Here is a 72,089-nt window from a genome sequence, read left to right as displayed (position 1 = left end):
ATGTTGGGCTAATTACTAAAATTGGGTAATTGGGCTTTGTACCATAATTGGGGTTTGGACAAAAGAACGACACTTGTGGAAATTAGACTATGGGCTATTAATGGGCTTTATATTTGTTTAACTAAATGAAAGTTTGTTAATGTTAATATAAAGATTTACAATTGGGCGTCCCTATAAATTACCATATACACTCAATCGGACACGATGGGCGGGGTATTTATATGTACGAATAATCGTTCATTTAACCGGACACGGGAATGGATTAATAGCCACTAGAATAATTAAAACAGGGGTGAAATTACATTCAAGGGTAATTGGTGTAATTGTTAACAAAGTAGTAAAACCTTGGTTTACACGCAGTCGATAACCTGGTGTATTCATTAAACAAAGTATTAAAACCTTGTTACAATTCGAATCCCCAATTAGTTGGAATATTTAACTTCGGGTATAATAATAATTTGATGAGGACACTCGCACTTTATATTTATGACTGATGGACTGTTATGGACAAAAACCAGACGGACATATTAAATAATCCAGGACAAAGGACAATTAACCCATGGGCATAAAACTAAAATCAACACGTCAAACATCATGATTACGGAAGTTTAAATAAGCATAATTCTTTTATTTCATATTTAATTTCCTTTATTTTATATTTAATTGCACTTCTAATTATCGCACTTTTATTTATTGTTATTTAATCGCACTTTTAATTATCGTACTTTTTAATTATCGCAATTTTATTTTATCGCACTTTTATTATTCGCAATTTCATTATCGTTATTTACTTTACGCTTTAATTTAAGTCTTGTATTTATTTTATATTTTACATTAGGTTTTAACTGCGATTAAAGTCTTAAAATCGACAAACCGGTCATTAAACGGTAAAAACCCCCCTTTATACTAATAATATTACTTATATATATGTTTGTATTTTTATAAAAGTAAACTAATATAGCGTTGAGCTTTGTTTAAAGATTTCCCTGTGGAACGAACCGGACTTACTAAAAACTACACTACTGTACGATTAGGTACACTGCCTATAAGTGTTGTAGCAAGGTTTAAGTATATCCATTCTATAAATAAATAAATATCTTGTGTAAAATTGTATCGTATTTAATAGTATTTCATGCTAAAATTAATAACTATTTTATATACACCTCGCAAAACATCAACTACTAGCCAAGTAAATGATAAAATATTTAGGCACGTCTCGTTTTGTTGAACAATTGTCAAAATTGACTTTTTGAAATGACTTTTGATAACTTTTGTATGTCGATCTCGAGCATTAGGATTGTGATACACTATAACCCAACCTAGTTTATTAGACATGTATTGACCAACATATGTTCTCTAGGTTGAGATCTACGATTAATCTTGCATTCCGAGTTACGGTCACATTTTGATGAATGACCTTATGTGCTGCTAAGGTGAGTTTCATTTGCTCTCTTTTTAATTGCTTTTGCAATATATATTTTTGGGCTGAGAATACATGCACTTTATTTTAAACGCAATGGATACAAGTACATACTAAATTCTACACTGAGTTTGAACCGAAAATCCCTTAGCTTTGGTAACTAGTAACTGCCAGTTATAACAACTGGTGGGCGCGAGTAGTAGTATATGGATCCATAGGGCTTGATATCCCCGTCCGAGCTAGAGCGCTAGCCTTTTAACGGACGTATGCTATTTGAGAAGCGTACACGTTGGTTTGCATGTATTATTAAGATGATTATACAAAGGGTATAAAATATATATACGTTAAGTTTAGTTACCAGGGTGCTCAATTTCGTAGAATATTTTGATAAACGTTTCTGGATGAAACAACTGAAAACTTGTGATTCACCTTTATATACAGATTATGCGCAACATTAAAACTATGAACTCACCAACCTTTGTGTTGACACTTTTAAGCATGTTTATTCTCAGGTTTCTAGAAGTCTTCCGCTGTTTGCTTATATGTGATACAAGCTATGTGCATGGAGTCATACATGCTTTATTCAAGAAAACTTTGCATTCACAAAATCATCACCGTGTATCTTATTTTGACTTCATTGTCAACGGATATATTATGGTAAACTATTATTTATGGTGATTGTTTATATGTAGAAATCATCAAACGTTGAAAACCTTAGAAATTGATATTCATTTATTGTGTACCTTTTGAAAAGAATACAATGTTTACAAAACGTATCATATAGAGGTCAAATACCTCGCAATGAAATCAATGAATGACATGTTCGGCCATATGGATTTGGAGCGATCGTCACACTATACATAAAAACTATATATAATCATATATAGTTTTTATGTATAACTATTATGAATATATAAAATTTTAGAGCGATATTAAAGAACATCTTCATTCGAGTCTAGAGATGAATATTTATAATTATCTCATAGTAAAAATGGCTAAATAAAAACGACCTCAGCTTCTCGTAGATGATGTCAATGAGAGCCATTTTAGAGTCCCCGCCAAGCAGAAATAATTTGTAGATACAATGTTTAATGAGTGAAAACAAGCAACCTCGCTAGCCTAAGAAAGGTGCTTGTTGAGTTTTTTTTTTATTTAATGTAAATAGAATTAGTATAACTGATAGCGCGTTACCCCCATTAAAACCCTATGAGAAATCCTTTATCCTCAATCAAGATGCCTCGACTGGATCGGTTAAAATTTTAATGTAAAAATTGTAAATAAAGCGAATACTAATGTATTTAAAAAAATCCAAAATAATATAAATAGCTCTATTTAAGATATACATTAATATTTAAGTATTTGTCTTTTTATATTTTTCAAAATTTTTTTAGTAGGATTTAGAATGCTTGGAATAACATATAATTTTTGATGACTTACAAAAATAAATAATTCTGTAATAAACATGTGTAACCTGTTAGCCCGTATATCTTACCCTATATGTATTGTAATTGTGCTTGTAGCGACCCCGACAAATCGTCAAGTGACGGCGTCGTCTACGTAGGTCCCATTACCTGGTCATAAGTCTTTAAAACAGACGTTTGACCCAAAATATGTCGCATCCATTCAAGTGTAAAGATTGTTTCAAAGTTTACAAAGATAATTGACCACAAGTTAAGTTACAACGTTATAAGTACAATTGAAAACTATGCGACACAGTTTAAATAAGTTCAAAAGATGCTCCAAAATGCATGTATACTCGACATCCAAGCAAGTATCAAAAGAGTGCAGAAGCATGTATCACTAAGCATTCAAAACCTGAGAAAAACATAGAAGAATCTGTCAACGAAAACGTTGGTGAAATCATAGGTTTAGTAAGTATTAAACGTTGTTTTTGAACCACAAGATTTTGTATTTCCATAACGTAGATTATCCAAATCATTTGCATTCCAAAAGTGTTGTTATACGCGAGCACTCAATTATCAAAACTTAACCAACGTTACCCCATCACACAGTGCTAGAACCCACACTAAAACACAAAAATATATTTCATCCGCATAACGGTAGCGAACCGTCCGAATGAGGGTTTGTTAAACCCGTATGGCCACACAATATAAGTTCTCGCTTACACCCTGCAAGTGTAACTAATGATAATCGAATTGAGGCATTTTTGTTCTAACTCGCACGTGGAATGTTTGTTTTCACACTTGTGTTCAAAACATAAAAGTAAGTAGTACAAGATGTAACAAAGTATATGTTTTCTCAGCCCACGATTTAAAAGTATAAAAGTTGTTGAAAAGGTGGGACTATGATCTCACCTTGAGCGCGAGAGTTAATAAAGTACTTCAACAAGTAAACGCGTGCAAAGACAAAGCTAGTCTCGACCTAAACATATAGGTTATATCAATATCGGTAAGCACAAACGGTCAAAGATGTTCAATTAGTCCTATGGCTCGTTACGACTCGATTATATTAACATGTGAATCAACTAGTCAAGTTTCATGCAAGTTACAAGTAATTAATCATGTTAGAAAGGTTGCATAAGTATTTGGTTAAGTTTGACAAAAAGTCAAACTTGGTCGGGTCAAAGTCAACGGAAAAGTCAACGGGGTCGGGTTGGGTATCCGACAATTTTTCTAAGTTATATAATCATATATGAGCATGTTGGCCAAGTTTCATGTTAATCGGAGGTCCGTAGCATAGCAAACATTTTACGTCAAAATATCAAAGCAAACAGCCCATTTTAGTGTATCAGGACGGCGTCCCAATTGTCAGGACGGCGTCCTGATATGAAGAGTGGGACGGCGTCCCAATTTTCAGGACGGCGTCCCAATATGAAGGGTGGGACGGCGTCTAGGAGGTTGGGACGGCGTCCCAAAAGGCTTACAGGTCCTGTTTGCAGAAAACACAAGGCACGAGCCAAACTTCAATCAATCCTAGTTTATGATCCGCAAACAATCAAGACATGTATTTTATATCACCGGAAAGCTCTTTCGACAAGGAACACAACTAGATACATTTCCTAAATCAAATTTATCATTTTAGACAACAAAAATCTCGTCGAAAGTTCGTTAAACGTTCCAAAACAAGGTTTCAAGTTCATCAATTGCAATTCAAGTTTCGGGAATCCAATTTATACATATGATATGCCGTTTTGAAGGTAATGAAACATGTAATACAACTAAACACTTACTAACAACATTTCATGGCATTCAAATCATCAAAAGTTCATTTAAAGTCTATCAAACTCTAATGAAAATTCACAAAAATCAATAGTCATGAGTTTGATGTTTCCTTAATCAACCTATACATCAAAACGAAGCTAAAGATACTAGTAACACTTTTAAAACATGTACTTTAACAATCTAACAACATTTGATCATCCAAAATCAAGGATTTAGCAAGTAATTTTCATATTGAACTAGTTACACCAAAAACAACGAATCGAGCATACAAATTACATACACGACATCACAATGAGCCATAGACGCTAATTAACAACTTTATAAGTCAAGAACACGAATTTAAAGAAATCTAGTGTTTTAGAAATGTTACCCAAATGAGATGAAGTTGGTACCAAAACGAAGAGGAAGTTGCAAGGAGCTCAAATATGTAATTTGTTTTGCAAAATACCCGCTAGATCATAAATGGATGATGAATCTTTGTGTTTGGAGTTAGAGAGAAAATGGAGGAAGTAATAAAATGGAGGAGGTGATAATGAAAGGGTGGAAAGGGTTTGACCCTTTGACCTAGTCAAAGGTTTGAACCCTTGGCAAGTTTGGTCCCTCAACTATGAATCGGGTGCGGGAATTAACCGAACGAATTATTTTAAATTTCACGGGAGTACGGGAGATATTAAAATCCGATAACGAAAATATTTAAAATGTTACTTAACAAAGGATACGAATCCAGATACGAAGGGTATTATTTAAAAAGAAAAAGACGGGCGTTAAAATAATTTAACGGAAAAATGCGGGATGTTACATTATCCACACCTCAAAAGAAATTTCGTCCCGAAATTTAGTTGGAAGTAATAATCGATGCCTCTCACTCGAGACCGGAGATGTCAATGCTATGAATAAGTGAAGGTACGTCCTTGAGTGTTCTCATGAATTTGGATTTTTACGATCCCCGGTTTCAACTGGTTTTCCTATGAAGAGAAGTTTGTCATCGATAGTTGATGTATCTAGCAGGATTGCACGTTCCTGTTCCGCAGGACACGTTTCTAAGTTTGTTACACGAAATGTAGGGTAAACGGAAACTTAATTGAGTCGGAAGTTCTAAACGATAGGGAGTGGTTCCAATACGCCCCAAGGTTTCAAAAGGTTCGATATTGTGGATATAGCCTTTCTCGATTTCCCAAAATGGATTACACCTTTCCAAGGTGCGGTTTCTCAATATTACGCGGTTACACACTGGGATTTTTGAGGTTTTCATCTAAGTTTGGTATGACTCTTTTGGGCGACTACGGGTCGTCTCGAGCCCTTCTCGGACTTGGATTTTCTCAATTGTTGTTTCTTGGATGAGTTAAGATTCGGTGTTTTGTTTGCCACATGCTTTGGTCCAACGAATAGGGGTATGACATTAGCGGTCATATAGGGTTTCGGAAAGTGCGTGTGAACACACGAGTGGTAACTACTGTTGTAAGAGGGATCTACTAAAAGCGACCATGCAAGTTTGAAACATGTCTTTCGAAGACGTAAATCATTCGTTTGTTCGGTTCGTCTGTTTGTGGGTGGTACGCGGTACTCATGTCTAAGCGGTCTCCAAGGTTTCTTGTAAAACTAGAAGTGAAACGAGTATTTCGATACGGGATAATTGACAAGGATACACCGTGTTGGAATAGAATCTCTTAAGATATGTTTGAACAAGTCAGTTAGGGTTCACAAAAAAAATGTTCGTTAGGACTATTCACCCTCGTGGCGAATACTAATGTAATGTGAGGAGTTTCTCTATCCATGGAGAAATGTTACAAGGAGTTTCTTTAAACGGAAATGCGAACGGTAAAGATAGTAGTGAAATGAGGACTTAGAATAGGATGAGTTTACATCTCGAGGTTGCCATAACGTGCCTCTAGTTGTCAAAAGTTGAAGTCTGAAAGAGAAACGAGGTAGTACACGTAGTTGTATAGTTCGGGGTTGAATAATAGTTGACCGATTATCAGAAACACAAGGGCGTTAAGTCAAAGAAGAGTGAAGTATCGTTGGATTGTGTGCTATCTTAAATTCCAGTAATATCAGACGGTGACGGTGAAATAACAGTGGTATGTAGTGTGGTACGTGATGACGAGAAGATTGATCGGATCCACAATTTAGTATTCGAATTCTTCGTGTAAAATAACGAATTTTAGTTATGTTGATTTTTGAGTCGAGAGAGTATGCCTTTCGGCGTTCAAGTAGAAATATTTCCATGTTTGAGTTCCATCTGTTGCTATACGATTTTAACTAGAAATGTTGGTGTGAAGAATCACGCTCAAGGTTCGAACACGGAGAGGTTTAGAGTTTTCCTTAGTGAGTTAACGAGTTTAAAAGTCGTGTGACACGAGAAAAGTCAGAAATGAATCTTCGGTAATAACCGGTGAGATCTAAGATTTTTACGAATACAAGTCTGAGTTGAGAGAGTTTCATGATTACGTGTGGCTTGATTTCGAGATTGATTGTAATGCCTTGACCATTAACATAATGGTCTAGAAAATTTGACTTCGTTTAACAGAAATTCTCACTCGGAGAATTTGGTATAGAGTTGCTCTTTTCTCAAAGTTCGAGCGTAAGATGGTGATGTTGTTCGTTTTCCTTCTTTACTTAAATAAGTTAAGATGTCATCTATAAATACGATAACAGATTTGTCTAGATAAGTTGCATACGTGGTTTAGGAGGTTCATGAATACGGACGGAGTCCTAAATAAATCAAACGGTACTAAGAGAGATTTACAACTAACGTTGCGAGTTCGGAATTGGCTCAGGAGACATCGTCTCCCTTAACCCCCAATTGATGATAACCGGAACGGAGGTCGTTTTGGAATGCACACGGGATTCATGCAAGTAATCAGGTGGTCATGGATACGAGGAAGAGGGTATCGGTTTTCAACCGAAAATTATTTAGTTCACAATAATCTATACCTAGTTGTAGGGAAACAATTTCTCCTTAACGAATAGGTTCTGAGCTCCCTAGTTCTATAGGTGTCAAGTCAATATTCTTAACGTATATCCTCCGATAGAATTTATAGGCACACAATATATTCCGTCGGTCACTTAAATCGTCTAAGTAGTATCTGGGGGAAAGAGGTGGAATATAAAGAGCACGAGTCAAATCCTTGGTTATAAAACGTCTAACGGTACTCGAATCGAATAAGTATGAAATATACGGTTTGTTGTGAAGAAACGTACCCGTGACTAGTCCATCATCGTCTCGGGCATCCTAGGTGTCGATGTTGTAAGTTCAACGGCGCGCGTTGGTTTTTGCTTTATTCTTTGGGCATTCATTCCTAAAATGACCCGATTGGCCACATTTGTAGCAAATACTCGGCTTTGGTGCGTCGGGCCCCTTTTGAGTGACGGGGGCAGTACTTCCACAATACTTGGCAATATGACCACTACCTTGGCACCGATGGCAAATTAGCTTGCCACATTCACCAAAATGATGCTTGTGGCATTTGTTGCAAAAAGGTCGTGTCCCGGCATAACTTTTCTTACCGACGGGGGTGAGAGGTTCTTTAGAAAAGTTGTTGTTGTAGTTACTCGATTGGGGGGCTTCCCATTTTCTTTTGTTGTCACCCGACTCATCCTCGGCTTTAGGTGCCGGCACTTCAATCTCGTCTACCGTTTCGATCAATTGACGGGCCATATTCAGGGCCTCTTGGTGATTACTGGGTTTGGATGACATTACTCCTTGTTTGATGCTCTTGGGAAGACCATCCATGTAAAGTTCAACCCTTAGAGGTTCGGGGGTCACGAGGTTTGGGCACATCAAGGATAGCTCAGAAAATCGTTGATTATATGCCTTTAGGTCATTCCCGACCGCTTTTAAAGTTCTTAGTTCGTGTTCGAGCTTACGGGTCTCTTCGCGCGGGAAGTATTCGGTGATCATCTTTTTCTTTAAGTCGGCCCATGAGAGTGTGTGGGCTTCATCGATACCCACCGACAGCACATACGTATTCCACCATGTGAGGGCGATACCGGCAAAAGTGTGGGTGGAATATTTGACTTTGTCTTGGTCCCGGCAACCGCTTATGCTAAAAACGGCTTCTGTTTGCTCAAACCATCGGGTGAGCACAACCGGTCCTCCGGTCCCATCGAAGGTGTGAGGTTTGCACCCCATGAAAGTTTTGTAGGAGCAACCCTCGTTTGAATTACCGGCTCCATGGTTGTTGTGGTTGTGGTTGTTATTGATGTCGGAGGAGATACTAGCCATAGCCGCACCTATGGCGGTGGCTATCATGCGTTGAAAAGCTTGTTCGGAAGTTTCATTACGTGGTCCGCGACGGGGAGGCATTGTTCCTTCAAGACACAAGAATATCGTTGATTAGTATTCTCAATAATACTAATCATGATAGGGAATGATGATGTAGAGAAAATTTTCCTTGACTCGCCTTAAATTCTTTATGTCATAATGTCGGAATGTCCATATGAATCACCGTAATATAATCCCGGAAATTATATTACCCTGATTCTCATGTGCATTTAACATTACCTCATAAAGTCAAGGTGGCGCGTCAACAAAATTTATCAACGTAAGATCAAGATCGAATACGAGTTAGATATGATTGAAGAGTTCGAGTATAAATGCACAATTAGTCAAGTAATTCCTACTTCAGTCTATATGCCGGTTGTAGTCTAGATTCACCTATGTACCCTATGGCTCGGGGTGGACACAAATGAACTCTAAATCCCTACAACCAAGGCTCTGATACCACTTGTAGCGACCCCGACAAATCGTCAAGTGACGGCGTCGTCTACGTAGGTCCCATTACCTGGTCATAAGTCTTTAAAACAGACGTTTGACCCAAAATATGTCGCATCCATTCAAGTGTAAAGATTGTTTCAAAGTTTACAAAGATAATTGACCACAAGTTAAGTTACAACGTTATAAGTACAATTGAAAACTATGCGACACAGTTTAAATAAGTTCAAAAGATGCTCCAAAATGCATGTATACTCGACATCCAAGCAAGTATCAAAAGAGTGCGGAAGCATGTATCACTAAGCATTCAAAACCTGAGAAAAACATAGAAGAATCTGTCAACGAAAACGTTGGTGAAATCATAGGTTTAGTAAGTATTAAACGTTGTTTTTGAACCACAAGATTTTGTATTTCCATAACGTAGATTATCCAAATCATTTGCATTCCAAAAGTGTTGTTATACGCGAGCACTCAATTATCAAAACTTAACCAACGTTACCCCATCACACAGTGCTAGAACCCACACTAAAACACAAAAATATATTTCATCCGCATAACGGTAGCGAACCGTCCGAATGAGGGTTTGTTAAACCCGTATGGCCACACAATATAAGTTCTCGCTTACACCCTGCAAGTGTAACTAATGATAATCGAATTGAGGCATTTTTGTTCTAACTCGCACGTGGAATGTTTGTTTTCACACTTGTGTTCAAAACATAAAAGTAAGTAGTACAAGATGTAACAAAGTATATGTTTTCTCAGCCCACGATTTAAAAGTATAAAAGTTGTTGAAAAGGTGGGACTATGATCTCACCTTGAGCGCGAGAGTTAATAAAGTACTTCAACAAGTAAACGCGTGCAAAGACAAAGCTAGTCTCGACCTAAACATATAGGTTATATCAATATCGGTAAGCACAAACGGTCAAAGATGTTCAATTAGTCCTATGGCTCGTTACGACTCGATTATATTAACATGTGAATCAACTAGTCAAGTTTCATGCAAGTTACAAGTAATTAATCATGTTAGAAAGGTTGCATAAGTATTTGGTTAAGTTTGACAAAAAGTCAAACTTGGTCGGGTCAAAGTCAACGGAAAAGTCAACGGGGTCGGGTTGGGTATCCGACAATTTTTCTAAGTTATATAATCATATATGAGCATGTTGGCCAAGTTTCATGTTAATCGGAGGTCCGTAGCATAGCAAACATTTTACGTCAAAATATCAAAGCAAACAGCCCATTTTAGTGTATCAGGACGGCGTCCCAATTGTCAGGACGGCGTCCTGATATGAAGAGTGGGACGGCGTCCCAATTTTCAGGACGGCGTCCCAATATGAAGGGTGGGACGGCGTCTAGGAGGTTGGGACGGCGTCCCAAAAGGCTTACAGGTCCTGTTTGCAGAAAACACAAGGCACGAGCCAAACTTCAATCAATCCTAGTTTATGATCCGCAAACAATCAAGACATGTATTTTATATCACCGGAAAGCTCTTTCGACAAGGAACACAACTAGATACATTTCCTAAATCAAATTTATCATTTTAGACAACAAAAATCTCGTCGAAAGTTCGTTAAACGTTCCAAAACAAGGTTTCAAGTTCATCAATTGCAATTCAAGTTTCGGGAATCCAATTTATACATATGATATGCCGTTTTGAAGGTAATGAAACATGTAATACAACTAAACACTTACTAACAACATTTCATGGCATTCAAATCATCAAAAGTTCATTTAAAGTCTATCAAACTCTAATGAAAATTCACAAAAATCAATAGTCATGAGTTTGATGTTTCCTTAATCAACCTATACATCAAAACGAAGCTAAAGATACTAGTAACACTTTTAAAACATGTACTTTAACAATCTAACAACATTTGATCATCCAAAATCAAAGATTTAGCAAGTAATTTTCATATTGAACTAGTTACACCAAAAACAACGAATCGAGCATACAAATTACATACACGACATCACAATGAGCCATAGACGCTAATTAACAACTTTATAAGTCAAGAACACGAATTTAAAGAAATCTAGTGTTTTAGAAATGTTACCCAAATGAGATGAAGTTGGTACCAAAACGAAGAGGAAGTTGCAAGGAGCTCAAATATGTAATTTGTTTTGCAAAATACCCGCTAGATCATAAATGGATGATGAATCTTTGTGTTTGGAGTTAGAGAGAAAATGGAGGAAGTAATAAAATGGAGGAGGTGATAATGAAAGGGTGGAAAGGGTTTGACCCTTTGACCTAGTCAAAGGTTTGAACCCTTGGCAAGTTTGGTCCCTCAACTATGAATCGGGTGCGGGAATTAACCGAACGAATTATTTTAAATTTCACGGGAGTACGGGAGATATTAAAATCCGATAACGAAAATATTTAAAATGTTACTTAACAAAGGATACGAATCCAGATACGAAGGGTATTATTTAAAAAGAAAAAGACGGGCGTTAAAATAATTTAACGGAAAAATGCGGGATGTTACAGTGCTAGCCCAACTTATTATGTTAGGGTTTATTTCTATATATGGAGATGTAATGTGTATGGGAGTTTCAAGGAAATACAACACATATTGTTCTTTAACATGGTATCAAGCCAAGATCTCAAACCTTAAAAAGAAATAAAAAAAAACCACGATATTTTATTCCTGCCCTTTTTTTTTCCTCTCTAAAAATAATCTTAGTACTGTTTTTAATAATTTCAAATATTCATCAGTAGTCGTCGGTAACGGGAACACCATTTTAATCACTAACACCGGCCATAGCTTGTTACCCAATGTTCATCGACCGTTACATTTGAATAATGTACTCGTAACCCCCAACATCGTTAAAAACCTTATATCCGTTCGTCAATTTACCCGTGATAATCTTGTTTCTGTAGAATTTGATCCAGTTGGTTTTTCTGTGAAAGATTATCTGACGCATCGTCTGCTTCTCCAATGTGATAGCACCGGGGATCTCTACCCACTTATATCACCTACTTCTCACTCTTCTCAGGAGGCTGTTCTCACCAGTCCGGTTACATGGCATCAGCGTCTTGGACATCCAGGACATGATGTTTTCCGAAAACTCCTTTCTAATAAAGATATTATCTGTAATAAATCGTCGTCTCCCGTTCTTTGCCATGCCTGTCAGCTTGGCAAACACGTTCAACTCCCGTTTTCTATTTCTAGTTCTCATGTTAACGCTACTTTTGATATTATCCATTCGGATTTATGGACATCCCCTATTTTTAGTCTTAGTGGTTTAAAATATTATATTATATTTCTTGATCATTTTTAGCATTACGTTTGGGTTTTTCCGTTACGCAATAAATCTGACGCACTTACCACATTCATACAATTTCACACATTTGTTCGCACTCAATTTAACAAAGAAATCAAAGCCTTTCAATGTGATAATGGAGGTGAATTTGATAACACTGCTTTCCATCAACTCCTTCAAACTAATGGTATTCAATTTCGATTCTCCTGCCCCCACACCTCTCAGCAAAATGGAAAGTCTAACGTATATTCCGCACAATTAACAATCTAATTCGCACCCTACTCTTTCAAGCTCATCTCCCGCCCACTTACTGGGGCGAAAGCTCTCCACATGGTAGCCTACCTACTTAACATTCTTCCCTCTTCCGCCATCAATCACGACATCCCGCACTTCCGTCTCTACAAATAAAAACCTAACTACGCCATTCTCCGAGTCTTCAGTTGCCTCTGCTACCCTTACATTCCCACCGCACACAAACTTGCTCCTCGCTCCACTCCATGCATTTTTCTTTGGTACCCCTCTAATCATCGGGGTTACCGCTGTTTCGATCTTACCACCAACAAAATCATCCTCTCTCGACATGTCACCTTCGATGAGACATGTGTAGTGACCCGAACTTTTCCATGTTTATATATATTAATTGAGATTGATATTTACATGATTAAATGTTTCCAACATGTTAAGCAATCAAACTTGTTAAGACTTGATTAATTGAAATATGTTTCATATAGACAATTGACCACCCAAGTTGACCGGTGATTCACGAACGTTAAAACTTGTAAAAACTATATGATGACATATATATGGATATATATATATATAGTTAACATGATACTATGATAAGTAAACATATCATTAAGTATATTAACAATGAACTACATATGTAAAAACAAGACTACTAACTTAATGATTTTTAAACGAGACATATATGTAACGATTATCGTTGTAACGACATTTAATGTATATATATCATATTAAAAGATATTCGTACATCATAATATCATGATAATATAATAATTTAAAATCTCTTTTGATATTATAAACAATGGGTTAACAACATTCAACAAGATCGTTAACCTAAAGGTTTCAAAACAATATTTACATGTAACGACTAACGATGACTTAACGACTCAGTTAAAATGTATATACATGTAGTGTTTTAATATGTATTCATACACTTTTGAAAGACTTCAAGACACTTATCAAAATACTTCTACTTAACAAAAATGCTTACAATTACATCCTCGTTCAGTTTCATCAACAATTCTACTCGTATGCACCCGTATTCGTACTCGTACAATACACAGCTTTTAGATGTATGTACTATTGGTATATACACTCCAATGATCAGCTCTTAGCAGCCCATGTGAGTCACCTAACACATGTGGGAACCATCATTTGGCAACTAGCATGAAATATCTCATAAAATTACAAAAATATGAGTAATCATTCATGACTTATTTACATGAAAACAAAATTACATATCCTTTATATCTAATCCATACACCAACGACCAAAAATACCTACAAACACTTTCATTCTTCAATTTTCTTCATCTAATTGATCTCTCTCAAGTTCTATCTTCAAGTTCTAAGTGTTCTTCATAAATTCCAAAAGTTCTAGTTTCATAAAATCAAGAATACTTTCAAGTTTGCTAGCTCACTTCCAATCTTGTAAGGTGATCATCCAACCTCAAGAAATCTTTGTTTCTTACAGTAGGTTATCATTCTAATACAAGGTAATAATCATATTCAAACTTTGGTTCAATTTCTATAACTATAACAATCTTATTTCAAGTGATGATCTTACTTGAACTTGTTTTCGTGTCATGATTCTGCTTCAAGAACTTCGAGCCATCCAAGGATCCATTGAAGCTAGATCCACTTTTCTATTTTCCAGTAGGTTTATCCAAGGAACTTAAGGTAGTAATGATGTTCATAACATCATTCGATTCATACATATAAAGCTATCTTATTCGAAGGTTTAAACTTGTAATCACTAGAACATAGTTTAGTTAATTCTAAACTTGTTCGCAAATAAAAGTTAATCCTTCTAACTTGACTTTTAAAATCAACTAAACACATGTTCTATATCTATATGATATGCTAACTTAATGATTTAAAACCTGGAAACACGAAAAACACCGTAAAACTGGATTTACGCCGTCGTAGTAACACCGCGGGCTGTTTTGGGTTAGTTAATTAAAAACTATGATAAACTTTGATTTAAAAGTTGTTATTCTGAGAAAATGATTTTTATTATGAACATGAAACTATATCCAAAAATTATGGTTAAACTCAAAGTGAAAGTATGTTTTCTAAAATGGTCATCTAGACGTCGTTCTTTCGACTGAAATGACTACCTTTACAAAAACGACTTGTAACTTATTTTTCCGACTATAAACCTATACTTTTATGTTTAGATTCATAAAATAGAGTTCAATATGAAACCATAGCAATTTGATTCACTCAAAACGGATTTAAAATGAAGAAGTTATGGGTAAAACAAGATTGGATAATTTTTCTCATTTTAGCTACGTGAAAATTGGTAACAAATCTATTCCAACCATAACTTAATCAACTTGTATTGTATATTATGTAATCTTGAGATACCATAGACACGTATACAATGTTTCGACCTATCATGTCGACACATCTATATATATTTCGGAACAACCATGGACACTCTATATGTGAATGTTGGAGTTAGCTATACAGGGTTGAGGTTGATTCCAAAATATATATAGTTTGAGTTGTGATCAATACTGAGATACGTATACACTGGGTCGTGGATTGATTCAAGATAATATTTATCGATTTATTTCTGTACATCTAACTGTGGACAACTAGTTGTAGGTTACTAACGAGGACAGCTGACTTAATAAACTTAAAACATCAAAATATATTAAAAGTGTTGTAAATATATTTTGAACATACTTTGATATATATGTATATATTGTTATAGGTTCGTGAATCAACCAGTGGCCAAGTCTTACTTCCCGACGAAGTAAAAATCTGTGAAAGTGAGTTATAGTCCCACTTTTAAAATCTAATATTTTTGGGATGAGAATACATGCAGGTTTTATAAATGATTTACAAAATAGACACAAGTACGTGAAACTACATTCTATGGTTGAATTATCGAAATCGAATATGCCCCTTTTTATTAAGTCTGGTAATCTAAGAATTAGGGAACAGACACCCTAATTGACGCGAATCCTAAAGATAGATCTATTGGGCCTAACAAACCCCATCCAAAGTACCGGATGCTTTAGTACTTCGAAATTTATATCATATCTGAAGGGTGTCCCGGAATGATGGGGATATTCTTATATATGCATCTTGTTATTGTCGGTTACCAGGTGTTCACCATATGAATGATTTTTATCTCTATGTATGGGATGTGTATTGAAATATAAAATCTTGTGGTCTATTGTTACGATTTGATATATATAGGTTAAACCTATAACTCACCAACATTTTTGTTGACGTTTAAAGCATGTTTATTCTCAGGTGAATATTAAGAGCTTCCGCTGTTGCATACTAAAATAAGGACAAGATTTGGAGTCCATGTTTGTATGATATTGTGTAAAAACTGCATTCAAGAAACTGATTTCGATGTAACATATTTGTATTGTAAACCATTATGTAATGGTCGTGTGTAAACAGGATATTTTAGATTATCATTATTTGATAATCTACGTAAAGCTTTTTAAACCTTTATTTATGAAATAAAGGTTATGGTTTGTTTTAAAAATGAATGCAGTCTTTGAAAAACGTCTCATATAGAGGTCAAAACCTCGCAACGAAATCAATTAATATGGAACGTTTTTAATCAATAAAAACGGGACATTTCAGTTGGTATCCGAGCGTTGGTCTTAGAGAACCAGAAAATTTGCATTAGTGTGTCTTATCGAGTTTGTTAGGATGCATTAGTGAGTCTGGACTTCGACCGTGTTTTCTTTAAAAATGATTGCTTAACATTTTTGTTGGAAACTATATATTTTTAACATATGAATATTATGTGATATATTAATCTCTTAACGTGTTTGATATTATGTGATAGATGTCTACCTCTAGAACAAGTCCCATTGACTCACCTAATAATAATGAAGAGTCAAATATAAATTGGAATGATTTGTGGACTGATTCACAAGTTCCCGAAGAGGAACCGGAAGAAGAGTCGGAACCGGAAGAAGAATCGGAAACGGAAGAAGAATCGAAACCGGATGAAGAAATAGAACCGGTGGGGGAAATAATAAAACGGTTAAGTAAAAGAAAATCCTCAACCAACCGACCAAAGTTAATTATGGTCAATGGTGTTTCCGCCAAGGAAGCAAAATATTGGGAGGATTACCAATTCTCCGATGAATCGGATTCCGACGAGAATTCCGATGATGTTATAGAAATTACCCCAACTGAATTTAAAAAGGCAAAAGAAAATAATAAGGGAAAGGGCATAAAAATAGAGAAATCTAATTCCAACCCCGATGAACTTTATATGTATCGTCAACCCCCGAAGTCCTTAAGTTGTAACAATGACCCGGGAACCTCTAAACCACCAGGTTTTTCTAAACCAATGTGGACAACGACGGCTCGTATTAGGGGAACATCATATATCCCTAGAAACTTGGCAAAACGAACCAAAACCGAAGAAGAAGAAACGAGCGAGTCGGAATAAGATAGTTGCATTCGTGTGGTGTAATATATGTAATATAGTGTTCTTATGCTTTATGATATATGTAAAAATTGCTTGTATTAATAAGTATTTTTTTATGAATCTAACTCTTGTCTATTTTACAGTTTAAAAACACAAAATGGATAGACAACCCACTATTTTAAGAGACCTACCCGGAGACATGATTGATGAAATCTTGTCTAGAGTCGGCCAGAATTCTTCGGCACAACTATTTAAGGCGAGATCAGTTTGTAAGACATTCGAAGAACGTTCCAAGAATGTCTTGGTTTATAAGAGACTTTCGTTTGAAAGATGGGGGATATCACATTGGGAAACCCATAAGTTACGATGTGTTTACTTTGACGCATATATTGCGGGGAACCCAAATGCTATTTTACGCAACGGGTTAAGAAATTATTTTGACTCAATATATCCGAATATTGGACTTCGTGATTTAGAAAAAGCGGCTAACATGCAACATAAAGAAGCATGTTATGCTTACGGATTAGTAATGTTCGCTTCTCACCAAAGTGAGAACAAGAACATCGGGCTACAACTATTAAACAAAACGTTTCCACAAGTGACGGAGTCGGTAATTGGGGTAAGAAATGAGGTTTTTAGATTATTACGGGACTGTTGGACATTACGTAACCCTCGTCCCTTTGATGACGTTACAACACGCTGTCTTATCAACGGCCATAACGGTTATGTTGCACAAGACCAAGGATGGGAAGTAGTCCTAGTAAAACCAGAATGCATGACTTGTTTCTGGACATATGAATTACGTGTCTTTATTGCCTTTGCTGAACGACTTGTGTACTAGCTAGAATTGTCTTCACAACTATCTTGTATCAAAGTTATTGTGTGCTATATTTCATGCTTTATGTAAAATAAGCGGTATTGTAAGTTTGTAAAATATTGTATAAAAGTTTGAACGCGAAATATTATTATAATCAGTTTTTCATATAGAATTGTAGTAGTTGAATTGTATATTAGCTACTAAGTATGAACTTAACGGGTAGGTACTACCCGAATTTAAACTTATAAAACGCTAATATGAAGAAAAAGCTTTTATAAATGAGTTCATATTATGCTACGAAATACTATTAACTACTCTTAATATTCTGTATGATTAACTTGTTCCATTTAACTATTTTGAAGGAAATGGCACCGACTACTCGACACACCGTGAATATGAATGAAGAGGAATTCCGTACTTTTCTAGCTTCAAAAATAGCCGCAGTACAGGCTGCGCTACATACCAACAATAACCTTGGATCTAGCAGTACAGGAAATCGTGTAGGATGCACCTACAAAGAATTCACTGCCTGCAAACCTTTGGAATTTGATGGAACCGAAGGACCGATCGGATTGAAACGGTGGACCGAGAAGGTTGAATCGGTGTTTGCCATAAGTAAGTGTACTGAAGAGGACAAAGTGAAGTACGCTACGCATACCTTCACAGGTTCTGCGTTAACATGGTGGAATACCTATCTAGAGCAAGTGGGACAAGATGATGCGTACGCACTACCGTGGTCAGCATTCAAGCACTTGATGAACGAGAAGTACCGTCCCAGAACCGAGGTCAATAAGCTCAAGACAGAACTTAGAGGGTTACGAACCCAAGGATTTGATATTACCACGTACGAAAGACGATTCACAGAATTGTGCCTATTGTGTCCGGGAGCATTCGAAGATGAGGAAGAGAAGATCGACGCGTTTGTGAAAGGATTACCGGAAAGAATCCAAGAAGATATAAGTTCACACGAGCCCGCCTCCATACAACAGGCATGTAGAATGGCTCACAAACTAGTGAACCAGATTGAAGAAAGAATTAAAGAACAGACTGCTGAAGAGGCCAATGTGAAGCAAGTCAAAAGAAAGTGGGAGGAAAACGGTGATAAGAATCACCAATACAACAACAACAGCAATTACAACAATAATCGCAACAATTATCCCAACAATCGCAACATCAATCGCAACTACAACAAACGGCCCAACAACAACAACAACAACAACAGCAGCAACTACAACAATCATCCCAACAACAATAATAACCGCAACAACAACAACAATCAGAAGCAGCTATGCCAAAGGTGTGAAAAGAATCACTCGGGGTTCTGCACCAAATTTTGCAACAAGTGTAAAAGAAATGGTCATAGCGCGGCGAAGTGTGAGGTCTACGGACCAGGGGTTAATAGAACGAAAGGAACAAATGGTGTTGGAACGAGTAATGGCGGAGCAAGTAGTGTCGGAGCAAGTTATGCCAATGTAGTTTGTTATAAATGTGGAAAACCAGGCCACATTATTAGAAATTGCCCGAACCAGGATAACACGAATGGACAAGGCCGTGGAAGAGTTTTCAATATTAATGCGGTAGAGGCACAGGAAGACCCGGAGCTTGTTACGGGTACGTTTCTTATTGACAATAAATCTGCTTACGTTTTATTTGATTCGGGTGTGGATAGAAGCTATATGAGTAGAGATTTTTGTGCTAAATTAAGTTGTCCATTGACGCCTTTGGATAGTAAATTTTTACTCGAATTAGCAAATGGTAAATTAATTTCAGCAGATAATATATGTCGGAATCGAGAAATTAAACTGGTTAGCGAAACATTTAAGATTGATTTGATACCAGTAGAGTTAGGGAGTTTTGATGTGATAATCGGTATGGACTGGTTGAAAGAAGTGAAAGCGGAGATCGTTTGTTACAAAAATGCAATTCGCATTATACGAGAAAAAGGAAAACCCTTAATGGTGTACGGAGAAAAGGGCAACACGAAGCTACATCTTATTAGTAATTTGAAGGCACAAAAACTAATAAGAAAAGGTTGCTATGCTGTTCTAGCACACGTCGAGAAAGTACAAACTGAAGAAAAGAGCATCAATGATGTTCCCATTGCAAAAGAATTTCCCGATGTATTTCCGAAAGAATTACCGGGATTACCCCCACATCGATCCGTTGAATTTCAAATAGATCTTGTACCAGGAGCTGCACCAATAGCTCGTGCTCCTTACAGACTCGCACCCAGCGAGATGAAAGAACTACAAAGCCAATTACAAGAACTTTTAGAGCGTGGTTTCATTCGACCAAGCACATCACCGTGGGGAGCTCCTGTTTTGTTTGTCAAGAAGAAAGATGGTACATTCAGGTTGTGTATCGACTACCGAGAGTTGAACAAACTTACCATCAAGAACCGCTACCCACTACCGAGAATCGATGACTTATTTGATCAACTACAAGGCTCGTCTGTTTATTCAAAGATTGACTTACGTTCCGGGTATCATCAAATGCGGGTGAAAGAAGATGATATTCCAAAGACTGCTTTCAGAACACGTTACGGTCATTACGAGTTTATGGTCATGCCGTTTGGTTTAACTAATGCACCAGCTGTGTTCATGGACCTTATGAACCGAGTGTGTGGACCATACCTTGACAAGTTTGTCATTGTTTTCATTGATGACATACTTATTTACTCAAAGAATGACCAAGAACACGGTGAACATTTGAGAAAGGTGTTAGAAGTATTGAGGAAGGAAGAATTGTACGCTAAGTTTTCAAAGTGTGCATTTTGGTTGGAAGAAGTTCAATTCCTCGGTCACATAGTGAACAAAGAAGGTATTAAGGTGGATCCGGCAAAGATAGAAACTGTTGAAAAGTGGGAAACCCCGAAAACTCCAAAACACATACGCCAGTTTTTAGGACTAGCTGGTTACTACAGAAGGTTCATCCAAGACTTTTCCAGAATAGCAAAACCCTTGACTGCATTAACGCATAAAGGGAAGAAATTTGAATGGAATGATGAACAAGAGAAAGCGTTTCAGTTATTGAAGAAAAAGCTAACTACGGCACCTATATTGTCATTGCCTGAAGGGAATGATGATTTTGTGATTTATTGTGATGCATCAAAGCAAGGTCTCGGTTGTGTATTAATGCAACGAACGAAGGTGATTGCTTATGCGTCTAGACAATTGAAGATTCACGAACAAAATTATACGACGCATGATTTGGAATTAGGCGCGGTTGTTTTTGCATTAAAGACTTGGAGGCACTACTTATATGGGGTCAAAAGTATTATATATACCGACCACAAAAGTCTTCAACACATATTTAATCAGAAACAACTGAATATGAGGCAGCGTAGGTGGATTGAATTATTGAATGATTACGACTTTGAGATTCGTTACCACCCGGGGAAGGCAAATGTGGTAGCCGATGCCTTGAGCAGGAAGGACAGAGAACCCATTCGAGTAAAATCTATGAATATAATGATTCATAATAACCTTACTACTCAAATAAAGGAGGCGCAACAAGGAGTTTTAAAAGAGGGAAATTTAAAGGATGAAATACCCAAAGGATCGGAGAAGCATCTTAATATTCGGGAAGACGGAACCCGGTATAGGGCTGAAAGGATTTGGGTACCAAAATTTGGAGATATGAGAGAAATGGTACTTAGAGAAGCTCATAAAACCAGATACTCAATACATCCTGGAACGGGGAAGATGTACAAGGATCTCAAGAAACATTTTTGGTGGCCGGGTATGAAAGCCGATGTTGCTAAATACGTAGGAGAATGTTTGACGTGTTCTAAGGTCAAAGCTGAGCATCAGAAACCATCAGGTCTACTTCAACAACCCGAAATCCCGGAATGGAAATGGGAAAACATTACCATGGATTTCATCACTAAATTGCCAAGGACTGCAAGTGGTTTTGATACTATTTGGGTAATAGTTGATCGTCTCACCAAATCAGCACACTTCCTGCCAATAAGAGAAGATGACAAGATGGAGAAGTTAGCACGACTGTATTTGAAGGAAGTTGTCTCCAGACATGGAATACCAATCTCTATTATCTCTGATAGGGATGGCAGATTTATTTCAAGATTCTAGCAGACATTACAGCAAGCATTAGGAACTCGTCTAGACATGAGTACTGCCTATCATCCACAAACTGATGGGCAGAGTGAAAGGATGATACAAACGCTTGAAGACATGCTACGAGCATGTGTTATTGATTTCGGAAACAGTTGGGATCGACATCTACCGTTAGCAGAATTTTCCTACAACAACAGCTACCATTCAAGCATTGAGATGGCGCCGTTTGAAGCACTTTATGGTAGAAAGTGCAGGTCTCCGATTTGTTGGAGTGAAGTGGGGGATAGACAGATTACGGGTCCGGAGATTATACAAGAAACTACCGAGAAGATCATCCAAATTCAACAACGGTTGAAAACCGCCCAAAGTCGACAAAAGAGCTACGCTGACATTAAAAGAAAAGATATAGAATTTGAAATTGGAGAGATGGTCATGCTTAAAGTTGCACCTTGGAAAGGCGTTGTTCGATTTGGTAAACGAGGGAAATTAAATCCAAGGTATATTGGACCATTCAAGATTATTGATCGTGTCGGACCAGTAGCTTACCGACTAGAGTTACCTCAACAACTCGCGGCTGTACATAACACTTTCCACGTCTCGAATTTAAAGAAATGTTTTGCTAAAGAAGATCTCACTATTCCGTTAGATGAAATCCAAATCAACGAAAAACTTCAATTCATCGAAGAACCCGTCGAAATAATGGATCGTGAGGTTAAAAGACTTAAGCAAAACAAGATACCAATTGTTAAGGTTCGATGGAATGCTCGTAGAGGACCCGAGTTCACCTGGGAGCGTGAAGATCAGATGAAGAAGAAATACCCGCATCTATTTCCAGAAGATTCGTCAACACCTTCAACAGCTTAAAATTTCGGGACGAAATTTATTTAACGGGTAGGTACTGTAGTGACCCGAACTTTTCCATGTTTATATATATTAATTGAGATTGATATTTACATGATTAAATGTTTCCAACATGTTAAGCAATCAAACTTGTTAAGACTTGATTAATTGAAATATGTTTCATATAGACAATTGACCACCCAAGTTGACCGGTGATTCACGAACGTTAAAACTTGTAAAAACTATATGATGACATATATATGGATATATATATATATAGTTAACATGATACTATGATAAGTAAACATATCATTAAGTATATTAACAATGAACTACATATGTAAAAACAAGACTACTAACTTAATGATTTTTAAACGAGACATATATGTAACGATTATCGTTGTAACGACATTTAATGTATATATATCATATTAAGAGATATTCGTACATCATAATATCATGATAATATAATAATTTAAAATCTCTTTTGATATTATAAACAATGGGTTAACAACATTCAACAAGATCGTTAACCTAAAGGTTTCAAAACAATATTTACATGTAACGACTAACGATGACTTAACGACTCAGTTAAAATGTATATACATGTAGTGTTTTAATATGTATTCATACACTTTTGAAAGACTTCAAGACACTTATCAAAATACTTCTACTTAACAAAAATGCTTACAATTACATCCTCGTTCAGTTTCATCAACAATTCTACTCGTATGCACCCGTATTCGTACTCGTACAATACACAGCTTTTAGATGTATGTACTATTGGTATATACACTCCAATGATCAGCTCTTAGCAGCCCATGTGAGTCACCTAACACATGTGGGAACCATCATTTGGCAACTAGCATGAAATATCTCATAAAATTACAAAAATATGAGTAATCATTCATGACTTATTTACATGAAAACAAAATTACATATCCTTTATATCTAATCCATACACCAACGACCAAAAACACCTACAAACACTTTCATTCTTCAATTTTCTTCATCTAATTGATCTCTCTCAAGTTCTATCTTCAAGTTCTAAGTGTTCTTCATAAATTCCAAAAGTTCTAGTTTCATAAAATCAAGAATACTTTCAAGTTTGCTAGCTCACTTCCAATCTTGTAAGGTGATCATCCAACCTCAAGAAATCTTTGTTTCTTACAGTAGGTTATCATTCTAATACAAGGTAATAATCATATTCAAACTTTGGTTCAATTTCTATAACTATAACAATCTTATTTCAAGTGATGATCTTACTTGAACTTGTTTTCGTGTCATGATTCTGCTTCAAGAACTTCGAGCCATCCAAGGATCCATTGAAGCTAGATCCACTTTTCTCTTTTCCAGTAGGTTTATCCAAGGAACTTAAGGTAGTAATGATGTTCATAACATCATTCGATTCATACATATAAAGCTATCTTATTCGAAGGTTTAAACTTGTAATCACTAGAACATAGTTTAGTTAATTCTAAACTTGTTCGCAAATAAAAGTTAATCCTTCTAACTTGACTTTTAAAATCAACTAAACACATGTTCTATATCTATATGATATGCTAACTTAATGATTTAAAACCTGGAAACACGAAAAACACCGTAAAACTGGATTTACGCCGTCGTAGTAACACCGCGGGCTGTTTTGGGTTAGTTAATTAAAAACTATGATAAACTTTGATTTAAAAGTTGTTATTCTGAGAAAATGATTTTTATTATGAACATGAAACTATATCCAAAAATTATGGTTAAACTCAAAGTGGAAGTATGTTTTCTAAAATGGTCATCTAGACGTCGTTCTTTCGACTGAAATGACTACCTTTACAAAAACGACTTGTAACTTACTTTTCCGACTATAAACCTATACTTTTCTGTTTAGATTCATAAAATAGAGTTCAATATGAAACCATAGCAATTTGATTCACTCAAAACGGATTTAAAATGAAGAAGTTATGGGTAAAACAAGATTGGATAATTTTTCTCATTTTAGCTACGTGAAAATTGGTAACAAATCTATTCCAACCATAACTTAATCAACTTGTATTGTATATTATGTAATCTTGAGATACCATAGACACGTATACAATGTTTCGACCTATCATGTCGACACATCTATATATATTTCGGAACAACCATAGACACTCTATATGTGAATGTTGGAGTTAGCTATACAGGGTTGAGGTTGATTCCAAAATATATATAGTTTGAGTTGTGATCAATACTGAGATACGTATACACTGGGTCGTGGATTGATTCAAGATAATATTTATCGATTTATTTCTGTACATCTAACTGTGGACAACTAGTTGTAGGTTACTAACGAGGACAGCTGACTTAATAAACTTAAAACATCAAAATATATTAAAAGTGTTGTAAATATATTTTGAACATACTTTGATATATATGTATATATTGTTATAGGTTCGTGAATCAACCAGTGGCCAAGTCTTACTTCCCGACGAAGTAAAAATCTGTGAAAGTGAGTTATAGTCCCACTTTTAAAATCTAATATTTTTGGGATGAGAATACATGCAGGTTTTATAAATGATTTACAAAATAGACACAAGTACGTGAAACTACATTCTATGATTGAATTATCGAAATCGAATATGCCCCTTTTTATTAAGTCTGGTAATCTAAGAATTAGGGAACAGACACCCTAATTGACGCGAATCCTAAAGATAGATCTATTGGGCCTAACAAACCCCATCCAAAGTACCGGATGCTTTAGTACTTCGAAATTTATATCATATCCGAAGGGTGTCCCGGAATGATGGGGATATTCTTATATATGCATCTTGTTATTGTCGGTTACCAGGTGTTCACCATATGAATGATTTTTATCTCTATGTATGGGATGTGTATTGAAATATAAAATCTTGTGGTCTATTGTTACGATTTGATATATATAGGTTAAACCTATAACTCACCAACATTTTTGTTGACGTTTAAAGCATGTTTATTCTCAGGTGAATATTAAGAGCTTCCGCTGTTGCATACTAAAATAAGGACAAGATTTGGAGTCCATGTTTGTATGATATTGTGTAAAAACTGCATTCAAGAAACTGATTTCGATGTAACATATTTGTATTGTAAACCATTATGTAATGGTCGTGTGTAAACAGGATATTTTAGATTATCATTATTTGATAATCTACGTAAAGCTTTTTAAACCTTTATTTATGAAATAAAGGTTATGGTTTGTTTTAAAAATGAATGCAGTCTTTGAAAAACGTCTCATATAGAGGTCAAAACCTCGCAACGAAATCAATTAATATGGAACGTTTTTAATCAATAAGAACGGGACATTTCAACATGTTTCCCTTTCGGTTCCATGACACCCACTCAACCCCCACCTTATGACTTTCTAGACCCCCCCCTTCCAAATCTCTTTTCTAGAACATTTCATCTACCACCGGAGACATAGCCTCCTCTTACTGAGGCTACCGACACCACACCTCTACCTAATCCTATTTCGGAGCCACTGCCTCCATCTACTGAGGCTACCAACCCCACACCTCCACATCATCCTGAGCCACAGCCTCCTCCTACTGAAGCTACATCTTCCTCTACTTCTCTCTCCACTCACCCTATGATCACCCGCACCCTCCTTGGTACCACCAAGTCGGTTCAACGTCTCAACCTTTACACAACAACCATATCTCATATTCCTCGCACTTACCCTGAAGCTCTTCAAGACTTTAACTGGAAACAAGCTATTACTGATGAATATAATGCTTTAATTAACAATAGTACTTGGAAACTTGTGCCTCGCCCATCGGACACGAACATAATTCGCTCCATGTGGCTATTCAAGCACAAGTATAATGCAGACGGTAATTTGAGCAGGTATAAGGCTCAACTCGTTGCTAACGGTCGAAACCAATAGGTTGGCATTGATTGTGATGAGAATTTTAGCCCGGTTGTTAAACCGGCATCCATACGTACGGTTCTTAGTTTAGCGGTCTCTAGAAATTGGCCTGTCCACCAACTCGATGTCAAGAACGCCTTTCTACACGGGAAACTTTCTGAGACTGTCTATATGCATTAGCCTCCCGGGTTTCGCGATCCTCGATACTCGGATCATGTCTGCTTATTGCAGAAATCCTTATATGGCCTTAAACAGGCCCCTCGCGCAAGGTTTCAGCGGTTTGCCAGTTATGCTCAGCGGATCGGCTTTCACCAAAGCCGTTGTGACACCTCTCTTTTCATTTACCGCCAGGGATCTGATACAGCCTACCTGCTTTTGTATGTTGATGACATTGTATTGACTGCTTTTTTCACAGGTTTACTACAGCGGATCATTACTTCCTTACATAAGGAATTTGCTGTGACAAATTTGGGCCATTTGAACTACTTTCTTGGTATTACCGCGACTCGTACTGCATCTGGAATGTTCTTATCTCAAAAACAGTATGCTATCGAGATTATTGAGCGGGCGGGTATGCCCACATGTCATCCCTGCAGGACCCCGATTGAACCAGGGGCCAAACTTACCAGTCACGGCCCTGCTGTGAATGACCCGACTTTGTACTGCAGCCTTGTAGAAGCTTTACAGTATCTCACATTTACTCGTCCTGACATCTCTTACGCCGTACAACAAATTTGCCTCTTCATGCACGATCCTCGTAAGCAGCATATGCATGTCCTCAAATGGATCATTCGCTATATTCAAGGCACTACCGATCTTGGTCTTCAGCTCTATGCGTCTTCTCCGACTACATTGGTCGCTTACTCTGATGCTGATTGGGCTGGTTACCCCACTACCAGACGCTCTACTTCTGGCTATTGTGTTTTTCTCGGCAACAACCTCCTGTCATGGTCGTCCAAGTGACAACTCACGCCCTATTGTTCCAGTGCAGAAGCAGAATACCGCGGAGTTGCCAATGTCGTTGTCGAGACTTGCTGGGTTCGTAATATTTTACGAGAGCTCCACTGTCCCCTCACTTCAGCCACTCTGGTTTATTGTGATAATGTCAGCTCCGTTTATCTCTCTACTAATCCGGTTCAACATCAACAGACCAAACACATTGAAATTGATATTCACTTTGTTCGCGATTTTGTTGCTCAGGGACAGGTACGAGTCTTACATGTTCCGTCCAGATATCAGTTTGCCGACATCTTCACCAAGGGTCTACCATTTGCATTATTTGACGAGTTCAGATCCAGTTTGAGCGTCCGAAGAACTTCCGCTCCAACTGCGGGGGGGATGTTAGTCCGTATATCTTAGCCTATATGTATTGTAATTGGGCTTAGCCCAACTTATTATGTTACGGTTTATTTCTATATATGCAGATGTAATGTGTATGGGAGTTTCAAGGAAATACAACACATATTGTTGGAAAATGCTAAATGTAGTCCTAAAGGCTACGTTTAAGTATTATTACAAAGTATTAATTTTTAATATTATAACGGAATTGTTATATTAAATTTAGGTGGTCAATTTATTCAAGAAAAAAAAAATGTAGTTTTATATTGGAAATTTCAACTCTACAAAATGCTTAACCATAACAATTATAGCTATGGTTATCATATTTCATATAATATAATTCATATATAATTTGTTAGTTTGTTACTTTTGTGATACAGGATGACATGATAATTGCTTTGTTGTTAGACGTTATATATATTGTGTATTCATAAAGAAGAGACAAGATTATTATAGGTATTGTTGTCACTAATAGTACATTAGTACTAGTACGTTGTAACAAGTAAAACTTGATCCAGTAATTACTTCATTTGATAGTACTGTAGCCGCTAAAATTGTTCTTGCTTCTCTCTTTCACCCACTCTCATTCTTAAAATCAAATGAAAACATAAATGTAATTCTTTTTTGGCTAAAAGGAAACACGCATTATTTTGATAGATGTACGTAAAATTTTTGGAAGACATCTTGGGAAGAAGAATGGTGGTAAACGACGATGTGGCGGTGGTCAACATTGCGAAATTCAATATTCGAAAATTAATCGGTCGGGATTTTAAAAGGAGTATTCGGCAATTCGAGGATTACACGTGAATTAATGGGATTGTACTTATTATACATTTATATAATATATTTCAAAATTATATTTATATGTTTATATATAATAATCATAAACTTTAACATAATTGTCTAAAATCGTTCATTTTGTTCAAAAACTTTAAAAATTTTGGCTTAAATTCGTTATCAAATGTTGACCAATTTTGACATTGACGAACTTTGATCAACAAATTCGATTTTGACTCATTAACCGACATTAACCGATTAATTAAACAAATTTTAAAAAATAGAACGGACTAGTCTTAACAACCATTAATCTGAAATTAATTGGGGAGTAATTGTATTTTTTACAACAATGGTGGTAGTAGGATGTAGCGGTTTTTAAACATATTCACGTGAAACAAAAATCGAAAAAAATAATTTGAATTCAATTTTTTTTGTTCGATTTTCAAATTTTAATTCGGTTTTTGATTCGAGTTTTGATTTACAACAACAACAACAACAGAGCCCAATCCCTCATGTGTGAGGTATGAGGGAGGTGAGACGTAGACAATCCATCTTCTACTATAGATTAAAAACAACGAGTTTTGATTTACTTTTTCGAATTATGTTTAACCAAAAATCAAGATTAAATATAAATTTAACTAATAATTCATTAAAGTATTCTTATATATATATATATATATATATATATATATATATATATATATATATATATATATATATATATGAAAATCAATTAAGAACTAAAAGTCGATTCCTTATGATTATTGATTATTTTAGTTAGCTTTATTGAAGATTATTAAAGGTTAGCCTATTACGGAGTATTTGACTACATTTATATTATACTATTGACATAACAACTCTGTAAAGTTTTTAATAATTTAAAAATAGAAGGGGATAGTACAATTCACCTCGACACATTAACTTAACATTTAATAATTCGAGAATTGTTTCATAAAGAAAATGAAATGAGAGAAAGGAGAATGAAAGAAAAGGAACTCAAATCCTTCTAATTTGGAAGGAAGTGATGAAGAGTAAAATACCTATCAATTTCTTTCTCTTTCTTTCATGTCAAAACTAGGAAACACATGTGTGATTTTGATTTCTTTCAGAATCAATTCTTTTCTCTCAAAATAACAACTTTGTAACAAAGTCTAGGTTTAACAATAGTAGAGACGTAAGGGACTAAAAGCACAGAGTGTCCATGTCCATTTCTCAGTCTCCATTTCGGCTTCCAATTTTGACACTGAATTGACTTACATTGTGTAAAGGTGGAGGTGTCCACAGTGTCCATTTCAATGTCCATTTTTTTAATTGAGTTTTAATATTTTATTTAAATTAATTTACTATAATAAAAACAAAATACTAAATTGAAATTCATAAAATAAAATACATTACATTTATTAAAATTCATAAAATAAAACAGATTACATTTATTCAAAACATTCATAAAATAAACTAGATAACGTAATAATTCGTCTCATAAAATTCATAAGTCGTCTCGTAGATCTCACAAATGTTCAACCAAATCAGATCGTAAGCCTTCATGCACTTCTCTATCACGTATCTCTCTTGTTCTTCTTGCACGAGCGTCGCACCTATCGATCTAAGTACGTTGTATATGTTGAACGGGCTCAACTACCCAATCATTCTCAGCAAGGTTGTAACAATTGTCTTCGATAATGATGTTGTGTATTACGATGCACGTATACATTAGTTGTCTCATTATATTCACCTCGTAAGACCGTGCTGGTTGTTGAAGAATATGCCAACGACCTTGTAGGATCCCAAAAGTTCTTTCAACATCTTTGTGAGCGCTCGCTTGTTTCTTTGTAAAGTAAGAACCTTTTTCGTCAACGGAACTTGAAAATCCCTTAACAAAAGCCGCCCATGTTGGGTAAATACCGTCAGTTAAATAGTACCCTCTTCTGTACTGAACATTGTTTATATGATAAGGGACGTCGGGCATTTCCTCATTAAGCATTGAGTTGAACAAATCACTAGTATTTAGCACATTCATATCTTTGTTTGAACCCGCCACACCAAAATACGCATGCCAAATTCAATTATCATACGAGGCGACGACTTCAAGCATAATAGTTGGGTGACTGTGACCGCCTCGCATATATTCTCTTCTCCACGCAACTGGACATTTTGCCCATGCCCAGTGCATACAATCTATACTACCCAACATGCCCGGAAAACCATGAATCCTTTCATGACCTTCATACAAACGTTGAATGTAGTGCAACGTAGGCTCTCTTAGGTAGACGTTTGCATACAAATCAATGATACACTTACAAAATTTGTGTAGAGATTCCCGACCAACTCATTCAGACATTTGCAGATACTCATCCAAAGCATCCGGTGTATAACCGTATGCTAGCTGACATAGTGCGGCTGTTATCTTTAAATGTGGACTAATACTCCACTTACCACGTGAATCCTGTCTTCGATGAAACCATCTAAAATAATACCCAATGGATTTGCTGAGTAGCTTAGAATATCATTCATAATCCTAAGAAAAACACGTCGCCGCATTCGAAATCTTCGTTTGAAATTTTCATCCGTATATTTGCAGCCCTCGTCAAAATAATCGTCCATCAAACGTTCGTGTTTTTCATAATGATTACGACGTATATAACGACGTGAGTTTACATCAAGTTCAGAAGATAATTCATCAAGTAAGTTTAGTATATAGTTTGTGAATGAGTCGTGGGAAGAACTCGAAGAAGAAGACATTTTGTGATTAATGGTGTTGTAAGTGATAAATAAATATTGTAGAGATAAAGTGATAAAAAAGATATAGTTGTGTGAGTAAAATAAGTGTAGTATTAATAAGAAAGAAAAAAAAAAAAAAAAACTAAAACTAGCCGTTAAAACGGCTAGTTTTTCAAACTTCAATTTTCAACGGCTAGTTTTCTCATCGTCGGGCAAGAGATGGTGAAAACCGAAATCGAGATCGACGCCGGTCCGGTGCTCACCGACCGTGAATTCCGGCGTCAATTTTGGGGGACATTTCATGTGTAGAATATAATTTGGCCGGCACGAAACCTTCTGTGGCTAGCTAGTTTTATCTAAAGACAAGCGTCTCCTTTCCTCTTGTTTTTAGATATACAACACTCGTTACACCATCAAAATTTTGTTATACGTCATCAAATATATTTTAGACCAATTCATCTATTTATGAAGATAAATAAAAAGGTGTGATTAATTTTTAAATTGATAAAACGCACAATGATCAATTTTTCTTTTGAAATATGATTATTAAAAAGTCTAAAAACATTCAGAAAGTTATGATATATGTTCATTCCAGATTGATCACAGGGAATTTTCTCCTGTATCCATTCAGGATTCATACCCGGTCCGCCTGCCCCTCGGGATGTTTAAGGATCGGGTTCCTGCAATAGGATTCGGGTTTCCTCCCGAAAGCACGTGCGTGCATGACAAATGATAGTATTCGATGTCAACTGCTTACCTTTCAAAAAAAATAACGTGTCATGGAAAAGCTTAGGATTAATTTTGTTCATTGCTAAGCTTAGTTATGTCTGAAGCTTGCTTTGTATTCGTTGTATTAGTATTTGATGTTTAGGCTTATCTTGTATTGTCATGCGCCTAATCTTACTTTGGTGTTTTACTTGGTTAATAGCCATTAAAAAATATTGATGGTGCAAGGACTAAGGACCACATTCATAGAAAAGTAACAGTAAATAATTTTTGAAGATATATAGTTAGAATCTCCATACATTAACCCCTTTATTATCTAAATGGCAATTAACCATACGTGTATTTTCCGAACAAATAACAAGAATTTATCCTAAAAAAACATAATTACTAAAATGCTCTCATAGGTCACAAGCCCATCTCGTGACTTGTGTGGTCTCGGTTATCACCGAGAAATTCCAAGTCGCGACCTGGAATTTGTCGATCAAGACCGACACCTCACAAATCGCAAGGTCACATGGTTGGCTTTTGTCTGATAAGTCTGTCATATGCACGTCAAAGTCTGAGTTACAAAAACGCTACCTTGCGACTTGCGTGTAACTTATCTAGATAAGATTCCTGAGTAAAATAATCTGACATTTTTTGAATTTCTAAGATAATGTTTTGTATCTTATTTCATACATCTTTTTGACTTCGATTATAAAAGACATTCAACTAATACATTTTCCTCATTAACAAGGAGAGCATCATATTCATTCGCTTATTATTGACAAGCTATATTGCTCCGGATATCTTTATTATCTTCCTCGCATTGTGTTTAGTTGACAAAATCGAAACATTTGAGAATCCATACAAGCGTCAAAAGAATCAGCAGTGACGACAATATTGTATAACGTCGTTTTATTTCCGTAGACATATAGGATTTAGACACAAGAAAATGACAAAAATTATAAGTATTAGGGTAAAATTGTATACTATTGTTGTTTGGGAGGCCTAATGCGTCGTAAATCCCAAGAAATAGTGTATTCTCGTAGCTTTGTGCCTTCAATATAGATGAGCGAAGGTGGAGTCTAAAAAAATGGTTCATCTGCCGACTCCTTTGCTCAGTGAACCCCGCATCTGAGGGTCCGGGCGAGAAGGCCTATCGGCTTTGGAAATCTGCCGATTACCTAAACCTAAAGGCTGCAAGTCGTTGAAATCTTCCGGGTCCCACATATAATCTCCCAGGTCCACAAGCGTCAAAAGAATCCGCAGTGGCGACAATTTGTATAACGTTGTTCATGTCGTACGCATATATGGTTTAGACACAAGAAAATGACTAAAATCATAAGTATTAGAGTAAAATTATATACCATTGTTGTTTGGAAGGCCTAATGCGTCATTGAAATCTTCCCCGACCCCCATATAATCTCGGTCATCAAGCCTAAAATGGATCGTTCTAACGCTTGTTTGGCGTCTTTATTCAAAACGCGTATAGAACTCCCGAACACGGTCAAGAAAACTAAGAAAATTTTCATATCTGATACCCTCAAAGCAATATTTGATACATTCAATATCCGCTACATTCATGTAGCAAGTTGCAAGGTCAATACCTTAGCGTACCTTGCGACGTGTGTATGACCGAGAACGTCTTAGTCAGTCGCAAGGTCTACCTGACCGAGAGTTCTCGGTCATGATAGACAAATTTCAGGTCGTGACTTGGAATTTCTCAGTCATAAACGAGACCACACAAGTCACAAGGTCGCAAGGTGGGCTTGCGACTTGCGAGGCCATCTTGACAATTACGTTTTTTTAGGGCGAGTTCTTATAGTTTGTTTGGAAAATTGGTGTTTTGGTTAGTACTCCTCTAAAAAGATTCAAAATTAGGGGTTCGAATTTATATAATGGTTTCACAAATCTGCATAATACTGTATTGTCCAGTCAACCACAAAATTAATTGAAAGCACAAAATTAAATAAGAGCAGACTCTTAATCCCCAATCCTAAAACCGAGTGGAAGTACCACAAAGAATTCACTAACGAGATTTGTAATAATACCATACCATATATATATATACCATAATAATACAAATACTAATAGAAATAGTAATAATAGATAAGAAAAAGAAAAGCAAACATTTCCTCAAAGAGTTTCCTCACTTAAAAGTTAAAACGACAATTAAACAAATATAAACAAAAAAAAATTTAACACTTCAGAACATCAAAGTAGCATACACATTTACATAAAACCACATTAAAACACTTGGCAGTAGCCATATAACACACGAAACATGAACGAAATGATCATAACTTGAGCCAATCTAGGCAAGGGCAGCAACCCCAGCAAAACCTAGAAGGATAGTAGTCCTTAAGGTACACATCTCGGCTAAATCCAATGATGTAGAAGCTAAATGCCTGACCACGATTAACCATTGTGACACGCGTAACAGGGATTACAGAAATTGTATGCCTCTCACATATGACTCTAGCAGTAACAGGTATCGGTGGTCGTTCAGATATTACCTCCGAAGAGAATTGATTAAGAAAGAACGAATCAGCAAAGAAAGCTGGGGTGCAATGGTACGCTTGTGTGTTGCATAACTGAACCCCTTTAGCTCTGTGGAACACATCGTCGGGGACCGAGGCGGCCCCACTGGTTGCGTTAAGTTTTCGAATAGCGTGTGTATTCCTACAAACATATATTCATGTTAAGCATTATTCGTATATAATCAATGTTTTATAAAATTCGCAAGTCGGGGACGAGTCGGTCGGGACCTTGGAGGGACGAGTTGGTCTCGGGAACAACATGGGGATGAGTTGGGCTGACCAATGTTGACTTATATTAATGAATAAATTAAACATATACTCTAATATACTAGTATATATTATTATTATACATAATATATATCAAACATAAATATTTCAAGTATAGATGTAGGGCTCAAAGTTTAATTATATATAATTTTGACCAACTATGACTTTGACCCAATTCAGCCGACTCTGACAGATTTTGACCCGACTTTTTCGAGTTTTTTTGTGTTGACCGACTTTCTAGGTGTATTTGGGTGAAACTAGACGGGTTAGTCCCCAAACCGATGAGTCGGCCGACTTTTACAACAGTGTATCCAATACATTTCTACATATATTAGTTTTCAACAAGAAATAAAAAAAAAATTATGCGAAAATATGATACTTCAGTCAAGACTTATGCAAATCTGACATTAGATTTACCGAATCTTCAACTGAAATGAGTTCTGTTCTGATAGTTGCTACATATAAGATGGTTTAGTAAGCGTACCATTTAACAATAGCTATTTTGCGCGTTAAAAGAGAACCACTTCCTACACATTTCAAGCATTTAACTAGCCCACGAGATCCACAAGTTGCACAAGGTAGCTCGCCTTTGCCGTTACATTTCACACATCTGCATAAAAGAAATCTCCCAGTCAGTTGTTTATTAGTTTATTGTAACCAGCAAGTCAAAAAGCCAAACCGTTGTCGATCTCATATTCATTATATTTATTTGTCTCGTTATATTGAACAAAAGTGGCAAAAAAAGAGCATGTAAAATGGCTTTACATAGTATCAGAACCATCTCTATGAGCAATTAAACCCCTCCCGTAACAAGCAGCACACTGACTCATCTGATTTTCTTTATGAAATCCAGGTTCTTGGCCTGCATTGCATTGAGCACAAACGATATCTCCTTTTCCTCCACAATCTAACATCACATTAAAATTTTATAAGGAATCTAAACATAAATCTTTTGGCAATAACTTCATAGATGATCATTAATTATTAATGCCATTACCTGAGCATTTTTCAATAACTTCAGAGTGTGGAATTTTGGCACGTGACTCTTTGTGATTCGTAAATAGAACTGGGAATTCGGACCTTAAATCTAATTCCCAAACACCAAGTTCAGGGCCCTTATTTTTTCCGTCAATATTATCACCGTGGTACGGTTCTGTTTCGGTTATAACTTCCCTTTCTTCCACAAAAGTTTCAAGAGTACCAACGTAAACATTGCAATCTTCAACAGAATGAATTTTCCAAGTACGAGCGGGACGACTTCCCCAACAGCAACGATGACCAACATGATCAATTAGTAATTCCCGAATCTCAACTTCATCCAGTATTTGCCTGTGATAATCAACAAATATAATTATGTTAAACCATAAAATTAGGACATTATATAAATTGCTTGCTAAAGACGATCAGCCTTTTAGCAGGACAATAACAGGGAAGCAAATTTCTAAAGAGTTAAGAGTATACCTATGAGGATGTTCAGTTTTACCAAATTGTCCACCATATCCAGCATCATATGGATAGGCTTGCTCTGCAATAAAATCATATAATTATTTACATGTATTGGTCACACTAGTCGTCTGTTTTAAACGCAGTGTCGGACAGAAAACAACGTTAACAAACAAAGAACAAGGTTGTAGAGATCATATAAAGGTATCCAAATTCTACTAAGTAACAAAGTAATGAACGTGGCAATGAGATATAATTTCGTTATTACAATAATATTAAAACCAGAGATAAGCGTAGAGGTTATATTAACTTGGCTTGGTTATCGATTAGCTCACAAATAAAAATAAGTTCTTCTTTTTGTTCTATGATTTCTTTTTTCATATACGCAGATTGTGCGGGATGAAAAATCCTTAGGAACAACCAGGTAAAAGTAAACATTTCAATAATCAAATTCATCATCATGAGAAGTGATTAATTATCAAAAATGTCATGAGAGTTGGTTACAAATGGATTGTAAAGAATAAATTTATTCTGGAAGAATACAGCTTAATATCTTCCCGGGTTCCAATAGGCCCTGTTGCTAGTTTAGGATCTATAAAACTTAAAATACTCCTTTTTTTTGGACATTAGTTTGGGATCACCCGGGGGCCGTAACCACCCATTCATCTCCCGTAGTCGCATAACCCGCCCCCAACTACTGCCCTGGAGGAAACCCGAACCAATCCGAGGGCATGTCCGGTAAAACCCCCCTCCCCGCTGTCCCCGCAACTAAGCGAAAAGCGACCTGAGTGGATACTTCATAACATTGAGTGCAATGTTGCAGCCCAGCGGAGTCGAACTCCTGACCTAGCAGAAAACTAGCTACAACTCAATGTTATACTAGCGTCTTCGAAATATGCGGTAACATTAGAAAGAGTTCATCAATTAACACCTTTTCGATTGCAATTTAAAAGCACTTTTGCAAATTAAAAATCTGAGGCCTTGGTATGTAATTTAAGAAGCCTGTTTTTAACCAAATTTCAGTAAATCCATACGTCTGTTTTAAAAGTAATCATTTCAAAATTCAGTTAACTATCAAAATAAAATGGTATGCTTACTAAATCATCATAAAAAATTCATCATCACGGGATTACGGTAAATAGTATAAACCCTAGCATTTCTCAAAGCGTAAGTAAATCAAATTGAAATCAATCAATTATCAATTAATACTATTATATATAAATTACTGTATATAATTATGTACTCCGTACCGTTTAAATATGGAGGTGGTTCAGGGGAACTTATCAGCGGACCATGGAGAGAAGCAGGATAACGATCACCGGAGGCCGCTGACCGGATTTCGTCAACGCTGACGTCACTCGGATTGATTGTTGTTCCTGCAGGTCGTCCAACTGAAGGATAACTATGCCACTTCTCATCCGCAATTTCACTTTTATCTTCTGCAATTATTTAGTAATTTTATTTATGGATTAGAAAATTATAAAATTGAAGATCGAAAGTAGAAAGAAAATAAGTAATTATTGAGTGCGAATTTTACCGGCGAGTAGTAGAGGTTGTTGCTGCTCCATTTTCGGGTAATGGTAACGGATTACTAGTGAATCACGTGGTTTTGTAAACGGTGGAGGACAACATTTTGTGAATTTATTTGCTTAAACAGCAAGGAAATGGAAATTAATTAATAGATAAATGGAGTCGCGTCAATGTTTGTCTTTTACTACCACGCCGGTATTAACTACGCGTTATCAGTTTTTTTTTACCAGCGAATAGGAATGAAAACTGTCATTCTAAGTTTTTAATTTTAACCAGCAGTAAATAAAAATAAAACAATTATGATGGATAACATAAGAACATCCGTTGCTTTGTATACACCGTGAGCCTCCTTTTCTGGCCATAGGCATTTCGCCGATGATCCGATGATTCTTTTCATCACTTTTTTTCCCTTTCCTCCTCCACCACCTTCTCGGATCCGGTTACTCTCACATTTTTTCGAACTTTTCCAGCGTACATTCTTCCGGGGATACTGGTCACGGGCGACAAAAGCTTCGGCTTTCTGTGCTCCGGTGTGCTCGGTGATTTGTTTGTTTCGATCTGTTCTAGTTAACCGTGCATGGTACATTTGGCGTTTTTTCGGCAATGAGCTCCTATTTTCAGGCGGGTTTCTTGTTGCAGGCGACAAGTCTCGTTTTCGTGGCTACGTAGCGAGATCTTGTCGGTAAGTGGTTGTTTTTGGTTTTTTTCACTTGCTCTTCGTTTACTTTCTGGTTTGTAGGTGGTGTTTGGTTGTTTTCTCCGGTTAACCGGATTTCTAGGTTTTTTCATCTTGCAAAAACGACGACCTTTTAGGCCTTCTCTTAACCTTGTCGGAGGTTGGTGGTGGTCCAGGACACTATGGCAGGAGTTTTGGAGACTCCGGTGTCTTTGGCCGCGTTCTGTTCCTCCGGTCCTTTAGGATTCCAACTTATATTTGCCGGATGTAGTTGCTCCGGCTTCTTTTTCCTTTTTTCCGCCTCTCCCCTTTTTCCCCTGGTTCTGTGTGGTGATCAACGGTGGCAGTAGGTTTAGTCGGAGTCATGACCAGCCAACCCGTTTGTTAGTTTTGTACGCGGTTCTCCTTTTCCTATGTTGTCCTCTTGGTCTCTTAACCACTCGTTCCATCTTCTTCGTCGTGGGCCTCGGTTCGGACCGGTCCTCGCGTTGTTGCCGCCTTAGTGACTTGTTGTTGAGCGCCAATAAATTGGTATGTCGGGGTTTTCTCTCGGTTGTTCATCCTTCTTCCGTAGGTTGGATTTCAACGGGCTAGGGTTTCAAGTGGAACGTTTAAGGTTTACTTGGGTTTGTTGGCTGATGAGAGGTTTTCTCGGTTCTCTTGTTGCGGTCTCAAGGCGGGTGTTTCCGAGTTTTTCGGCGAGCGGTGATGTGGTAGCTTTTTGGTGCAGGGATGGAGGTTGTGTTACTAGGGTGTGTGGAGCGTGGTTCGTTTATTATTTTGTAGTGAAGTAAAAATGCACCTTGTGTGATGAATTTGCACAACAGATGCAAAATTATGTAGCTGGAAACAATCAAGAAGATGATGTTGTGCTTATTCAATATTACTTGAAAGGTATTCTCAAAAAAATCTTATAAATAAATTCTTTTTAGTTATAAACACATCCAATATTATTTCTACATATCACATATTCGTGTTTGTTTGTTACACATTTACAAGACAGTCTCTTAACCGCAATGCTTTATATGGTACAAAACTATTTATTGATCCTGATTCGCCTGAAGTTATTGATTTCAAAGAATTTTTTAGTTTAAGAATTGACTTTTTTGCTCTATTGGTCCTTAAGTTATACACGAAATTGAAATCCGAGTTCCTCAAGTTTTTAATTAGATTTTCGAGTCATTTGCCGTCTAAATTGGCCGTTAAGTGTCATCACGTGATTAACACGTGATGGGCTTTTCGTCTTATTATTTTATTTCAGCATTTTTTGCTCTGTTGGTCCCTCGTTTTTAAAATGTTTAGCTACACTGATCCCTCAAGTCATTAAAAACGAGGGACTACTGGCCCAAAAAATCCTTTTAATTTATAATTTATAATAAAATTATAATTATATTTACTTTAAAAGTTCTTATAATATAATTATATTTACTTTTCTTTAATTTTATATAATCCGTATTTTTTAGTTTTATTTATCTACTTTATAAATATATAAATAAAAATTTAAAAACAAGATGAAATCAAAATTGGAACGACCCATTACTGGACCAAATTGGGGTTCGTAAAACTTGAAACCTGGTGCAAAAAGAGTGGTATTTTGCGCGCCTGGTATTTTGGGTTGATATCAAGCTTTCATGATTTCATTTATGATTTGATTACATCGTTCAAGGTTGATAATTATTATTTGAGTTTATTTTTTTTATTTGGTTTACACATGAGGTTTAAATGATAAAGATGAGTAGACAAGTATGAACAAAAGAGTTTCTGATCCAATTTCTTGAATCTGATCATCGAAGTGAACAAATGGGTTTCTGATCCAATTTCTTGGTTATGATTAATTTTTTTTTTTTTATGTTTCAACAAATGCGTTTTTGTTTTGGCACTTATTTAAAATTTAAATTGATGCAATTGCTTAGATTTGATCATCTGAAGTGAGGGATATTTGGATGTTAAATATAATTATGTGAATGATATATGGATTCATGAATAATTAATTGTAAAGGAAGGGGATGAAGTGTATGAAAGAAATAGATAAAAAAATTCGAATTAAAAACTTGAGGGACTCGAATTGCATTTTTGTGTATAAACGAAGGATTAACAGAACAAAAAAGTTGAAGAAAAGAGTAAAAAAGATGATTACCCTCACATGCATGTCACATGTCAAAGGTTAACGGCCAATTTAGACGGCAGGTAGATGGAGGGACGCGGATTGCCAAATTATGCAATTAAAAGGACTTGAAAATCCAATTAAAAACTTGAGGGACTCGGATTGCAATATCGTGTATAACTTAAGGACCAACGGAGCAAAAAGTCTTGAGAATTAGTACTGCTTCAGCTCCCCCAATGTGCAAGTAATCTTTCATCCAAGGTTCATTGTTACCAGTTTTGAATATCCACAATTGCTTATAACAGTTAAGTGCAATTAAAATTGGTCTGGAATTCTCTATTTCTTAAAATTTAAGAATATTAGGGCCGATGAAAAATCGGATATCTTATCTAGATTATATAAAGTGAAGCTAAATAGCCTGACAAAAGATTTAAAAGAAAATCATATGGATTTAAAAGAAAATCATGTGTTTGGAGAGCTTGAAACATGTATTAATAATCCCTCTATTGATATTTAGTAAATGTATATTCACTATTTTTGATACTCTTAAATACCTTAATTTAAGTACTTTGAAAAATTCCATTGCAGTTGTTTACACAATAAACGTAGCCTCCTACATGCACACATTGTGTGTTTTTGAAATCTATGTATAAGTTTCCATTCGCTCAACGCAAGAAGTGATGATCTTTCATCTACAAAGAAGAATATGCGCTGATTATGAGAAGTTATAAATTTGAAAGATTGTTTTATATTTTCTATGTTAAGCTTTGGTATTTTGAGACTATGTTATTATTGTCGTTTTCACTATTTTGCTAAAACATTGTTGTTTACTATTTTGCTTACAATTTTACTAACTATTTACATGTTATCTCCACCATCTAACAACCTTAAATTACACTTTTATGAATTACACTTTTATGTAGATGTAGATATACATTTACATTTTTATAAAATTCACATTTTTGTTAAATAATATTAGTCAATTATAATAGGGGGATGATTCTCACACACTGTTTTTTGATCCTCACACACCAATTTACTTGAACTACTCCCTAATAATAGGGTAAAAGGGTGTGTGAGGATCAAAAAACAGTGTGTGATAATCATCCCCCATTATAATATATCATTAAATAATTATTCTTCTATAAACCCATAATTCCACGAGTCATGCAACTGGTATTGTACTATTTGATAACCGCAAGTCAAAAACGTTACTGTTAACAACAAGATCCATTAGTAAAATCCTTTACGTTACTGTTAACAACAAGATCCATTAGTAAAATCTTTTTTGACCTTGTACTTTATGTCATGTGATAGGGAGAGGTCATGAGTTCGATCATTACGAATAACATGATTTTTCTTTAAAACAATTGAACATCAATAATGGTGGTATATATTGACCCAATAGGGTGGTTTTACCGGATTCGTTCACGGACCTCTACCCTGGAACACTGCCCGAATGGATGTGTTCTCGGGTACCGTCGATCGGGTTTGGGTTTTCGCTCAAACGCGTGTGATACGTGCAAATGATGAGGGTCATTGAAATAAATGATCTACTAATGCCAAAAAAAAAAAAAAAAAAAAAAAATATCCTTTTTATCCTTTCTTTTCTTTTTTAAAATTAAAGAAAAGGAAATTTTAATTCCCGTACATATTTTGGAAATTATATACACGTCAATGCAAACCTGCATCTATATAGAGTTCCCAATTGTCTTTTAATTTGTTTCCGTTATTCATTTCATAATAATCATAAAAAAATAAGGTGCAAAGGATGAACAATTTCTTGGAATCGGTCAGTTCCTTCTTCTCCGGCGGAGATCAGCTCCCATGGTGCTCTCGTGAGATCCTTGCGGTACTCACTCATTTGCTTTCCTACCATTACTTCATTTATTTATTGATTTCATTTTCTCTGCCACCGTGCCTGTTAATTTCTATTAATTGCCTCGTATATACATACATATACATATACATATATCTTTATTATATTAGGTTGTACGGTATCCCTAACATTGTTTACACGTTACAATGATCTAAATATTGGAGTAAATTTCATTTTTTCAAATGCTCTAATCTTATTAGCTTTGATTAGTATGCCTACATGTGATTGCGTGTGTTTAGGGCTCACGTGTATGTTCACATTTGTTAATGGATGCTAATTGAATGACATCATGCTAGTTAGGGTTTAAACAATGTGAATATGTTCTGATATTAACGTTTCCTATCTAGTCATAAAAATATCTGTGTTGAAGTAGTATCAAATAGCTACATCTGAGGTTAAGTTTATCGAAGTTATGTTAGCATTTAAGCACAAATTAATGATTTTGGAAGATGTTTTTAAGCTATATTTTTTTAATGGTTAAGCACTTGAAGTCTTCATGAACAAGTTGTGTCATTTTATTCTTCAGCAGGAATGTATGCTGCTTGGTTAAAGAGGTTTTGAATATATTAAAATTGTTAGGAAGAGGGGATCGCCTGGACGTTGGGAGATATATAAATTTGAGAGAAAAACAACTCTATTACTCACAAGAATAGATTTACAGAGTATTACAAAACTCTTACAAAAAAACTCTCAAACTCACACACACTCTCTAGGTTGTGATTACACTTCTCTGAGTGATTTAGGATGATTTACAATTGAGGTTTGCACCTCTATTTATAGTAAAAATTCTATGGCGGTGGAATGGTGTGAACAGAGAAGGTTGGCGGCCGTCATCGTCATCAACTTTGCTACTTCCATATGAGTTGTCAAGGTTGCCTACTTTGAATATCTAGAAGGTGGGCTTCTAGATTGTAGGCTGGAAATCTTCAATTCTCCCCCTCCAGCCGAATCCACGAACATTCCAGTTATGTCTCTGCATAACTCCAACTTCTCTCGAGTCACCACCTTTGTTAACATATCCGCAGGATTCTCCTTTGTATGGATCTTCACTAGTCTCAACAGTTGTCGATCAATTACCTCGCGTATCCAATGATAGCGAATATCAATATGTTTTGTACGAGAATGGTACATGGAGTTCTTGCTCAAATCTATAGCACTTTGACTGTCACAATATACCTTGTACTCCTTTTGCTTGATTCCAAATTCTTGAAGATAACGCTTTAACCACAACATTTCTTTTCCAGCTTCTGCGACAGCAATATACTCTGCTTCAGTTGTGGATAATGCAACACACCTCTGTAGTCTTGACTGCCATGAAACAGCTCCCCCTGCAAAAGTGTAAATGAATCCTGAAGTAGATTTCCTACTATCAGGATCTCCGGCCATATCCGCATCTGTATAGCCTTCCAAGATTGGATCAGCTCCCCCGTAACAAAGACATAGATTCTTTGTACCTTTAAGATATCTGAGAATCCATTTTACCGCCTCTCAATGCTCTTTCCCGGGGTTCGAGAGAAAACGACTCACCGTTCCCACTGCATGAGCAATATCGGGCCTTGTACACACCATCGCATACATCAAACTTCCAACTGCTGAAGAATATGGTACTGACGACATCTCCCCGATCTCTTCCTTGGATGAGGGACAAGAACTCTTGCTTAACTTGAAATGGTTAGCTAATGGAATGCTAACAGGTTTGGCATTGTTCATATTGAAACGTGAAAGCACTCGTTCAATATACTTCTCCTGAGATAGCCATAACCTTTTATTCTTCCTGTCTCGGGTTATCTGCATTCCCAAAATCTGTTGAGCCTGTCCTAAGTCTTTCATGTCAAAAGACTTAGAGAGTTCCTTCTTCAGCTGGTTGATCTTCGTTGCGTATTTCCCTACGATCAAAATATCGTCTACATAAAGTAGAAGAGCAACGAAATCTCCTTCAGAAAACTTCTGAATGTAGACACACTCATCTGCTGCAGTTTTCTTGTACCCGTGACTCACCATGCACGAGTCAAACTTCTTGTACCACTGCCTAGGTGCCTGCTTTAAACCGTACAAACTTTTCTTCAGCTTGCATACGAGGTTATCTCCTGAAACCTCAAAACCTTCTGGCTGCTCCATGTAAATTTCTTCATGTAAATCTCCATGAAGAAAAGCTGTCTTTACATCCATCTGTTCAAGCTCCAAGTTCATACTTGCGACCAATCCAAGTATGACTCTAATTGAAGTCATCTTGACTACTGGTGAAAATATCTCGTCAAAATCAATCCCTTTCTTCTGTTGGAATCCTTTGACTACAAGTCGTGCTTTGTATTTCACCACTTTTCCACTACCATCCTTTTTCAGCTTGAACACCCATTTATTTTTCAGTGCCTTCTTCCCGCGTGGAAGTTCTACAATCTCATAAGTTTGATTTTTCTGCAGAGAATCCATCTCATCCTGCATTGCGAGCAACCATTTTTCTTTATCCTTATGAGTTACTGCTTCATGAAAACTCTCCGGTTCTCCATCTTTAGTAAGTAGAAGGTACTCGGATTCTGGATATCTACTCGATGGAATCCGACCTCGTTCAGATCTACGAACTTCTGGAACATTCTGAGGAGATCCACCATCATCTTGACCTTGTGATGGTGCTGGAACGTCTGGCAGATGGGGTTGTGGCTCCCCCTACTCAGCACCGTCATTTTCCTCATTATCTTCTACTTCTGTCATTTCTTCTTGCACTGAAAATTCATTTCTCATGAATGATTCCGTTGTTGCCTCTGGCACCTGAGCAGCAACATTTGACTTCTGAGATATTGTGGGCTTTTCAATATCTTCTATTGTCTGGCTTTCATGGAACACCACGTCCCTACTTCTGATCACCTTTTTCTCCTTTGGATCCCATAATCTGTATCCAAATTCTTCATCTCCATAGCCTATGAATATGCATGGAGTGGTCCTTGCATCCAGCTTCTGCCTGAGCTCCTTGGATACATGTGCGTACGCCAAACATCCAAATACTCTTAAGTGAGAGTATGATGGATCCTTTCCAGACCAAAGTTTCTCCGGAACTTCAAAATTCAGTGGTACTGATGGAGATTGGTTGATCAAATAACAAGCGGCTCTGACTGCTTCTCTCCAGAATGGCTTTGGCAGCTTAGCCATACTGAGCATGCTCCGAACACGTTCCATGATTGTTCGGTTCATTCTTTCTGCTATACCATTATGTTGAGGGGTACGTGGGACCGTCTTCTCATGTCGGATGCCATATGATCTGCAATAGGCATCGAACTGCCTGGAAGAGTATTCACCGCCGTTGTCGGATCGAAGACACTTTAACTTCTTTCCTGTCTCACGTTCTACCATGACATGGAACTGTTTGAAGTAATCGAACACCTGGTCCTTCGTCCGTAAGAAATATACCCACACCTTTCGAGAAGTATCATCGATAAACGTCAGAAAGTATCGATTGCCGCCAATTGATTCAACCTCCAAGGGACCGCAAACATCAGAGTGTACCAGACTGAGTAACTCTGATTTTTTCGTTGAAGAGGAATTAAACGAGACTCTATGCTGCTTACCAAACAGACAATGATTGCAAGGATCTAGTGCAGCATCCTTGTCTACATTGATAAGCTCCTTCTTTATTAGGGTAGACAACCCTTTCTCACTCATGTGACCGAGTCTCTGGTGCCATAAATTTTGTGAAGCCTCCTTTTCTGCAACATTAATACTGTCTGTGCAGATCTTCACATGAGTCTTGTACAGTGTGCCACAAATGTGTCCTCGAGCGACTATCATAGCGCCTCTTGACAATTTCCATGTGCCTTTACTGAAATGACTATCATAGCCCTGTTTGTCGAGAGCTATCCTAGAAAGTAAATTCAGCCGAAGATCTGGCACATGGCGGACATCCTTCAAAGTGATTGTGCTCCCGGAACTTGTCTTTATCCTGACATTTCCAATTCCGACAATCTCAGCGGAACTGGAATTTCACATCTTCACAACTCCAAAGTCACCAGCTTTGTATGTTGTGAAGTATTCCTTGTATGGAGTCACGTGGTAGGAAGCTGCAGTATCTACCACCCATTCTGTTTCTTCTCGTGAGACGTGAAGGCATGTCTCATCATGGGTTGAACAATAAGCTACATCACCAGAGATAGTCACTAATGTTTCTCCACCCTTATTCTTCGGCTGTGAACTGCTTTGACCTTGTTCCTCTTTCAATCTATAGCAGTTCTTCTTCATATGTCCCTCTAATCCACAATGATGGCATTTATATGTTGGTTTTCTGCCATCAGCTGACCTGCCCCTGCTCTTGCTTCTGCCTCTACATTTATTTTTGCTACTCATTCGCTGTCTCCCCCGATTCTCTGTGACAAAGGCATGGGTCTGATCTGTGCCCATGTCCTTTCTCCTTGCCTCTTCACTGAATAGGGCATCCTTGACCATTGACATGGTAAGTTTGCCATTCGGGGCTGAGTTGTTGAGTGTTACTACCAGCGTTTCCCAACTATCGGGAAGGGAACTAAGTAGCAGTAGCGCCTGAACTTCATCGCCAAGCGGCATCTCTACAGAAGATAACTGGTTGACCAAGCTCTGGAACTCACTGGTATGCTCGGCAACTGAAGTTCCACTTTTGAGCTTCATGTTGACTAAACGCCTCATCAGCAGGGCTTTATTCCGAGCAGTCTTGGCATGATACATGTCCTCCAACTTTTTCCAGAGGACATATGCGTCTGTCTCTTGTGCAACATGGTGGAAGACACTATGATCAATCCATTGACGGATCTGACCAATAGTTTTTCGGTTTGATTTCTTCCACTCTTTCTCTTTGGCAGAATCAGGGTTTATACCCTTCAATTCAATAGGATCGAACAAATCCTTTCAGCTGAGGAGATCTTCCATCCGAGGTTTCCATAGCGTGTAGTTTGTGGCTGTGAGCATAATCATAGCTCCGGAAGATGATGTTGACTCTTCTGTGGACATTATCACCTTACAAATAATTTTTTTAACACAAACGGGGTTGAATTGTAGAAAACAGAGATCACCGTTACGTCCGGAACGGTTGAAAATGGTGGAATAGACACTTCGCGGCTTAAATTCCACTTACGGGGCAAAATTATAATTTTTATAAACTTCAGGGACCAAAAATGAAATTCTGAAAATTTCAAGGACCAAATTGTAAAATTTCAGAATTGCTACAGTACTGCTACAGTGACTTGCTACAGTACCGCAAGCTGCTACATTGAATTGCTACAGTGATCGTCTTCTCCAGCGAAAATTCAGGCACCGGTCGTCTTCTCCGGCGAGATTCCGGCGAGTTGACCAAACTTTGACCGCGTTTTCTGGGCTTGTTATAACTCCGTTTAAGTCGCCGTTTTTTGCGTTGGACTCGGTTCGACGAGACGAATCCAATGGTACACTAAAAATTGAATTTTGAGAAAACTTCAGAAGACCCAAAAACTCAAACAACGTCTCTAACCAAGCTCTTGATATCACTTGTTAGGAAGAGGGGATCGCCTGGACGTTGGAAGATATAAATTTGAGAGAAAAACAACTCTATTACTCACAAGAATAGATTTACAGAGTATTACAAAACTCTTATAAAAAAACTCCCAAACTCACACACACTCTCTAGGTTGTGATTACACTTCTCTGAGTGATTTAGGATGATTTACAACTGAGGTTTGCACCTCTATTTATAGTAAAAATTCTATGGCGGTGGAATGGTGTGAACAGAGAAGGTTGGCGGCCGTCATCGTCATCAACTTTGCTACTTCCATATGAGTTGTCAAGGTTGCCTACTTTGAATATCTAGAAGGTGGGCTTCTAGATTGTAGGCTGGAAATCTTCAAAAATGGCTATTTATATATGTTATTACTTATTATGTATGCCATTCGGTGAATTTTTCGTATTATGGTTGTTTATTTATATATTAAAATAAAAGTTGTACGATATCTTCCAACCTTGAAATAAAACATACATTTACACGCATCTTAATTCCTTATGTGTTATGTCACTCGTCTTTATCCCTTTACCTTAGGGAATTTTTAAGCATTATGTAAAAAATTTAAGTTGATATGTAAATGCGGCTTTTCTAAGTACTTGGTAGCTATTATATTAAAGTATTTGTTATCGATTAATGTAATATTGTTATCTTCTTGTAAAGTGACATTTGAAATTGCAAGAAAACTGACACTAAAAGATGCATTTGATTATTGTTTTGTGCTATCTGTATCAACTATCAAGTCAATGTCACTTTTATAATATATTAGGGTTGTGAGAAAGAAGTTGCTGAGGCTTCAAATGATGCCTCAGATGAGGCAAAGAGCGAGAGCATCATGCGCTTATCTTGGGCATTGGTTCATTCTAGGCAACCAGACGATGTGCAACGGGGAATAGCTATGCTTGAAGGTAATATAGATATAGATTGGTGTATATAGTAATGTTGTAACTTCACTTTTCATTGTACTTGCATTCTTTTATATTCTCCTAGTCTGAGATTGATTCAACTTTGACCTCCTTTATGTGGCTGGCAATTGCAATTTGACCCTTTTCAATACTACATGATCAAGCCTATATACTTTGACATTATATATCTCACATTGTTCTAGAATACAATACTGTTTGAGATACAGTCTCTCTGCTTACTGCTACATTCAGAGTGTACAGATCACCTTTTCTAATCATTTAAGTTTTTATTTACTGAATACATGAAAATGGTTTAGCAAAAAAAAAAAGCTATCCCTGAAGAGATGGAATAAAAAGCAACCAATTGATATCAACTTCTATAACTTTAATGACTTTCATTGATGTGTCTATGTGGCAGTATCAATTAGTGATAATGATCTTATAAACGTATACATTGGAAAAATGATTACATTAAAATGATGATCATTGTTTAGAAAAATCCTCAAAAGCATATCAAGCATTTGACAATCTAACACCAGCTATTTAAAAAATAATAAATATGTTTCTCTTAATTTACAATACACATCCGATTTCGAATTTTTTTTCGTACTTAATGATAAAATGACAAATGAACAATAATATGTGGAGATCTGCAATGCGATTTTATTGACCATAACTTTTGAGACCTTGAATTTACTTGATTTAACATCTTGTATCGAGTCCGTGCTACATGTTTAATTTGTGTACCTGTTGATATATAAACAGTGTTCTCAATCAAGATTCTTGTTCATTTTAAGTTTCTCAGTCCATCAAGCAGATCTTGCATTTTTTAAATAGAAGTTTGAGCATCCGCATTGGATATAAATCTTAACATGTAAATTCAATTCTAAAGACTAACTAAAAATTGTGCGCGCAGCTTCATTAGTGAACACCAACAGCCCATTGCAAAAAAGAGAGAAACTTTATCTACTGGCTGTTGGATACTACCGCAGCGGTGACTTCTCAAAGAGTAGGATGCTTCTGGAACAATGTTTACAGGTTTCTTCTTTATCATGTTTTTATATCATGGTGTCTTACTACCTTTTTATATTCTTTTGTTCTCTCATTTACTTAGTTTTTAGTCGCAATGTTTTCATTATTCTTAGGAAGTCATTTCATCTTTTCTATCTGATATCACTAAGATAAATCTTCATATGTTTCAATGAAACTGATTATGTTGTAGATCAATCACAGAGAATTTTTGCACACTGAAACTGTCTTTTCATTTTTATTAGAAAAAACTGATTTGTAACTGACTGAAACCTGGGCTAGACGTAAGATGACCTTTTTGCCCTTAGGTTTATATTTGTGATTATATGTGTATATATTTTTATTAAGTGTTTAGAGTTATCTAATGGTTTGGTTAAGACCAGTTTGTGACAAGGGTCACAGAACAGAACAAGTTTGTTCATTTAATTTGTAAGGTGAGTTGACACACACACGTACATTCTCAGTCGAAAAGAAAAGGTGAATTTGTTGCTCTTTCTGTTTGAATTTTATAATTATAAATAACTCTTTTAGTTATCGACACAAACAATGAGGTTTCATCAACTTCAGCATTCTAACTCGTACAGAATGAAATGTTATTTTTTTATCACTACGTTTGTCACTAGGACAGTTTAGCATGATACTTTTTCAACTTACCACGAATGAAATGTTTTACTATTGTTGTACCGAAAAAGAAATTGCTTACCTGTCATTGTACCTTGTATATTGCCGCCATATTGTTTGTGGGTAGTTCTATCTTGTTTCTAATAATGATAATAGAAGGGAAAGTGATAAGTTATGTATCTCGTTGATCATGTAACTATTAAAAACTTATAAATCAGAGTTTTAAGGTGAAACAAAAATATTTGCTGATATTTTGTGGCCCATGATACATCATAGAAGCATTTAACTTGCATCCACTATAGGATGTCCTGTTCAGAACCAAACCTAAGTAACTCATACGCTAGACCAAATTAATGAAATCGCTCTTCAAAATACGGTCGGTCTCAAAGCTTCATCACCTAACGTTTGGCCTGATGATCTAAGTTGATTGGTTAGATCGGTAGGTTTACAAACCTGATTTTCTACTTGTGAAATGATCCGATTAAACTTGAAATATATACCTCTTGTATTTATTTATTTTAGTGGTTTACATTATTATCCTGCTTTTTTTGGCACCATTTGGCTGTGCACTGTATTTAGTGAATATGGATGGTGATAATGGTTATCGACACAGTGATGATAATGGCATACAAGATGAAGTTAAAATATTCCTCTAAATAATATGAAGATGATGTATTTATTACTTATTATCATTTAGACCCCGTTTACTTTATCTTCACATTTATTTCGTATATGCTCATGTCCTTTGTGCTTGTGGATTTCAATTTTTCTTAAAACATTTTAGAATACCAACTACAAGAATTTTTGTGACTAATTAATTAGTGCAATTGTAGATTATGCCAGATTGGAGGCAAGCTTTGTCACTCAAGAAAGCGATTGAAGAACGCGTAACTAAAGGTATTATTCTGCTTCTTACGAACATCAGTTTCATGAAGTCAACATTTTTTTATTATGAACATTCATCATTTTATGATGCAGATGGTGTGATTGGAATTGGCATTACTGCTACTGCTGTTGGACTTATAGCTGGTGGGATTGCTGCTGCATTGATCCGAAAGAATTAAATGACAGTCGTGACTACATCAACAATAACATCACCCCTTTTAAGGACTTGTGTGGTGACATCCTTTATAGTTATGCAGTCCCTTAGTTTTAACCCAGCCCCTGTTTAACAAAGCATAGACCATTTTCAGTTTTCATGGATTTGATTAGTTTTTGTTGCATGATAGAATGTTTTATTACCATGTTTTACAATAATGCAGTACATATTATTCCTTATGGAGAGGTTCAGATTTTATCATTTCAGCTTTAGAATACGCGTATTCGTATCTGAACTAGACATTGTGAATTTGTGATGTCACTGATTTTGGACACGAATGTATTCTTATACTAGAATGTTGACTTCTAAAGTCAACCTTCTGATAGAAATAATTGGTTTAGGTTATTGGTGGTGTTATTTGAGTTCAACTTAGATATCTGAATTCTTACATTGTGGGAAAACGATACAAGTTGAATAGTGTTTGAGGTCCTGATATCCTCATACGAGGCTTCATGTTCAAACCTTGTTATAAACATATCTTTTGGTGGTCGGTAAAAGGTAAGATTCGGTCACAGAATAACACGATTAGGCCATGTACACCGAGTAAAAATACCCTCCCTTACCAAATATTATGAACGGTGAAAACTTTACGTTAAATTCAAGTAGAATAGTGTGTGCTAACTTGTGTGCACATATTTCTATTTATGTCCTATTACAACAAAAAGGGCTTTATGTTCTGATTGCAAACATCAATTCAACCCAGGTATCTTGTTTTCATCAAATTATCACAAACAAGATCAAGACTTCAAAAACAAAGCCCCTGAAGAGAGGAAGTTTAAATATATTATCTTACAAAAAAATATTGTTTTACATAAGTGTAAATTCATGACAGCAACTACATACACAATACGATTAACCATCTAAAACGTAATATAAGCGTTTCCTATACATCATCTGAGGTAGCAAGCGCTGATTGCAATACATCTTCAAGATACTTCTCAGCGGCATTATATTGTCTTTTCTTGTCCTCAATTGCAAGTGCAGCCAGAGCTTTGTCCTGCAACCAAAGTTGCTCAAATTTCAAACACAGCTATTACCTTCACCTTAAAATCCATCTTATTAATCAGTTAACGCCATTCAACGGGCCAAAATCAAATTTAGTTGGTCAAAGTCGGTTAAAATCCGTCAAAGTTGGTCAGCATGTTAATGTTTAGTTTGTTTGTGTTTATAGTCTTCTTCATGTTTACATATAATTTTGAAATTTATTTAGACGTATGCAAAGTCCAATCCTATCAATCCCAAATTACCGACTAATCCCTACAAAGTTCCGGCCAATTATCAAAAAAGAGAACTTTCACACCTAAGATTTATTATTCTAGTCACTATCAGTTTTTCTTTTTCTTTTTAACCTCTCCCATGAAAAGAGCCAATTTATGCTTACTATTCACTCAACCAGTAGGTATTAAAGCTGGCAAATTGGGCAGATGATGGGAGCTAGATAACTAAAATTACATTTGTACCCATATCTATCATTCTAAAAACTAACAAAGTTATTGCAAATCAGCTTATAATTAAACCTTCAACCTTCAGAATATTATAGAGAAATTTACAATCAAATCAAACTATATTTTTAACCAAAGAAATCCACATATATCATCTATATAATCGATTTATATTTTAAAAAGATACAATATATCTATTTATAGAACAAATGGAGTAACAGCAAGAAGATGACTTACAGGGGGAAGGTCCTGATAGCTTCTCAAAGTATCAAGAATAGGCTTTGTCTTCTTCTCTAAATCTTTCCTATGCTCTGCCATTTCCACCAACATTCCATGACTGATCTCCGGAGAGTAGCCCACGCGATTAAGCATTGCCTGTTACAAAGTAGTGTGGTCTATTAATTATTTTTATTTGTCAGTAAAAAAATAGTTTACTGATACGAACCAAGTGCTCGCATCGTGATACAACTAACAAAAAATAAATAAGATAGATAATCGATATTCGAGAGATGGATCAACTCTCCCACGGTTACTTCGAGAAGTAAACTAACATTCGAAGATATTCAATCATCACTTGATATTCGACATGATGTAATTACAATAATAAAGCCCTACATGAAGATAATTCTAACTTTCTCCCTAAGTTATCCTTAATATACAAAGATTCTAATGATATTTTTCTAATATTAATAAAACCTATATAACATAATATCCATAATGAATAATAAAACCTAATACAAAGTATTATATATTATAAATCGTTCAAAAAGGGAGTGTGACCAGAAGGTACCAAGCCTCGCGCTCGGGGGGCTTGAGTAATAAACTTAACATATTTCCTAACAATAATCTAATATGTATTATAAACATGTTCCGATTTGATAAAGGCAATGGGTTCACAGGATCAAACATGTGAGAATTGTACATGATCATGTGAAAATCATAATGTTCACAGGATCATAATGTCCACTTTTCGTGTATGCAAACGATTCAAAACATGCATTTAAACAAGGGCAAATTACAAAAAAAGGTAACATATTTTACCAATTTTCCTATTTTAGGTAATCTATTTAATTTTGCCACTAAAAAAGGAGTCAGTTTTCCAAAGTTAATCAAAAAGAGGAGTCTTGTTAACTTTCTCCGTTAAACGCTAACGTGGCAGTCCACGTCATCTATTTTTTCCACGTCATGTATTATCTGTATTTTATCATAATCATAAGTTCATAACCATAAGCTTAATAATATACGGAGAGAAAAATATCATCGATGGTTTCATAACATCATCATCATCGTCACTTGTTTCATAACCATCATCATAGAAATAAATTCACCAAAATACTTTTATTACAAACAACAAATTTGATGTAAGTTACAAGCAAACGATTGATTATCCATCTTCATTATCATCGATTCGTATTCTGGCGATTGATTGAACCGACGACATCATCGATTCATCAGATCTAAAGCGGATTGGACGAAGCTGTTCCGCTCTGAAGCCGGAATCTTCAGATCTGGTTTCGCTGGAAAAAACGATTTCCGGAAGTCACCAACCATCTACGATTCAGATATGTTCGTTAATTCAGATCTAGTGTCATGCCTTTAAAATTGATTTGATGGTGGTGTTTTCATCTTTACGCCGGAGCAGATTCTGGTGACTGGTGTTCAAACTTACAGACTTCCAATCATCACTCTTACTTCTTCTTTCCATCTTCATTATAAGAAGGGTTTTGCTACTGATAATGATTAATCTTTAATATATAGGCGATTTCATATGTTCTAATCTGATATATTTATTCAAACCTTTTATACGGAGTATTATTTTGCTTTCAACATACCAACACGTTTGACTTTTGCTGGTCAATTAAGAAAATTAAACTGAAAACTGATGACGTGGAATGCAGCTCTCGTACAGGTAAGAAATGAAGTGGCAAAAAATAGATGACGTGGACATAGTTTAAAAAAACGTATGCCTCAATCGCCTCGAGGCGCGACTCTATGCGATTTTCAATTTTTCCGTTCTGGAACGTCCGCCTCAAAGAGCAATAAAAAACGTACGCCTCAAAAGTAGAGGCGGTTAGCTTTTGCTGCGCCTCACATGTTAGTAAAAAACGTACGCCTCAATGAAAATTGGAGGGAAAATTGGTGTGGCGGCAAAAATCATCGATTGGCGGCTTATTTATGTTTTATTAAAGTGCTTTTTTATGTTTTATTAAAATTGGAGGGAAAATTGGTGTGGAGGGAAACTAGGGCGGCAGCTTTTATGTTTTAGTAAAGTGCTTTTGGCCTCCAAAACTCATCTGTTGGCCTCCAGAAGACAGAACTCATCGATTGATGAAAATAGATGTATACGTGTCCTTGCCATCAGCCACATGCTTTTCAAATGTGTTATCCTTCCTTTCCTTTTTCTCATTATTTAAAGTATATATATAAATAAATAAATACGTCGTACTTAAATAACACAATATTCATTAGGATTTAGGAAGTTGGTAGTTCAACTTAATTTGATTGATGAGGATGATGACGAAGTGAATTTGAATGTGGAAGATCATGATGACTCGGATGATGATGATGATTATCCTTATGTTATTTGAGCTTGATTATAATCTTTGTTTTGTGTTTTTTATGAGTATTTATTGATGTAATGAACTTATATTTTGAAACGATTGAAACTTGTAATGAACTTATAATTTTCTATGTATTTTTTTAACTCCGCCTCGAACGTACGCCTCGGTTCGCCTCGAGGCATACGCCTCGCCTCACAAAGGGAAAACGCCTCAAGGCGCGTTTCCGTTTTTTTAAACCTTGGACGTGGACTGCCACGTTGGCGTTTAACGGAGAAAGTTAACAAGACACCTCTTTTTGATTAACTTTGGAAAACTGACTCCCTTTTTTGTGTCAAAATAAAATAGATTACCCAAAATAGGAAAATGGGTAAAATATGTTGCCTTTTTTTGTAATTTGCCCTTTAAACAAATAAAAACTTAGGACAGCATTACCAAGATGAGTCAATGAAACAAATCCTTTTACAACTGAGTGGAAGAATATTTTCCTTTATTAAGAAAAAAACATACGCATCTAAATGCATGCATGTGCACGTAGAGAAACGAAGAATATGATGATCAAGAAGCGTGAATAGCGTTAAAACAAAAATAAACAGAATATGAAATTGGGCCGATGGACCGGAATGGAATTATATGAACAGTAAAGGTAAGCATCTAACAAAAGGCTGCAATATACCTAACATAATTAACAAAGAAGGATTAGTATTATAATGGCAATGTATTTTTCTCTTTTCCTTTTAATCTGAAGAATGTTCCAAATTCCAAAAATTAAGCGATTGTTTGAAAATGGTACGATGTTGATTTTACTTCAGGAGTATTATTAGTTATTATATCTAAGTAATCTATCTCTTCAAAAAGAGAATTAGGCTTATTTAGTAACTATCTCGTCTGGCAAGCTACATATGTTCCTTCCAGAATGAATACACTTTGTAAACCATGCATAGATTATGCAATATCATATTGAGTCTGTATCTCTGTTCCCAGCATACTAAGAAAAAAAAACAATATAGACGGTTTCTTACAAAGCAAAACAACTGAAAGTTTACCTTGTAATTGGAGTACTGTTGAAGATACTGTCTCTCTTTCGAAATCATGATTGACAAGTTTGTTTTCCAGCTGTCCATTTGTGACTCACAAGGAGCTACATCATCTTCCAATTGTGACAGTGTTCTATCAAAACAGTGTTGATTAGAGCTCAAATGATAACAATATGTTTCCAATACTGTTTTCTTTATATATTCTACAATACTTTTATTCAATAGATAAGTAATTAACATACTATCATTATATAATAACCTTAACATTTAAGGGGTGTTTTGAATTGGATGTGATTTCAAAGAGAGATTGCCACAAGTTGAATTTGCTCCAACAAGTTTTGAGTGGTTTGCAAAAACCGATTCAGATTCTATATCTTTATGATACGGATAAAAAATATATGTGAATTGGATAAACAATTTTTAATAACTAACATTCGGATCCCGATAGTGAAGTTGATATTTACCTTTTTAAATAAGTCAATCTTGCTATGGCCTTCCGAGTGTAATCGAGAAGAATCTTAGATTCCTTCTGCACTTTAGCCCTCTTATCCTCTACTCCCGTCTTTCGTAGCGAAACATCCCCCATAGCCACAAGAAAACTACATACATCTCTCAAGATAAAGACTCCAATAATCAAATGTACATAAGCATAAATATGAACAAACAAAAAATAACAAGCACATATCACTCACCTACTCAGCTCAGTGTCCCTAATATTCAACAAATTCGCCACGTTAGCCAAAACTTGTGATGACGAAACAACATTCGCCGGCAAACCTTCTTGTGCTAACCCCACATTCTCTAATATCTCTCTAATCCTTGCAGCTACACAAGAATTCAGAAGAAAAAGAAAAATGATTCATGATATCTCAAAAACTAAATTTACATGCCAAAAATATCCTAGGAAGGAAAGAGAAACGTGCATTAACGTTAGGTTTGACTGTGGAGCTCATTTTGTTACCACTTCACTTGATTTTGTAATAAACATTAGGATTTTTATAATGGCAGCCCTTAGAGTCGTTAAGGAGCATTAATGTGTTGTACAAAACGGTTAACTTTGATTTTTACATGGCGGATAGTGTAAGTACGAGTGTCTTTTGCACCTTAACGACTAAGGGTTGTCATTACAAAAATCCTAAACTTTGTAAGGGAGTTTTTTTCGGGGGTGAGGACAGTGGACAGAAAAAGCTTTGTAGGCTGTGTAACAACTTCTTTCTATCACCAGCATTATCAACTTCTAGTATTTCCTTTATAAACTGTAATGTAGCAATTATTGTTTTCTTTGTGAAGTTCAAACATAAAAAATAAGAATGAGATTGTACTTTCACAGTTTTCTCACATAGAAACTCAGATAGACATTATTTATCAATCACATACTTATAAACAATAATCACATCCATCTAACTTTAATCACTTTATTTCAAAAATATCAATGGCAGCCCAATATTGTTGTTCTTCAAAGGATCCTTCTTGCCTAACTTATGTTACAAACAGTAAACGAATGAGGTTTTCCCGGTTCAGGTTACCGGTTGGACGAGTATATTTATTCTTAAGAGTTGTCCCAACGGTTTACGCCCTGCTCAAGCCCTGGATAGCCCTCATGAGGGCACCGATGGCACCTATTAGCCCTAGATTAGCCCTCACCCCTCGCCCTGCAATCTGCCATTTTTCCACACATTTGAGGACAGAGTGTATGTTGATAATTACTTGAACTATTAGCTTTGATGCATGTAACTTCTTTAATTAAATAATATAGTGGGCCCAAAATTTATTTGATGAAATATGTTATGGTTTGAAGTGTTTAGTCCTGGGTTAGTCTTGGTGAGGAAGTGCTGACGTGGCTTCGATGTGGCGGCTAGTCCAGGTGAGGAAGCTTGTCATGGTTGGGACCCTCTTATATACGCAGACTTATCGGGTTATCCCGTAACCTTTTCCAACCCTTTCCGGGTCCACACTAACATGTGATGCCAGTGATGTTTTAGTATGAGACCTCTGGTGAAAATATTTGAATCCTAAATTATGTTACAGAAATATCTAAATCTAAATCTAAATGATAGGAAGTGACCTACTTATCAAAATTAAATCTTTGACCTAAAAGCACAAGCATTAAGTAGATTAACAAATAATGTAGAGCATAAATCACAGAAACAGATGTAAAAATGCGATAAAGTAACAACCTTGAGAGCGATATTCGGAGGCTTTTAGTCGAAAATCATTGGCAATGATAGAAGCAGCTTGTGTTTTGGCTTGAGAAATTGTGGCTAAATTATGTAAATGAGAGACGTTGCGAGGTGTGTATTCAAAATCAGGAACATGATCTTTACCAGCAGCATCGAATTGAGAAGACAACCATGATTTAACTTCACCAATTCGGTTTGTATCGAAAGATCCACTACTGCTTGATTTTGATAATAATGATGATTCGTTTGGTGATAGATCAGGTGTGGCGCTCATTTCCGGTAGATTGGATTAGAAAATACTCCGTATAATTTAGGTTTGGTGATTTTGATTTGAATTTAAATTGATAAATTATTTATCGTATGATAGGTAACTGGGAGGGATTCCATTTTAGGCCGGCCAAAAGACACTCATAAATATTATAAGAAAGAAGGAGTCTAGCTTCGCGCCGGGGCTTCGTTTTAAATACGAGTTAAAAAAAAAGTCTTAGATCTATTTTGTAAAAAAGAATCTTTTTCGACATCTAACATTGAAGGGTTGTTCCTTTTGTGAAGTTGCTTCTTTTAGCATTTTTTTTTAAAGTTAGTTGATCTATCTTGTAAAAAAGACTGTTTTTCGACATCTTTTGGTAGCATTGAAGGGTTGTTTCTTTTATGAAAGTTGCCTCTTTTATCGTTGAGGAAAAAAAAGGTAGTTGATTTTTTTGTAAAAAAGAATTTTTTTCGACATCTTTTGGTAACATTGAAGGGTTGGTTCTTTTACGAAAGTTGCTTCTTTTATCGTTGGAGACCAAAAAAAAAGAAATGACGAAAATACTCCTGGTTACTATTGATGAATAGTGAAACAGTGTTTTGTCTATTAGTATGTATATAAATAAATAAATTACTCTGGTTGTTTTTGAACTTGAACTTCTACTGAAATTATCGGCGTCGTCCTTAAGTCTAAATCTAACGCGGCGTCAGATCTAAACGTGTCAGACGATCTGGCACAATCTGACGCCTCTAACGCGGCGTCAGAATCTGAGGCGTGGGGGCGTCAGTAGACTATTTGACGTCTGGGAAGAATCTCGTCAGGAACGCGTGTCACGAGCTGGGTGGCTGGAGAATTTAATGGATATATATCCGTTTGAATTTCTTTTTTTTTTATTCCGAAAATAAATTTAATTAAAACCTATTTATTTCTTCCATCTTCATCATCTCTTCTATCTTCATCTCTTTTCCATCTTCTCTTCTATCTTCATCTCCTTCCTCTATTCAATCTTCTTCTTTTTTTCAACTTTTTCTCCAAAAAAAATGTCACACCAAAATCAAAGACCAAATACTCTACCCGATTGGTACGATAGTTATACGGGAGGAGGTTCATCAAACCCAAACAACTATCAACAAGTTCCATTGATTGCGCCTCAATTCCGAATCTTGACACCCGAACAACAACATCAAATTTTCTTGGAACAACAGCGGCGCTATGAAGAAGCCCAACAATTTCGCAATTTTCAATCAACGATGACTCCGATTTATCAAGAAACGGTGCCGGAAACTCCGATCGAAACGGTTTCGGAAACACAAGATCGTTCCAAAAGAAAGCACAAAAAAAAGAACGTTGAGTTAGGTATAATTTTTTTCCAAATGTTTTTTTCGTACGAGGTGACGACCAATTGTCATCAAAATGGCGAAACATCAATGATGTTAAAGCGAAGGGGTACTAAATACTATAATATTTTACTAGAAAATACTATTAAATACGATATAATTTTACAAAAGTTATTTATTTATTTATAGAGTGGATATACCTAAACCTTGCTACAACACTTATATGCAGTGTACCTAATCGTACAGTAGTGTAGTTTTTAGTAAGTCCGGTTCGTCCACAGAGAACTAGCCAAGTTTAACGCTATATTTTTAAAAACTATATTTGTATATATATATATATATATATATATATATATATATATATATATAAATATATATATATATAAATAAAAAGTATTATTATTATTATAAAAGGGGGTTTTTACCGTTTAATGACAGGTTTGTCGATTTTAAAACTTTAGTCGCAGTTAAAACCTAATGTAAAATATTAAAAATAAATATAACTTAATTTAAAGCGTAAAGTAAATGACAATAATTAAAGTGCGATAAATTAAAGTGCGATGAATAAAATGACGGTAAATAAAATTGCGATAATTAAAAAGTACGATAATTAAAATGACAATAAATTAAAGTGTGATAATTAAAAGTGCAATTAAATATGAAATAAAGGAATTATGCTTATTTAAACTTCCGTAATCATGATGTTCGACATGTTTTTTTTAGTTTAGTACCATGGGTTAATTGTCCTTTGTCCTGAATTATTTGATATGTCCATACGGTTTTATCCATAATAGTCCATCAGTCATAAATATAAAGTGCGAGAGTCTTCGTCAAATTATCCTTATACCCCGAAGTCAAATATTCCAACTAATTGGGGATTCGAATTGTAACAAGGTCTTAATACTTTGTTTAATGAATACACCAGGTTATCGACTGCGTGTAATCCAAGGTTTTATTACTTTGTTAACAATTACACCAATTACCCTTGAATGTAATCCACCCCAGTTTCAACTAGTCCATTAACTATTAATCCAGTTCCGTGTCCGGTAAAATGAACAATTATTGTTATTTGTAGATATCCAGTCCACCGTACCCGATTAAGCGTATGTGATTATTTATAGATACGTCAAATTATAACATTTATATTAAATTAACGAGGTATCGTTAAGTTAATATAAAACCCATTAATAGCCCATAGTCTAATTTCCACAAGTGTCGTTCTTTTATCCAAACCCCAATTATGGTCCAAAGCCCAATTACTCAATTTTAATATTTAGCCCAACATCACGATTACTTCGGCATTAAATAAGCATAATAATAACTTAGCTACGAGACATTAATTTAAAAAGGTTGAACATAACTTACAATGATTAATAATAGCGTAGCGTTACACGGACAGAATTTCGACTTACAAACTTAAAACATTCTCTAACATACCCTTATTATTAAAATTAAATTAAAATTATAAATTATAAATATAAATATATATATTGAGAGATAGAGTAAGGAAAAGAAAAAGATGTGTGTGTGAAGTGCAGAATTCGATGGCTTTTATAGGCCCACAATTTACTGTGCAGCTCCGCGAGTGCGGAGCTTTTGCTCTTCTAAACTCCGCGAGTGCGGAGGTCTGAAATACAGCTCACATTATGATCCAAAGCGTGGGCTGCGTAAATATATATTATATAATAATATATATATTTAATTATATATTATATTATATTCTTGTGCATAGTTGACTTGTAATTTTTGGTCCGTTGCGTCGTACGTTGAAAGTTGGTTCATGTCTCGGTTCCGGATTTTCAAACGTCCTTTTGTACGATTTAATAATTTGAACTTTGCGTTTTGCGGCTCGTACTCTTGTATTTTTGAGACGTTTCTTATTAATAATTTGAACCTCTTTGATTGTACTTTGTACTTTTTAGCTTTTTGGTCGTTTGCGTCTTTAATTCGTCGAATCTGCCTTTTGTCTTCACCTTTTATTATTTAAACGAATATCACTTGTAAATAGAACAATTGCAACTAAAAGCTTGTCTTTCTTGAGGGATAATGCTATGAAATATATGTTCATTTTTAGCATTATCAAATATTCCCACACTTGAGCGTTGCTTGTCCTCAAGCAATATAGTCTTGAAATAAAAATACTAGAATCACTTCTTTATTCTTCACACTTTGTACATCAGTGATTTTTATACGGCAGTATGAACAATGGTAGTAACAATGTGGTTTACAGTCCCACATGACTATGAAAATTTAGATCCTTAAGGAAATTGGATCTTTATGAAAACATTTGATCTTTCGAAAATTAAATCTAGCTTTTACCCTAGATAAGTTTTCCGGAATAACCCTTCACCGGTGTTTGCAAATTGTTTTTGTGGGTTTGGTGGGTTTCAGATTTGAAAATTTTAGCTCAAAACTTGCGGTTTTGTGTCACCCACTTGCTAACCTTGTATTAGGAAAGCAACACGTCCAGTATACTTGTTCCGTATATTACCTTTCGGTAAACTACCGTCCGGTTATAAAGAAAAGCGTTGAACAAGCAACTGTTAAGACAATGTCTCGTGACATGCTTTTAATTATGGTCTATATCGTGCCGGGTGCAATTACTATCCTTTGTAGGAGCAATAGTAAAGATCACCCTATAATTTTTTGGTCTGGCACAAGGTCTCGTCTTCGACCATGCTATGCAACCACCGTTCTTACGGTTGACACCCGATTTGGTTCAGGTGACCTAATGAATTCCTGGTGAATTCCTAGGATTTTACGTTCAATGGTAATGAACGCATTGAAAATGGGTTTTCAGAAAACAAATCGGTTTGTAATTTTGATTAAAATATTTTCTCGTTCAAGCTCGAGTTTAGATATCATCGAATTCCATGAGTTTGAATTCTCAATCTTTAAGGTCAATCTCAGGGATTGAGTAATATCAGTCTTAAAAGCTGATTTTTGATCTTTAAGGAGATTATCCTTTCTGGGGGTCTGATTCATTAGTCTTATCAAGCTAATTTGCACGGCGCCCTCCCCATTTTACGAGACAGATCCTCTCATGGTTAGGATAAGTCTGACCACTTGGCGACCCTGTTTGATGCTGAGGTCCGTAGATTTCCTGCTGATTTTAGAGATGACTTTTCTAGATTTTTCGTCAACCTACAGCTGGTCTGGACGACAACTTCTTGACCTAAATCAAGAAGCGCGTGTCTTTTTCGGAAGACTTTACTTCCTTTTAATGATGGAATTGATTCATCGTGTAGATCCATCTTTCTTTTAAATATATTACAATTTACCGGGTAAAAAGGTTAATTTTGTCCAAAACAAAAGTATCTTCAATTATTTGTACAAAAATATGTGATATATGTTCTAAATAACTTGGTAATTTTTCCCACACTTGACTTTTATTTTTCTTGCTTTGCCTTTTTATTGTCCTCTATTTCATTTTAAATGAATTATAATATTTTGGGTTGTTTCTCAATTTATGTTCTTTCCAAGGTAACAATAATTTCGGTGTTAACACCTAGTTTTGTCGTTCATAAATATGTATAAACATGATTTTGAATTCATTTATTTGAAAATTTTTAAAAATTTTACTAGAATTGGGTAGTCAGTATATATGACTAGGGCTGTTCTTTATTATTAGAGAGCACTAGATTCTAATACAACTACTGCGTTACTAGTATTTTTAATGGTAACCAAGTGTATAAGTCAAAAATTTTAAAAATCCGAAAGAATTTAACCCCTTCCCATACTTAAGATCTTGCAATGCTCTCATTTGCAAGAAATCAGTAACAATTTAAATTATTGAGGGTGATTAGCGTAGAAAAATGATTAAATTTTACCAAAGTTTCCCATCATATTGGCGTTTGTTTGTTGAATGATAAATGGTGCACATCATTTGTTCATTCTTGCAGTTGTTATTTCACATATATGTTGCATCTTGTCGTCAAAATTAGTTGTTTTTGCTGAACTTAATGCCAGTCTTTGAAAATGCGCTGTTTTATCCTGTTTTGTACATGCGATAAGCTACAAACCTATATTTACATATTTTTAAAGTTGGGTATATCCCCCCACATTCAAAAATTATTAAGATCTAATAATAAAAGTTAGAAAATTATAAAAACAATTATAGTATCAAAAGAAATATTAAAAGTATAAAATTACAAGTTACCAAATAAATAAAAATAAGCATAAAAGAAAATCAGGATTGATGAGGATGGTACCAGTAGGGATCCCATTCATAGCCGTATGTGCTGTAGAATGCTTGAGCTGAGTCATATGTAGGGTACGGTGGTCGGGTCTGTATAGTCCAGGGAGGAAATACGGGCATTGGAGTAGCAATGTAGTTTGCATTTATGTGTGCACGATGACTTATAATTTGGTTTTGATGATACTGTCAATCTTGAAATGCTCGTTGTCTAGCCATTTCATACTCATGATGAACCATAAAAAGTTGCATTTCTGTCATCTGATTACCCCCTCCCGCATTACCTTGCTGTTAATCTCTCTCGACATGTGGATGCCTGCCATCATATTGTGCTGCAGCGTTGTTTTGTTTCTTTAAAACCTTAGCACCATGATACACGCGTAAATCTATCATATCACGGGGTTCTGGTTCTGCCATTAATAATCCCCCCCCCCGACTTCTATCCACACCGAGATGTTCAGCAATTAATGTAACAAGGATACCACCTCCTATTATGCTATTAGGCCGCATACCCCTAGTCATAGTCGATAGATAATAACTCACACAATAAGGTATACTTACAGCGCTCTGTGGGTCTCGAATACACATGTGGTAGAATAAATCTTGTTCATTTACCTTCTCTTTGTTTCTACCTCGTTGTGTAATCGAGTTGGCTAAAAACCTGTGGATTACTCTTAATTCAGCTCTATCAATATCTAGATAAGAGTAAGATCCCCCTTTGAATCGGTTATGGCTAGTCATTCTACTCCATACACCATTCATATCAAAATTCTCATCAACCCTCCTACCATTAACTATCAACATTTGACAATCAGGATATGCTAGTTCCTCAGGCGTATATATACGTAAAGCCTGAGCCATATCTAGTAGGGACATATGGCGCATCTCACCTCCTAATAAAAATCTAAGAAAACTTCAATCGGTTAAAGTAGATACCCGATCATTTATTTCAATACTACATAACAACTCCACACACCATTCTCTATATACAGGCCTATATATGTTGAATAAACGTACCCAATCATTAAAAGTAGAATTACCATACCTTTGTGTAAGTAATTCTATGATTGGTTCGGCTAATCCAACTGCTTCTAACGGATCCCATTCTATTATCCTAGGCACCTCAATAACACTAGACTGAAGGATGTGCAAGTTCCTCTGATATTTTGGATAGTCTATCCAAAGTCTGTCAAACATCAAGTTTGGGTGTAAATTCGGCAAATCGATATTTGAAAATGAAACAATTGGATGCGGTACATTTTGTCGATAAAAGTCATTAACTTCCTGTTGTTCCGCATTCTTAGGAGGAGGAGCATTGCGAGCCTGGGATGAAGATTCACCCCTTTCAGTCTGCAAAACACATCAAGCACAATTTTTGTGCATCCAAATATGCGTTAGTGTTAGCAAAATCATAAATCAAAAAAATTACAATTACATGTTTAAACCATATTAAATTTTATACACATTTTCATAATACTAACAATTCTATATTTTTACAAATAAACTTATATGAAAATGTATACAATATTCCTAAGCATTTAACTTCTAAAACATGTCAAAAATAATCATTATAGCAATTAAACAGGTTCCACATGGCATTCATATCAATTAGATCAAGTTCATGTATTTTTGACTCAAAAAGTCCACTTTAATCTTCATAAATCATGTTTAGGATCAAAGTTTTGATCATTTAGCAACCTAAACATGTTACACAACTCAATTTAGCATAAACTAACAACAAAATTCGACCATAACCCGTTTATATCGAAAAGCCCCAATTTTGCTCAAAAACACAAACCCTAGATTACTCAAAATTTGAAGTTTAAGGCTTCTAATCATGTTAAATAGCATCAATCTAAGTTATACAAGCATAATATACAATCAATTTAAGCACAATTACACTAAAAATCATCAAAATTAAATTAGGTATAAATTTGCTCAAGAACATTAAAAATCCGGATTAAAGAGTGTTTAGATGTATAGATTACCGTTTTCCTTGAGTAACTCCTTGTTAATAATCTCCTCATTGTGATTTTAGCAAAAAATTTGATGATTTATGGTGAAAAATTTCGAATTTGAGAGTGTTTTTGTGGGTTTTTTCGCAGAAAATTGAGTTGGGGTGTGTTGGGGACTGGTCTGTTCGACCAGTTATCCTTTTCTGGAATTTTTAAACTCCGCGAGTGTGGATTTTTTTTTTATAAAAAATTTTTTACTTAATAAAATATAAATTAATAAATTTTAAAAATTTGTTTCTTTTAAGAATGAGGGCGTTTCGGATCGTTGTCGTAGTCCGTCCCTCGACAAAATTTTAAAATTTGTCATTTTTAAGCGCGGTTTTAAAAGCAAAGATTTTTGGGTTTTTTAAATATTTTTGGCATACTTTAATTCAATAAGATTAAAAATAATGATAATAAAAGTTCTCGTCCCTCCCTTGGGTAAAGCAATTTCGGTTCAACGACCTAGTTTTCAACTCACGACGAATTTTAAAAATCATATTTTTAACTTAGTGAAATAAAGTAAATTTTTGTTTTTAAATTCACACCAAACTTAAATTTAAAATACATAAAATTAAAAATTCATATTATTAATATTAAAAATTCACACCAAATTTATATTATGTTTTTATACATACAAACTTATATTAAAAATATTAATTTTTTCAAATATTTACAAACTTAAATATATTGATTCTAAAAAGTTTACAATATTAATTTAATATTTATATATTAATTTTAAAAACATGGTAAAAAATAAAATTAAAAATATTTTTGGTCTTTTATCCCACTTTAATCAATCAAATATTATCAAAAATATACGCCCCTCTTTTCGGTAAAGTAATTTCGGTTCCATAACCTAGTTTTACTCCTGACGAATTTCTGAAATATTTTGGGTTGATTGATTAAAGATATTTATACCTTAAGAATAAACGGTAAATTTTGCAGTGATGTAATAAATTTTTGTATGATATCAATAATTTCGGTTACGCATACCTAATTTTATTGAATACCAATTTAATACTTTATAGCGAACGATTCAGCGTTTATTATCAAAAGGTTAAAAGCAAAAAAAATAAAAACTGTACATACTTACCTATGAGAAAGAATTCTCAGAGACCTGCTTTAGCCGACTCATAGGAGAGTCGTGTGATTTGGTTTTCCATAGCTACGTAAGCGTAAGCTCGATTCTTCAATATCTTTTCTTCTAAACATATGACCGATCCTTCTCTGCATAGAGTAACAAATTCGGTATTTGAATATGTTTGATTATTTGAACATTTACCTTCGTGTGACCATTTTCCACATTTATAACATCTTTCAAGGTGTCGTGCTCTTCTTTTTGTTGCGGATTTTGATTTTCCTTTTCCAAAATGTATTTTATGATGATCTTCCTGAGTTCTTTTCTTACTCCGTCCATTTTGCCTCTTATGAATGATACCAGTTCACTCGAAAGTGTGTCATTATTATGTTTCATAATCACAGCGTGTAGCATTAGACCATGGTTCAGATCAAAGGAATTCTTCATCTCGTAAAACCTAAAAAAAATAAAAATTTAGAATGGGGGGAGAAGACTAGTTCTTTAGGGTCTGTTAGGGAAAGACCATTCGGATTCCATTCTCGGAAACTACATGAAAACAGAATATCTGACTCTAACAGAAATACATATTACCCTAAAAAGATTCGAACTCCCCACACTTAGTTAGATGTGGTGTTGAAATTGTGATTAACGTTATTTTCAATTGGATCATCAACAACTTGTATATTTCTGATTTTTACTTCAAGCCAATTGTTGATTTCCTCTGTAACTTTCACAAATTCAACTAACATTGCCTTTTATTTTGGCGATAAATTGGATACTAATCGGTTACATAACTTAAAGTTTCCCTTAATCTTAGCATCGTGAATCCGTTTATAAAGTTTCTTCGTTGAACTGTTAAAAACGGGTTCATCTAATTTCGTATCATCAATGGGGTTCTTTGTGATCGGATCATCATTAAGTGTTTCTTCATCTTCCCCACACTTATGCATTTTTATTGGTTTAACAGTTTTGGTTGGTGGAGATCTAAACTTTTGGTTCACAAAGGTGACCGATTTATCACCATCCCTAAGTGTCATTCTACCTTCTCTTACATCAATGAATGCCTCGGTGGTTGCTAAAAATGGGTGACCTAAAATTAGAGGAATATCAAGGTTTTCCTCCATATTAATTACTATGAAGTTTGCAACAAAGTTCAAACTTTACACGTTAACAAGTAAATTATTTGCTATTCCAACAGGGTGTTTAATGGTTAGGTCAAATGATTGAACACTGATGTGCGTAGAGGTGTATATGAAATAGCTTTATTTTTACAACTAAATACTATTAAATACGATACAATTTTACACAAGATGTTTATTTATTTATAGAATGGATATACTTAAACTTTGCTACAACACTTATAGGCAGTGTACCTAATCGTACAGTAGTGTAGTTTTTAGTAAGTCTGGTTCGTTCCACAGGGAAAATCTTTTAAACAAAGCTTAACGCTATATTAGTTTTAATTTATAAAAATACAAAAATATATAAGTAATATTATTATTATAAAGGGGTTTTTTACCGTTTAATGACCGGTTTGTCGATTTTAAAACTTTAGTCGCAGTTAAAACCTAATGTAAAATATTAAATAAATAAAAGACTTAATTTAAAGCGTAAAGTAAATAACGATAATGAAATTGCGATAAATAAAAGTGCGATAAAATGAACTTGCAATAAAAAAAGTACGATAATTAAAAGTGCAATTAAATACAATGACAATAAATAAAAGTATGATAATTAGAAGTGCAATTAAATATAAAATAAAGGAAATTAAATATGAAATAAAAGAATTATGCTTATTTAAACTTCCGTAATCATGATGTTTGACGTGTTGATTTTAATTTTATGCCCATGGGTTAATTGTCCTTTGTCCTGGATTATTTAATATGTCCGTCTGGTTTTTGTCCATAACAGTCCATCAGTCATAAATATAAAGTGCGAGTATCCTCGTCAAATTATCCTTATATTCCAACTAATTGGGGACTTAAACTGTAACAAGGTTTTAATACTTTGTTTAATAATTACATCAGGATATCGACTGCGTGTAACCCAAGGTTTTAATACTTTGTTATCAATTATGCCAAGTGTCCTTGTACATAATTTTACCCCTGTTTTAATAATTCCATAGACTATTAATCCATTTCCGTATCCGGTTAAATGAACGATTATTCGTACATATAAATACCCCGCCCATCGTGTCCGATCGAGTGTATATGGTTATTTATAGGGACGTCCAATTGTAAATCTTCATATTAAAATTAATAAACTATCATTTAGTTAAACAAATATAAAGCCCATTAATAGCCCATAGTCTAATTTCCACAAGTGTCGTTCTTTTGTCCAAACCCCAATTATGGTACAAAGCTCAATTACCCAAATTTATATATTTTTAGCCCAACATCATGATTACTTTGGTATTAAATAAGCATAATAATAACTTAGCTACGAGACATTAAATTAAAAAGGTTGAACATAACTTACAATGATTAAAAATAGCGTAGCGTTACACGGACAGAATTTTGACTTACACCCTTACAACATTCGCTAACATACCCTTATTATTAGAAATTAAAATTAAAATTAAAATATATATATATATATATATATATATATATATATATATATATATATATATATATATATATATATATATATATATATACGTTTATAAAGAGATTGATAAAAGGATATATAAAACGATCAAAATGCGTTAGCTTTTATAGGCATTTTTGTCCAGGGTATCTCCGCGAGTCGCGGTCCCTTTGCACTACAAACTCCGCAAGTCGCGGAGTTCGTAAACCCAGCTCACACAAGTTTGGATCCTAGTCTGCCGACGGTTTTAAAATATAAATATAATATATACATAATTTATATAATTAATTATATATTATATTATATTTATATACATAGTTAACTTGTAATTTTTAGTCCGTTGCGTCAAGCGTTGAGAGTTGACTCTGGTCCCGGTTCCGGATTTTCGAACGTCCTTGCGTACAATTTAATATCTTGTACTTTGCATTTTGAATCTTGTATTCTTGTAATTTTGAGACGTTTCTTATCAATAATTGGAACCACTTTGATTGTATTTTGTACTTTTGAGCTTTTTGGTCGTTTGCGTCTTCAATTCGTCGAATCTATCTTTTGTCTTCAACTTTTATTATTTAAACGAATATCACTTGTAAATAGAACAATTGCAACTAAAAGCTTGTCTTTCTTGAGGAATAATGCTATGCAATATATGTTCGTTTTTAGCATTATCAAATATTCCCACACTTGAGCGTTGCTTGTCCTCAAGCAATATAGTCTTGAAATACTAGAATCACTTCTTTATTCTTCACACTTTGTACATCAGTGATTTCTATACGGCGGTATAAACAATGGTAGTAACGATGTGGTTTACAGTCTCACATGACTATAAAAATTTAGATCCATTAAGAAAATTGGATCTTTATGAAAACATTTAATCTTTTGAAAATTCATTCTAGCTTTTACCCTAGCTAAGTTTTCCGGAATAACCCTTCACCGGTGTTTGCAAATTTTTTTTGTGGGTTTAGTGGGTTTCAGATTTGAAAATTTTAGCTCAAAACTTGCGGTTTTGTGTCACCCACTTGCTAACCTTGTATTGGGAAAGCAACACGTCCAGTATACTTGCTCCGTATATTACCTTTCGATAAACTACCGTCCGGTTGTAAAGGAAAGCATTGAACAAGCAACTGTTAAGGCAATGTCCCCTGACATGCTTTTAATTATGGTCTATAACGTGTCGGACGCAATTACTATCCTTTGTAGGAGCAATAGTAAAGCTCACCCTTATAATTTTTCAGTCTGGCACAAGGTCCTGTCTTCGACCATGCTATGCAACCACCGTTCTTACGGTTGACACCCAATTTGGTTCAGGTGACCTAATGAATTCCAGGTGAATTCCTAGGATTTTACGTTCAATGGTAATGAACGCATTGAAAATAGGTTTTCAGAAAACAAATCGGTTTGTAATTTTGATTAAAATATTTTCTCGTTCAAGCTCGAGTTTAGATATCATTGAATTCCATGAGTTTGAAT

At 35.4% G+C, this 72,089-nt stretch overlaps 4 protein-coding genes across 4 annotated transcripts; 1 reads left to right on the top strand and 3 right to left on the bottom strand.

Annotated features, from left to right (window-relative positions):
* Nucleotides 1-30,555: 30,555 nt before the first annotated feature.
* On the bottom strand, nt 30,556-30,969 carry LOC139853972 (uncharacterized). Its single transcript, XM_071843307.1, has one exon. The coding sequence runs from the start codon at nt 30,967-30,969 to the stop codon at nt 30,556-30,558; it is 414 nt and encodes a 137-aa protein (XP_071699408.1).
* A 3,497-nt stretch (nt 30,970-34,466) lies between these two features.
* LOC139853052 (uncharacterized) lies at nt 34,467-38,198 on the bottom strand. Its single transcript, XM_071842419.1, has 7 exons — nt 38,166-38,198; nt 37,879-38,067; nt 36,647-36,710; nt 36,183-36,514; nt 35,951-36,092; nt 35,670-35,795; nt 34,467-35,060 (listed from the first exon to the last, which is right to left on the bottom strand). Exons 1-7 carry the CDS (start codon nt 38,194-38,196, stop codon nt 34,676-34,678), a joined length of 1,269 nt encoding a protein of 422 aa, XP_071698520.1. The 5' UTR covers nt 38,197-38,198; the 3' UTR covers nt 34,467-34,675.
* Nucleotides 38,199-42,634: 4,436 nt separating this feature from the next.
* Nucleotides 42,635-51,924, top strand: LOC139855882 (mitochondrial fission 1 protein A-like). The gene is made up of 5 exons (XM_071845123.1): nt 42,635-42,790; nt 49,075-49,213; nt 50,127-50,248; nt 51,694-51,757; nt 51,839-51,924. Exons 1-5 carry the CDS (start codon nt 42,710-42,712, stop codon nt 51,922-51,924), a joined length of 492 nt encoding a protein of 163 aa, XP_071701224.1. The 5' UTR covers nt 42,635-42,709.
* Nucleotides 51,925-52,836: 912 nt separating this feature from the next.
* Nucleotides 52,837-59,512, bottom strand: LOC139855810 (AUGMIN subunit 1-like). Its single transcript, XM_071845053.1, has 6 exons — nt 59,174-59,512; nt 57,689-57,821; nt 57,461-57,595; nt 57,006-57,129; nt 53,639-53,776; nt 52,837-52,956 (listed from the first exon to the last, which is right to left on the bottom strand). The coding sequence occupies exons 1-6, from the start codon at nt 59,448-59,450 to the stop codon at nt 52,843-52,845; spliced, it is 921 nt and encodes a 306-aa protein (XP_071701154.1). The 5' UTR covers nt 59,451-59,512; the 3' UTR covers nt 52,837-52,842.
* Between the last annotated feature and the right edge of the window lie 12,577 nt (nt 59,513-72,089).

This window comes from Rutidosis leptorrhynchoides, chromosome 6 (genome assembly GCF_046630445.1).
Source record: "Rutidosis leptorrhynchoides isolate AG116_Rl617_1_P2 chromosome 6, CSIRO_AGI_Rlap_v1, whole genome shotgun sequence".
NCBI classification, from domain to species: domain Eukaryota; kingdom Viridiplantae; phylum Streptophyta; class Magnoliopsida; order Asterales; family Asteraceae; genus Rutidosis; species Rutidosis leptorrhynchoides.
The sequence above is the reverse complement of the archived record's forward strand: the minus strand, read 5'-3'. Positions and strand labels throughout refer to the sequence as shown.

What these genes read in the sequence shown, in the direction of transcription:
- LOC139853972 (XM_071843307.1), bottom strand. Translation starts at nt 30,969, where the DNA reads ATGAATGTGCTAAATACTAGTGATTTGTTCAACTCAATGCTTAATGAG.
- LOC139853052 (XM_071842419.1), bottom strand. Translation starts at nt 38,196, where the DNA reads ATGGAGCAGCAACAACCTCTACTACTCGCCG. An exon ending in ACAACCTCTACTACTCGCCG is followed by an intron (nt 38,068 to 38,165) that starts GTAAAATTCGCA and finishes AAATAATTGCAG; the next exon opens with AAGATAAAAGTGAAATTGCG. An exon ending in AGAGATGGTTCTGATACTAT is followed by an intron (nt 35,796 to 35,950) that starts GTAAAGCCATTT and finishes TCTTTTATGCAG; the next exon opens with ATGTGTGAAATGTAACGGCA.
- LOC139855882 (XM_071845123.1), top strand. Translation starts at nt 42,710, where the DNA reads ATGAACAATTTCTTGGAATCGGTCAGTTCCTTCTTCTCCGGCGGAGAT. An exon ending in TTCTGGAACAATGTTTACAG is followed by an intron (nt 50,249 to 51,693) that starts GTTTCTTCTTTA and finishes GTGCAATTGTAG; the next exon opens with ATTATGCCAGATTGGAGGCA. An exon ending in TGAAGAACGCGTAACTAAAG is followed by an intron (nt 51,758 to 51,838) that starts GTATTATTCTGC and finishes TTTATGATGCAG; the next exon opens with ATGGTGTGATTGGAATTGGC.
- LOC139855810 (XM_071845053.1), bottom strand. Translation starts at nt 59,450, where the DNA reads ATGAGCGCCACACCTGATCTATCACCAAACGAATCATCATTATTATCA. An exon ending in CTCCGAATATCGCTCTCAAG is followed by an intron (nt 57,822 to 59,173) that starts GTTGTTACTTTA and finishes ATTCTTGTGTAG; the next exon opens with CTGCAAGGATTAGAGAGATA. An exon ending in AACAGTACTCCAATTACAAG is followed by an intron (nt 53,777 to 57,005) that starts GTAAACTTTCAG and finishes ACTTTGTAACAG; the next exon opens with GCAATGCTTAATCGCGTGGG.